Below are 72,089 nucleotides of genomic sequence, written 5' to 3'. Positions count from 1 at the left end.
GGGCTTTGAGGACCTTCTCTTCAAATATGTAAGGTGGGCTGGAAGTTTGGGTGAGGGTTTATTGTAAGTTAGGAGGGGATAAGGGAGTAAACTTTTCACATGTCTGAATATTAATTTCTGTTCTGCTATGTTCTTCCTAATAATAACTTTCAAATTTTTGTTGCACATTTTGATAGAGTCTTTAATGCAGGAAGAATTTGTTTTATTAGCGGCCTTATTTAATGTTTTCTTATGTTAAAGCTTATTAATGTTGTATTCCACCAAGATAGTGAATTTTTAAATATACCAGTATACTCTGTGCTGACTGGGACAGTTTGATTTACGTTCTTTCTTAGAATGGAGTAAAATTCATTGGCATAAGTGACAGATGATGCTACATTGGGGCTTAGAAATTTTACATTCAAATTTAGAGAGCTCATCATATACTTTTAATAGGTTTGTCTTTTTAAAGTCCTTGAATTCAGAAGTGCTCATTGTGGTGAGTTCATTTGCATTAATATATTGTTACTCTGGTCATGGGTAGAGTGCTTTCAGTTTTGAGTCCCTTTCCTCATTTAGACAGCCGTCACAGTGATCCACATCCATTGTTAGATAAACTGTCAACTCCATTTCATCCCTGGACTATTACTGGTTTTTGTTGAGCCCAGCATGGACCTTAGGGCCATCCTGAGGGGTGGTGCCATTATTCAATCACTGTTACTTTCTGAATAAACTTTCATGCTGTGGCACAGATGCTTATTAGTGCTACACGTTCTTATTTCTGTGAATGAAACTATGTGACTAGTTGCCATGATGTCTCATACAAGCTTGCTGATGTAGACCAGCACAGGTGTGGCTGAAATTCTTGAGTCTTGATGCTGTTATGTAGCAAAGACACTTGATGCTTAATACCGGTATTTGTGTTAGTGAAAATCTGTGAGACTAGCTGCCATGATATGGTATAGAGGTGTGCCACAGTTCTGCCTTGTAAGTGAAGTCCTCTGACTATTCTGCAGCAAAATGTTGAGGTGCAACACTGTAAATAAAAGGGAATCTGTGTGATATAGCAAAATAGATAATGTATTGCAGTGCCATCTGATGGCCTATACATTTATGGGGGAGGGTACTTCAATTTTATAACTGTGCAATTCAGTGCTCTAGCCCACAACATTTATCTTTTACGGGGGGTGGGGGGGGTGGCTCCCATGTGTACAATCCATTAACTTTTGGTCACACCCCTGGATGATGCCAAATATTTTCGCATCATCCCTTTTAGACATTTTGATTTTTCAGTTAGTCGCTAAGGATGAGTTAGTCAGTAATACCAGCTATTGGAGTTTTAAACTTCTTATTGTTCAGAAATATATGTTGATGCAAATCCTGTTGCTCTATAAACTTTTTAGGTGAATGACAGTAATATTTAATATTTGCACCTGATTTTGGGTCTTTGTACACCTTTATTTTTTGGCATTGTCCAAAATTCTTGAGCAATGAAGTTGTGAGATATGGGAATAACAGACTGTGTCAAGAGATTAGGTTCAGTCACCTAAGTCTTGGAAATATGGTAATCCTGAAACTTGTCATACTATTGCTGTCTTATACTTCAAACAGGAATTTTTTCTTAGCTGTTTTGCTGTGTTACCTGCTGTCTGCTGGGGAATGTTTCATTAATGGGGTGTTGCATGTGGCAGGAATCATAAATGTGTACACTGATGCTCCAGCTGGTTATAACTCATACCTTTCTTACAGCTTTTTGAGTTATAGACTTCATATTTTCAGAAGCAGATTGATTAATCCTGCAGCAGCAGACTGATCTATATTACAAAAAGTAGTTATCTATTTGAGGGAGGCAGCTGGTGCAAGAAATCACAGGGCAGTTAGGATTATCATGATGAAGTGATCATTGCTGTGGCATGGCTGGGGGTAAGGGTGAACAGAACATTGTACTTGAAAGCTTCAAGTTGAAATACATTTGCAGTTAAATCTTTTCACTTTTCTCTGGCAGAAATCCAAATAGTTGCATGGACAGAGGTAAAAGCATACACTGACAACAGCATGATGCACTTGTATTTTAAGTATATATATATATATATATATTTTTTTTTTTTTTTTGCTAATTTTACGGAAGCTGATGGGAGGGTGATGTGCTCTATAACTGAACTAATGATTACTGTGGCTGTTATTTCTGCTGTATATTTGCAAGTAAAGACTGCCTTAGATCATATTTAACCACTTTTGGCAATCACACATGAGAGATGACTGACACAAGTGCTGCATGTATGTTGGAGGGCACTCTATGCATGAAGGCAAAGGGCAGTTACACAGGTTATGCAAAACAGTTATTGCCAAGACTAATTTATTAGACATGGAGTGTGGGCAGTGATTACTTGAAGTGAGCAGGGGTATGATTTGTAGACTCATCTGATCTGGCTCCCCTTCCCTATAAATGTTATGACCCCAAAGGATGATTATATTAGTTAGGTGGGTGCAGAGTGTACAGCCTTTCAAAACACCCATTGCAGACTTGACAACATTTTATGAGATAGGGGAGCATGTCATTAAGACAATGTACATAAAGCAGTTATTACAAATTGCTAGAAATAAACAATGCTGGGATTATGTACACGTGTTAAAGAAGAAGTTGAAATAAGTGATTGTCCTCATTTTTTTACTAACTTCACAATCAGACATCAGAGGTGTACATAGAAGGTTGTTTCCCTTATCGGGAAAGGGGTGATAAGGCATGATACATGTAAAAAACACATGATCTTTAGGAGAAAAAATATCAAATAAAAATATGGCTTGTTGGGGTCAGTCTATGTATCTAATAGCAGCTACAAGTTGAATTATGGTGCTGTGGCTATTTATTTTTTTGTTGTTGCTATTGTTATCTTCTCAGCCAGAAATTCAAAGTATACAGAATGTAGGTACCATTTTTTTATGGTCCAGTGATGTATGGAAGCAAATCGTAATTAAAGGATCACTTATGATCAACTGCTGATATTATTTTTGGGAGGGTAGTATCTGTTAAAGAAGAATATGGTCATCACATTTCTGTGATTCCTTCAACGTTAGAGGTGCTATACCTTCTCAATGGGGCCACATTCCACAAGGACAATATACGTGTGTTTTGTTCCAAAGCACTTTATTAGAAGACCATGATTTGATTTTTTTTTTTTTTATTACTGTGAATTATATTAAGGGAACTGCAATACAGCCTCTTAAAAACAACTAGTAAATCCAGAATTTCAGAGGATTTTTGACACAGTTTGGCAATATGCTTGATCTCCACCTGGGTGCTCTACAGAAAAATGTTAGGATCATACTATTTATGAAAGCAAGCAGTAGTTAGAGCATCCCATCTGTTTGATTATTAATATAGTTTATTGCGGAGGTAACAGGATTTGTCAAAGTGCCACATGGCAATTATATTTATGTGATTCCTTCACTGTCAGTGATGAATGGAAATTCTTTTGGGACAGTGTGTGTGTTTTGTGACAAACACCTTTTTAGAAGTCCTTGACTTTTTTATTATAAACCGTGTTTGCAGAACTGCCATGTAGCCTCTTATATACAGCTGGTAAATTCATGTTTTAAGTGGTCTTTTTAAGTCATAGTCTACCACTGTGCTCTATGTCCACCTAAGTGCTATATGACTTTTGGAGAAAATGGATGGGGGTATTCACCACAGTAACAGCTACAAGCAAGTAAAATCTGAGGGTAACACTACTCAATGCTTGAAGTCTAAACCTCAAAATGCATTCACTCCAGGCAATCCTTAAAATGGAGAACATCAACATCTGTGCATTGACAGAGACCTGGTTCAAGCCTCCAGAGAGCACCCCTGCATTACCAGGTTATAATTCATACCACACCTTTCGGCCACCTAACCTGGACCGAAACACTAAAGGTGGAGGCGTGCCCATATTCATTAAGAATATCCACACCTCAAGGCTAGTTGCTCAGCATAATGCATCCGAGATTATCCGAGTGCAACTAACTCTGGGCAAGACCACAATCCAAATTGTAACTTGCTACAGATCCCCCACCATGCCCCAGGATTCCCACTCCTCATTTCTCGATAAACTGGAAAATATTAGGGTACAACCCAACATTCTCATAATGGGTGATTTCAACTACCCCACCATTAACTGGGGAAACTACTCATGTACCAACTCTTTTGCTCAATGTTTTCTGGAATTCATAAATTCCAACGCCTTGGATCAACTTATCCACATCCCCACCAGGGGCAGCAATATCCTAGACCTGGTCATTACCATCATGGGCGACCAGTGTTCCACACCAGAGGTCAATTCCTTGTTGGTCAGATCCGACCCCAAGCTAATCACCCTAGACATCCACATCCGAACCCCCCCCCCCCCATTAGGGAAACCACCATAAAAAATTTCTCCAAAGCCAACTTCACGCTTCTTAAGACAGAAGTGGCAAACTTCACAACACCCATGCAGACGGACAATAGAGGTACGACTGCTGAATCCTACACAAGTGCACTTTATAAGTACTTACATGAGTGCATGGATCATGTTATCCTTAACAGAACCAAGATGCTATCCTCCTAAAAAAGGAAGCTAATCTGGTGGTCCCCTGCCATAAACAAACTCTACAACAGAAGAAAGAAGCTGTTGCAAAAAAGAGTAAAATCCCATGATTGGAGGAACTTCCCGGTCAGCCTCAGTAAGAAGCTGAGATCCCTCATAAAATCCTCCAAAGCTAGTTACAAAAAGAAAATCACCACTGACTCTAAAGACAACCACAAAGCATTCTATAGCTGTCAAGAATCTCAATGGCAGCACTCAGATCTGCTCTGAGTTACAGCACAATGGCACTAAATATACAAAACCAACTGATATTGCCAACATCCTGGCAGATAGGTTCAGTGCTAACTTTACCCCTCTCTCACCCCATAAAGGGCCCATCTCTATACCGGAAGAATGCAAAGTACCTGTAATCATGGCTGCACAGGTAAAAAACACACTCTTCAAAGCCAAGAACACCGCATCCATGGGACCTGACAACATCCCAGGCTGCATTCTACATGAACTACAGAATGAACTGGCACCGCACCTAAGAACCATGTTCAATCACAGCCTCACCTCATGCTTTGTGCCCACTGAATGGTGCACAGTGATGGTTATCCCACTCCACAAAAGGGGAGCCACCACAGACCCCGGGAACTACTGCCCTATTAGCCTAATGAGCCTGGTCTGCAAGGCCATGGAACATATCATCATGAAACTTATAAACAAAGACAATGGTAATCTCCAAACTCTGGACCCCACCCAGTTCGGGTTTGTAAAAGGCAGATCATGTCTCCTAAACCTGATAGACTTCTTTGAGGCAGTCACCAAAGCTGTAGACGAGGGTAAGGTGGTTCACACAGCCTATCTAGATCTCACCAAGGCTTTTGACACCATCCTGCACTCTGGAATTATAGATAAACTCACTAAACTATGTATAAATCCATATGTCACAAGATGGGTTGCCAACTGGCTAACTGACAGAACCCACACTGTGAAAGTAGCAGACTCCAAATCCGACTTCAGACCAGTGACAAGTGGAGTAGCACAGGGTTTAGTCCTGGGTCCTCTTCTGTTTGGTATCTACTTTTCTGAAGTACAGGCTAACACAGAAGGTCTTTGGCTAACAAAGTTCACAGATGACTGCAAACTAGGAGCCATAATCAAAACTCCTAACGATGTGGGCATCCTACAAAAGGGCCTCACTGAGACAGTTGCCTGGTGTCAAAGCCATGGCCTCATGCTCAGTGCCAAAAAGTGCATTGTCATCCCCTTTGGTAAAAACTCTGTACCCATGAGCTACCACATAGGTGGTAGTCTACTTACACCGAAAGTGTGATAAGAGACCTTGGGACACAGGTGGACAGTAGTCTCTCCTTTGATTATCACATTGCCACAGTAGTCAGGAAATCCTTCTATGTGGCACACCTCATCACAAATGGTTTCTCATCCAGGAAAAAAGAAGTCATTGTTCCCCTCTACTCATCACTCATTAGACCCATTATAGAGTACAATGCCCCTTTTGGTATGTACCTCACAAGACATCTACAACAACTGGAAAGGCCACAGAAATACCTCACAAAGAGGATTACCAGATCGCATATCACCTACCAGAGGCGGTCTCTGGCTAACATGCAAAGCTATGTCAAACCCAGAGCTGTTGGACATGCTCAACTTAAAGAAATCCCTCCGAGCTACCTGTTCTAGGGACCTAAACCTTGTCACCAGAATAGATAGAACATGTTGGAGGGATAAATTCCTGTCGCAGAGACTTTCCATACTCTGGTACAAACTACCTATCTATATCAAACAAAGCTCCTCATTAGCACTCTTCAAGAAAAATCTTGATGATTGGATGGGAAATAGGAAATTCATCCCAGGGATCACCTCTGGGGCTCTGTTCGATAGGAGCACAGGAAAATAATTTTCTTGGGTGGCGAAAGCCTGAGTATCTTTTTGGCTAGGCTTATATAGGCCCTAGGGCCAATAGCCTAGTACCTATCTATGAACCTATGAACCTAATGTATGAAATCAAATGCCTATTAAAGGATCACTTTTGATTGATAATGACCATGATTTGTTGTTGGCAGCAGTATCTATCAAAGAGCAATATGACCATTGTTACAATGTGATTGCTTCACAGTCAAAAGTAAAGTACCCATTTAGAAAGTGCAATATCCTCTGGGGTAGTATGTTTGTATTTTATACCAAAGTTCCTCTTTTCAAGTTTTTTTTTTTTTTTTTTTAAGATGTGAATGGTCATATGGTTTCTAGCTAGAAAAGTCTTTGCATCCCATGAACAAGGTACAAAGGTTAAGTTTTGACCTTTGGTCAATGCCTGCATGAAGTTTGCATGTTCTGGGGTTCCTTCCATTTCCAAAAAAACATGCTAAGTATTTTTAACTCAAACTTACCCAAGAATGAAGTTGTGGGCAGCAGCACAGCAGCACAGAGAATCTAGATGGTGCACTATGGGGGAAGAGTTTTATAGACCAACCACTTTGTACTGAACTGTGGTGTGCAGCGTTGTATAGATAGGAGAACACAGATCACATACTGCATGCTATGTCAGTGCCAGCCACTTGACATTGTAAAAATTGTCTCTAGGTGATTTAGTCATGTTGACTATTGTCACTAAAAATGGATATGGATATTTGCTGGTGATAAGTGTGTTGAAGACCTGGCCTACTCTGACATATGCTGGGGACCCATGCTAATGGAGAGATCGGTATATGTGTTCCTGATGGCCAGTGTGTACCTGCTGCCATAAAGCCCAGCAGCCCTGGGTCAATAAGTTACTGATCATCTGGTGTTCAGTCACCAAACTTGGGTTACCAGGGATAGCTCTTTTGAGTGAAAACTGGATGTAAAATCAATCAACCTGCCAAACATGAACTATGGATAGCTACACCCTAAGTTCACTGACAGGACACAGCTTAGAAGTGGATGACATGATGTTAAGGAGGAGGCTGGACATCCTATATCCAGGATCCAAGATAAAACGGCAGTGTAGCAAAGCCATTTGGCTTGGGATCCAGACTCTACTGCTCAGGAGGAGGAAGAGGACAGGCTACAAATGGTGTGGGAATTGTGGTGAGAGAGAGGATACAGGACACAGTGAGGGAGGTCATCAGAGTTAGTGACAGACTCATGTCAGTCCATGTAAGGATAAGGCACTATTCATATTCTCAGCCTATGCTCCACAGCAGAGTTGTGAGAGTGAGGAAAATAGTACATTCAAAGCAGTTGTTGGACCTACTAGATAAAGCAAGACAACATGAGTTGGTGTTGGTAATGGGTGATCTGGATGCACATATGAGGACAAACAGAACAAAATATGAGGACTGTCTGGGTCCACATGGGTGAAGCAACAGGGGTAAAGAAGGAGAGGACATACTAGACTTCTGTCTGGCAAATGGCTTGATAGTGGCCAATACATGGTTCAACAAGTATTGGGATATAGGATGTCCAGCTTCCTCTGAAGTACAGGCCAACACTAAGGGACTCTGGCTAATAAAGTTTGCAGATGACTGCAAACTGGGAGCCATTATTGAATCCCCAAATGATGTGGATATTCTACAAAAGGGCCTTACAAAAACAGATGCTTGGTGCCAGAGCCATGGGCTCAAGCTTAATGCCAAGAAATGTATAGTTATCCCCTTTGCGAAAAACCATGTACCCATGAATTACCACATAGGTGGCAGTACACTAAACACCGAAAGTGTGATGAGAGACTTAGGGGCACAGGTGGACGGTGGTCTCACCTTCAATAACCACATCACCACAACAATCAGGAAATCCTTCTATGTGGCATACCTCATCACTAAGAGCTTTTCATTTAGAACAAAGGAGGTCATTGTTCCACTCATCCCTCATTAGACCCATTATAGAGTACAATGCACCATTTGGTGTGCACCTCACAAGACATCTGCAACAGCTGGAAAGGCCACAGAAATACCTCACTAAAAGAATCACAAGCCTAAAGCAAATGCCCTATGCTGACCGTCTAAAAAAACTCAAGCTATACTCTGTGGCATATCATCTACTCAGAGGTGATGTCTGCTTAACATACAAGGCCATGTCAAACTCTGAGCTGTTGGAAATGCTCCACTTAAAGAAATCCCAATCCCGCAGAGTCACACGCTCCAGGGATCTAAACCTTGTCATCACAATGAACAAAACATGCTGGAGGGAAAGGTTCCTGACTCAGAGACTCCCAATACTCTGGAATAGACTGTACATACATGTCAAGCAGAGTGCCTCCTTGGCCCTCTTCAAAAGGAACCTTGTCAATTGGATGGGAGATAGGAAATTCACCTTGGGGATCACGTCAGTCACCCTGCTGGACAAGGGTCCAGGGAATTAAATATTGTGGGAAGAAAAATCCAGGGAATTGTTATGGCTAGGCTTGTATAGGCCCTAGGGCCGATAGCCTAGTACCAACCTATGAACCCAAGTGAGACAGTCATAAGATCACATACCAGAGTGGCCAACATGTAACTCACGTGGACTTCCTCCTAACAAGGAAAGGGCAGTGGGGTAGAATAAATGACGGTAAAGGCATCCCCAGTGAAACAGTCAGCCCATAGCATAAACCACTGATTGCCACAATCAGCTAAACACAGTGATCAAGGAAGGCTCTAAGATAAAAAAAGGCCGAAAACCTGGAAACCGACTGGAGAGAAAGCACAAGAGTTTAAAGAAATAATCAGGGCTATAGCACCTTAGAAAGAAGAGGAAATAGGTGGAGTTAAAGAAAAATGTCCGAGCCACAAAACAGCACATGTGAGAACCATAGAACATCTATGCAGCCAAGATATACATATGGAAATAAGGTACATAAGAAAAGCTGGTGCTGGAATGCAGGAGCTTAGGAAATCATCAGAAGAAAGTAGGAGTGCAAGACAAAGTAGGAGATAGAAAAGATGGACCAGGCTATGAAGGAATACTGGTTGGCTAACAAAGAGGCTAAGAAAGGAGCTGCAATAGCAAGAACAAGGCATCAGAAGCACTCTACCAGCTTTTGGAAAATGACTTAGTAGATGTTACAGAAAACTCTATCAGACTGCATGGCAAACACAGAAAGATAAAGAAGATAGACACTCTTCTTAAGGGATGCCAGCAGCAAACTACTCACAGGTCCACACAAAATCAAAGGCAGATAGAAGGAGTATTTCCAGCAGCTTCTGAATGAAGAAAACCCAACAACAGCTGTACTGTCCCAGACATTGCCAGCAATGAATAGAAGAAGAGGAACCCACCATAGAAGAAGTAAGAACAACACTAAGGAAAATGAAGTCAGGGAAAGCAGTAGGCTCAGATGAGATCAGAACAATTATCAAGACTTTGGGTGAGATAGGGGAAAACTGGGTCTTGTGAGTACTCATAGCAGTATGGAAAGAGAGATGGGCATATCCCTGATGAGTGGAGAATAAGCATAGTAGTCCTGGTGTAAAAGAACAAAGCAGAAATCCACAGGTGTGGGCAGTACAGAGATATCAAACTCCTGTCACACTGCACAAAAGTTCTGGAGAGGGTGATTGATGAATATGCAGAGTAGTAGATGAGAGATGAGCAGCTCGGATTCAGATTAGGATGCAGCACAACTGACTAGATGTTTGCAATGAGACAGATTATTGGGAAGAAGTTTGACATAAGAAAAGTGTCCAACCTTAAGTGCTAGACTTGTAGAAAGAATATGACAAGGTATCAAGAAAGATGATCGGGGCAGTCCAGAGGTTGTTTAGTGTCCCTGAAACATTGGTAGAATTACTGCAGGCTATGTGCAACGATGCAATGACACAAGTACAAACAACACTCAGACTAACAGATGGGTTCCCAGTGGAAGAAGATGTGCTTCAGGGTTCATCTCTAAGCCCACTGATGTTCATATTGGTGAAGAACTATATTAGCAAATGGACGGAAAAGATCAACAAAGTTACTGTATGCAGATGACATGGCATTATAAGCCAACTCTGAGCAAGAGCTTCAGTAAAGGATAGGAGAATGGAATGCAAAACTGAAGACACATAGGATGAAACTGAGTACAGCTAAGACGGTTGTAATGACAGCAAAGGATGAAAATCAGAAGTTGAGAATTGAGATTGAAGGGAAATTAGTAAAAGAGGTAACAGCTTCAAGTATTTGAGATGACTGACTGAGAACAGAAGTCTGAATGATGAGGTCAAAGGTAGAATTTGAGAGACTGCAGCCAAGTAGTAATGAGAAATACAAACTATTTTGGTACCGATTGTCAGGAGTGGTGCATTACAGAAGAATGAAAAAGAAGCCGAAAAGCAAGGTATACAAAATAGTGGTGTGACCAATAATACTATGTGTTACAAAAACCTGGGCAGTAAAGACAGAGTAGCTTAGGAAACTAGAGGTGATTGAAATGAACTGCCAAGAAGGAGTTAAGATGCACTATTTTTGAACCTGTCAGACAGAATGAATCACAGTCATATCACTACTGTGTTCTTATGAAATAAGAACTAAAGATAATATTATTTTATTTGGAAAAGTAATATTTTCTGCCATTGTATTTTAAAGCAAAATGCACATATTCTGCATGCTTTGATAGGCATGTACAAGTTTCAGATTTTGTTGTCTGCTTTCCCTTTTGATAGAAGATACCAATAAATAAATAACCAAATAAATATTGGGTCTATGTTTACACATCAAATAACAATTTCAGTGATTGGCTTATCAGTGAATGATAAACAGTGAACATTGAAATCACCAAGTATGCTTATCTTTGACAAATAACATGTCGAATGACCATAGTTGGCCAACATCCAGGAAGTACCGTGATGCATAAGGTAAGCTAAAAAAAAACATTTATAAATTTGCCCTATACCCCACTGTAGTGCAATCACAGATTTGGTCCCAACTTTAGCTGATAAGGTGTTTTTATTACCGTTCATGATATTGGCCAACTATGGACATTCAATTAATTATTTTTTGAAAGTAAACATGTTCGGTGATTTTAACATCTGCTGTTTAAAGTTTGCTAATAAGCCATTCATTGAAATTGCTGTTCGATGCATAAACAAAGACCCATAAATATTTGCCCTGATTTACATCATTAAGTGCACCTATTGCCTTCCACCTCCTGTGCTCTTGGCAGTTTTCAGCACCTCTGTCTGATAACACTCCATATCTTTTGGTTATGGAAGCATTTCCACTCTCAATCCTGAAAAATACCTGTCTATGAGAGCATGCCTTCTTTGTTGGGCTATAGACCTTGCTTTTAATGGCAGTTCAGCAGGTAATTCAGATAAAACTCTGCTACCACATGCTTTGCTATGATGATTTGTTGTCTATTTGGGCTATCAGTAAGTTCACTTCTATACTATGTGGTGTATACACTGCATTTTATGTAGGTACAAATATATAACACACACACACACACACACACACACACACACACACACACACACACACACACACACACACACACACACATACATATAAATATACATACAGTGGATACAAAAAGTGTACACACCCCTGTTAAAATGCCATGCTTTTGTGATATAAAAAAAAATTAGACCACAATAAATAATTTCAAAACTTTTCTCACCTTTAATGCAACCTATAACCTGTACAATTCAATTGAAAAACAAACAAATCTGTTAGGGGAAGAAATATAAAAAATAAAAAAATGTACAATAAGCTGGTTGCATAAGTATGCACACCCATACACTAATACTTTGTTGAAGCACCTTTTGATTTAATTACAGCATTCAGTCTTCTTGGGTACAGACCTGCCATCAATTAAAAAGACTCTGATTAACACCAAATAAAGTTCAGCTGTCCTAGTAGGATTTTCCTGACATTTACTCAGTTGCCTGCTGCAGCAAAAGCCATAGTTTGCAGAGAGTTTACAAAACATCAAAGGAATCTCATTGTTGAAAGGTATCAGTCAGGAGAAGGGTACAAAAAATTTCCACAGCATTGGATATACCTTGGAACACAGTGAAGACAGTCATCAAAAAGTGGAGAAAATATGGGACAACAGTGATGTTGCAAAGAATTGGATGTCCCTCTAAAATTGATGACAAGACAAGATGAAAACTGGTCAGGGAGGTTGCCAAGAGACCTACAGTAACACTGAAGGAGCTGTAGGATTTTCAGGCAAGTACTGGTTGTGTACTACATGTGACAACAATCTCTCATATTCTCCATATGTCTGGACTATGGGGTAGGGTTGCAAGATGGAAGCCTTTTCTTACACAGAAAAACATCCAGGCCTGGCTAAAATTTGCAAAACAATACATCGAGTCTCTCAAAAGCATGTGGGAAAATGTGTTATGGTCTGATGATACCAAGGTTGAGCTTTTTGGCCACAATTCCAAAACGTATGTTTGGCGCAAAAACAACACTTCGCATCACCAAAAGAACACCATCCCAATGGTGAAGCATAGTGGTGGCAGTATCATGCTTTGGGGCTGCTTTCCTTCAGCTGGAACTAGGGTTTTAGTCAAGGTGGAAGGAACTATGAACAGTTCCAAATACCAGTCACTTTTCATAGGTTCATAGGTTCATATGTAGGTACTAGGCTATTGGCCCTAGGGCCTATATAAGCATAGCCAAACAGTACCCTGGCTTTCGCCACCCAAGAAAATTATTTTCCTGTGCCCCTGTTGAGCAGAGCCACAGAAGTGATCCCCGGGGTGAATTTCCTATCTCTCATCAAATCATCAAGATTTTTCTTGAAGAGTGCTAATAAGGAGCTCTGTTTGATATAGAAAGGTAGTTTGTTCCAGAGTATGGGAAGTCTCTGGGACAGGAATCTATCCCTTCAGCATGTTCTGTTTATTGTGGTCACAAGGTTTAGGTCCCTAGAGCGTGTAGCTCAGAGGTATTGAGATTTCTTTAAGTGGAGCATGTCCAACAGCTCTGGGTTTGACATAGCTCTGTATGTTAGGCAGAGATCGCCTCTGAGTAGGCGATATGCGACGGAGTAAAGCTGGAGTTTTTTGAGATGGTCTATGTAGGGCATCTGTTAGAGGCCAGTAATCCTCTTTGTGAGGTATTTCTGTGGCCTTTCTAGTTGTTGTAAATGTCTTGTGAGGTACATACCAAAAGGGGCATTGTACTATATAATGGGTCTAATGAGTGATGAGTAGAGGGGAACAATTACCTCTTTTTTTCCTGGATGAGAAACCTTTTGTGATAAAGTGTGCCATGTAGAAGGATTTCCTGACTACTGTGGCGATGTAATTATCAAAGGAGAGACTACTGTCCACCTGTGTCCCAAGGTCTCTTATCACACTTTTGGTGTTAAGTAGATACCGCCTATGTGGTAGTTCATGGGTACAGAGTTTTTACCAAAAGGGATGACAATGCACTTTTTGGAATTGAGCTTGAGGCCAAGGCTTTGACACCAGGCATTTGTCTCAGTGAGGCCCTTTTGTAGGATGTCCACATTGTTAGGGGTTTTGATTATGGCTCCTAGTTTGCAGTCATCTGTGAACTTTGTTAGACAAAGACCTTCTGTGTTAGCCTTACTTCAGAGAAGTAGATACCAAACAGGAGAGGACCCAGGGCTGAACCCTGTGGTACTCCACTTGTTACTAGTCTGAAGTTGGATTTAGAGTCTGCTACTTTCACAGTATGGGTTCTGTCAGTGAGCGAGTTGGCAACTCATCTTGTGACATAGGAATTTATACCTAGTTTAGTGAGTTTATCTATAATTCCAGAGTGGGGGATGGTGTTGAAAGCGTCGATGGGATCTAGATAGGCTGTGTGAACCACCTTACCCTTATCTTCGGCTTTGGTGACCACTTCAAAGAAGTCTATCAGGTTTCGGAGATGTGCTCTGCCTTTTACAAACCTGAACTGGGTAGAGTCCAGAGATTGGAGATTACCCATGTCATTGTTTATAAGTTCCATAATGATACGTTCCATAGCCTTGCAGACCAGGCTCGTCAGGCTAATGGGGCAGTAGTTCCCAGTGTCCATGGTGGCTCCCCCTTTTTGGAGTAGGATAACTGTTGCTGTGCACCATTCAGTGGGCACAAAGCCTGAGGGGAGGCTATGACTGAACATAGTACTTACGTGGGGTGCCAGTTCGTTCTGTAGTTCATGTAGAATGCAGACTGGGATGTTGTCAGGTCCCATGGATGATGTGTTCTTGGCTTTGGAGAGTGTGTTTTTTACAGCTGTGATTACAGTAACTTTGCATTCTTCCGATATAGAGATGGCCCCTTAAGGGGGGTGAGAGAGAGGTAAAGATAGCACGGAACCTATCTGCCAGGATGTTGGCAATATCAGTTGGTTCTGTATATTTGTTACCATTGTGCTGTAGCTCAGAGCAGGTCTCAGTGTTGCTATTGAGATTCCTGACATGCTATAGAATGCTTTGGGCTTGTCTTTAGAGTCAGTGGTGATTTTGTTTTTGTAACTAGCTTTGGAGGATTTTATGAGGGATCTCAGCTTCTTACTGAGGATGACCAGGGAGTTCCTCCAATCATGGGATTTTACTCTTTTTTACAACATTTTCTTTCTTCTGTTGTAGTTTGTTTATGGCAGGGGACCACCAGATTGTCTTCCTTTTTTTGGAGGCTAGCATCTTGGTTCTGTTAGGGATTGCATGATCCATGAACTCATGTAAGTGCTTATAAAGTGCATTTGTATAGTATTCAGCAGTCGTACCTCTATTGTCCGTCAGCATGGGTGTCGTGAAGTTTGCCACTTCTGTCTTAAGAAGCGTGAAGTTGGCTTTGGAGAAATTTTTTACGGTGGTTTCTCTAATGGGGGATGGAGGTGGGATGTGGATGTCTAGGGTGATTAACTTGTGGTAGGATCTGACCAACGAGGTATTGACCTCTTGTGTGGAACAATGGTTGCCTATGTTGGTAATGACCAGGTCTAGGATATTGCTGCCCCAGGTGGGGGTGTGGATAAGTTGATCCAAGGCATTGGAATTTATGAATTCCAGAAACAGTTGAGCACAAGAGTTGGTACATGAGTAGTTTTCCCAGTTAATGGTGGGGTAGTGGAAGCCGTCCATTATTACGGTGTTAGGTTGTATCCTAATATTTTTCAGTTTATCAGGAAATGAGGAGTGGGAATTCTGGGGCATGGTGGGGGATCTGTAGCGAGCTAGAATTTGGATTGTGGTCTTGCCCAGAGTTAGTTGGATAATCTCTGATGCAGTGTGCTGAGCAACTAGTCTGGAGGTGTGGATATCCTTAATGAATATGGACACACCTCCACCTTTAGTGTTTCGGTCCATGTTAGGTGGCCGAAAGGTGTGGTATGAATTATTGCCTGGTAATGCAGGGGTGCTCTCTGAAACCTTGAACCAGGTCTCTGTCAATGCACAGATGTCGATATTCTCCATTTTAAGGAGTGCCTCGAGTGAGTGCATTTTGAGGTTTAGACTTCTAGCATCGAGTAGCATTACCTTCAGATTTTGCTTGCTTGTACCTGTTATGGTGGTGAATTTGTCATTTGAACCTTGCCTAAAAAAGGCACTATAGAGGTGGCAAGAGCCTTAGCCAGTATCCGGAATCACAAGGGTGACAGGTGCAGGCCATCTCTAGCAAAGCATTGTGGTTTGTCAATCATGTAATCCCAGGCAGACAGATACTGGATCCCCTTAGAATGACACCAGAAGCTTAGCCAATTGGTGGTCAATTATTTTGCCCTTGTACTGTGGTATCATTCTGGGTGATGGCAGGATGCTACTCAGGGCTAGGGTCATACCTGCCTGGGCTACTTTTGACCCACAACCTTCAGGCATCAGCTAGAAAGCTGAAGATGAAGAGGAATTTCACCTTTCAACACAACAGTGACCCCAAGCATACATCCAAATCAACAAAAGAATGGCTTCACCAGAAGAAAATTAAAGTTTTGGAATGGCCCAGCCAGAACCCTGACCTAAATCCAATAGAAAATCTGTGGGGTGGTCTGAAGGGAGCTGTGCACAAGAGATGCCCTTGCAATCTGACAGATTTGGAGTGCTTTTGCAAGGAAGAGTGGGAAAATATTGCCAAGTCAAGATGTGCCATGCTGATAGACTCCTACCCAAGAAGACTGAATGCTGTAATTAAATCAAAAGGTGCTTCAAAAAAGTATTAGTTTAAGGGTGTGCACACTTATGCAACCAGCTTATTGTACATTTTTTATTTTTTATATTTTTCCCTAACAGATGTGTTTGTTTTTCAATTGCATTGTACAGGTTATAGGTCACATTAAAGGTGGAAAAGTTTTGAAATTATTTATTGTGGTCTCATTGCTTTATATCACAAAAGCCTGACATTTTAATATATATATATTATGTGAAAGTATTTGTGTGTATACCTCTATATTTCAATTCCATGTAGCTTGTTTCTCACATAACCAGGGTAACAACTACATATCCCAGCCTTTACAGAAAGCTGCTTTTATTGAATCCACCTTTTTTAAAAATCCACAAACTATTCTACTGCCATCCTACTCCTCTCAGTCTTGTTGCAGGCTTAGCAAGTTAATTAAAAAAAAACCTTCTCATAATGTGGAACCTTCTCATAATGTGGAAGGGCACTGGCTGGAAGCCTGGGAATATATAAATAACAGACATCTTTACCATTGTCAGCACTGCAGTGCTGACTCCAGCATCTGATTTAGGATGTAGCAATTTGCAGGGACTATACATGTAACACACAGCTGTAAAACTGTTTCAGCACTCTCAGTTATGGGAGTATCTGTAAACATTCTTTATTTGTTTTCCTGTTATTTGCATTGGTTAACAGAAAAGTCAGACTTAGCAGACCCCCATTTTCAGAGGAGACATGGAGAACAAATTTATAGAATGTAGTATGTGGAAAATAGTTTTTACCTGTTGAGAATACAACATAATCTAGAAACATCTACATGGTTGGTATTTGTTAAGCCATAACTGAATAGTTGAGAGCACAATGATAGCCAGCCAAGGTACAATACAAAATTAAAGATTTTACATTAGTTTCATATATATATATATATATATATATATATATATATATATATATATATATATATATATATATATGTATAATGTATATATATATATATATATATATATGTATGTGTATATATATATATATATATATATATATATATATATATATATATATATATATATATATATATATATATATATATATATATATATATGGGTTTACCTTATTTTGTCGAAGTGCCATAATATCAAATTCCGTTTTGTTGAGACTGAAAATATTGAAGCCCATTTCATCAAAAGACCGCAACTATGAAGATCTTCTCATGGTAAGTAAACACTTATCCAAAAAGAAAAAACCCCAAACTGCACCATCCCTAACCCACCCAGGTAGGAGGCTATGCCCACCCCCCAATTAAGTATACCAACTCTGAGATTGCACTGCTGTTGGGAAAAGGGCAAAGTTCACGGTCACGCGCAACAGGTTACTTACCCTGGGAAGATCTTTGTAGCTCCGGTGGTTTGATGAAGTGGGATTCAATATTTTCAGTGTCGACAAAACATGATTTGATATTATGGCACTTTGACAAAATAGGGTAGACCCATATATATGTGTATATATATATATATATATATATATATATATATATATATATATATATATATATACATATATATATATGTGTGTGTGTGTGTGTATATATATATATATATATATATATATAGATATATATATATATATATAATATATATATATGTGTATGTGTGCATAGATATATATATATATATATATATATATATATATATATATATATATATATATATATATATATATATATATATATATATATATATATATATATATATATATATATATATATATATATATATATATATATATATATATATACATAGACAATGTTATTCATGTTAGGATGTTAGGATATTTACATTCCACCTGAAGCACTCATTCTTATAAATGTTTGTTTCAATTACATAAGTGATCATATGTAGGCATTATGAGACATAAGGACATAAGGAAAAGTAATAAATATTTAAATTCAAGCTGTGTAGTGAGGATAGGATTCTTGTACAAAAGTTTTTTTTACAAGTTTTTTTGTATTTTTGGAATGGGTAATTCAATCTTTTGTGGTTAATATTTAGGCAGTCAAACATTTGTGTGTTTGATACACTGATAAAAAGACATTACATTTAGGATAAGTAGGGGATGTAGCGATAGGGAATTGAAACGATTGACAAACAATTGTATGGGGAGGTAAAAGGAGATTAGTAGACGATGAAATAGCTTGTGAGCTCAGCATGGTTGGAAAAGTTATGAATGTATTTTAAGATCTTATTGATCAGGTTAGGTTATGCCTGCAGTAATTGTGCACTTCTGTTTAGATTTAACATGGGTAGATAAGTAGAGTTTCATTTATTTGGTTATTTTCATTTGTTTAGGGAATTACATGTATAATGGCTTGGGTTAAGGATAACTAAAGTATTTCCTAAGCAAATCTATGCCTTAAATGATAGATGTTTTTCTTTGCTATCCTTGACTCCTGACAGTTAGTATTTAAGCTTTATCATTGCAGTGCAGTTAGTATCCATGAGGGTGGGGTCAAATGTGAGGAACCAGGTGGCAGAGCAGTCTGAGTGACAGAAATCTGGAGTTTAATGGTAAATAATGCAACAGATTTAAAAAGTTTTATAAGTACTTTCTTATTGCCCCTTTTAAAACCCCTAGCTTCCGCCCTTTTTATCAGCTATTTTTCCTTCTCCATATCCATTTCCAGTCCCTAACACCCTTCATCCCCTTGTCCACATTCTTGTCTCCCTTCCTTTTCCCCTCTATCTCTATCCATGAGCTCTCTCCTGGCAGTCCCAATATAATACTAACAGTAAGTATATTGTGCTGCATGAAGGATCTGTCTGGATGCTAACATATTGTTGTAAATAGTATTGATATTAAGCACTGTAATAGTCTTCTCTCTTGATAGTGAAGTATAAATAACATGCCTCTTTCTGCCACTTGATTGCTCTTATGGAATGGACTCAACATTTTTGAATGTTGTAATGATAATGACGTGCTCAGCATTTTCCAGAATGTTATTTATCTTCTTTTTGGATATCTGTATCCCTGGGCAGAATCTAAAAATGGTCCATGAGGATCACTGTTTTAAACTTGGCAAAAAATACAAGCAAACAATCCAACAAGCCAACACATAAGCAAACAAACCAAACTGGCTGAGTTATCCAAGGTATCTATCAATAGTATCCAAGACAAAAGTAGGTGCCCCTATTTTTTTCTGACTTAATATAGTTTTTTCAGTGTCTTAATGAATAAAATTGCACATTATTTCAAATTCAGTATTTATTTGTGTAAGTGTAAGATGATTATCCTGCCTCTTCTTCAAGTATCAGAGTGAGAACCACCTTATCTCTTCCTTTGTGTTAGACTGACACCATTCTACAGATGCGGATTCCTCCTAAGGAATGCATATCATTCATCAAATAGTTGGTATTTAACTGTCATTTTAACAGAATGGTGCTATCTGTCTTCCATCAAATGGTTGGTCTTTAACCTGCATTTTAGCAGCATGAAACTGTCATTAAAACTAGATCAACAGTATCACTTTCAGTTTTATACCTGAATAAAAACAAAGCAGTCCCATAGCCACAGTTTCATCTTAAAAGGGCCGCAGAAGAAAAAGTAAAAAAAAGAAATGTTGAGAATTTTGTGTGATTAGTGGTAACTGCTAAAGTATTGCGAATAGATTACCACTTCAAAGTCTAAAACAGCAGCTGCTGTCACTGAATTTCCTCTTACAGTCACACTGAGAAGGCCACTTCGCACTGGTTTTGTGCCAGTTGCTAGAACAATGCTTTCCTCATTCCTTTTCAGCCATGTGTAGCACAGTATCGTGTAGGACTGGAAGCTTAAAAGTATTCCAAAGACATGCATCTGGAGTGTTTCTTCCCAGGCCTCCTCTGAAAATCGTCTCTGTCCTAGTCAGACTTTCTCGGTCAACAAATGAGAAAATAAAAATAAATAAATAACTAAAAATAGTTTTACTGAATGAGTTACGGATACATCAATATTGTTGCACTGATAATATAAGGATGTATTAAAGGGCAAATGGAGAGGTCCAAGAAAAATTTACACTGAATATACAAGACAAAAGGGTCATATTGTAATTAATAATCTTGTAATGGCAAGAAATTAGCACTTATATTCTGTCTTGGTCCTGCTGAATCTCTTTTCTGAATTTGGCAAAGCAGCTCATGCCATCCTGTCATATCACCTGTGAACCAACAGTAGTTTATCTCCAATAGTACTGAGGTGGTTATTATTCTACCTATAGGAAGACAGACAAGTTCTGGTTCCTGGTGTCATTTCATTACCAACCCATCTTTTGGTTTGTTTCATCAGCCCATCTTCTCCTTTGAAGAGTTCTACAATGACTGATTCAGAAGCTGCTGTTATCAGCTGTGCACATTTCCTCTGACAGGTGTTATTTAGCAACCGAGCATGTAGCACCACTGGTAGGTAGATGTTACTCACATCTGTCTCTTCTTTCATTGCAACTGTGCGGAATTTCTTAATTCTACCAGTAGCTGTTTGGATTTAATTCAATTCTAGAAACAAGTAATAGTTTGATACTGTATACATTGATAATTACCTATGGTTGTCTATCTATTTATATGTGTGTGTGTATATATATATATATATATATATATATATATATATATATATATATATATATATATAGATATATATAGATATATATATATATATATATATATATATATATATATATATATATATATATATATATTTATATATGGATTCACTTCAGAAGACTTAAACTTCAGAATCTCAAAATTCATAAGCCTGAAGCTTGAAATCCTGAAATTCTAAATCCCGAAAACTCAAAATCCTGAATCCCAAAAGACTGAAAACACACAGGGTACATATACTGACTTTAAACAACACAAATCATATTATTTAACACCAAATATAACTGGGGGGGCAAGCCCCCCTGCACCCCCACACCCCCTGCTACTTAAATATATCAACTCCAAGATTGCACTTCACTACACTATCATGAGTTATGTTGTAGTATAGCAAGTTAAAAGGGAACATTACTAAGGTTACAATGGGCAGTCATGAAACATGTGATGCTATGTTTGCCATTTTTTTTCCTGTGGAGTGCGATCTCAGAGTTGATATATTTAATTAACAAGGGGTGTGGGGGGTGTAGCCTCCCATATGGGGGGTGCAGGGGACCTTGCCCCAATGCTCATAATTGGTGAAAACTGCTATGCTTTGTCTTGTATGTGTTTCTGTGTGTCCTTATACTGGAATATTTTCATTATTTGTATCCTGTCTGTTTTCAGTCTTTTGGGCTTCAGGCTTATGAATTTCGAGATTGTGAAGTTTCAGTCTTCTGAAGTGAATTCATATATATATATAGGCACAGCATGTTTCTTCATTTGTTGACATATTTGTTTTTTTTTTTTTAAATCAAATTGCTTTTGAGTGTTATTTTATTGCATTTACTGTGTTTCTGTCCAGGATCATGGAAAAGTGCTGAAAGGAAGTTTATCCATTTTATCACTGCAGACTAATTTATTAGTTGGTAAGTTTACTGAGCAGGGAGCTTTCCCCTTGCAAAAAATTATTTATGTTTAGCTTTTTGTTTTTTTGATCATTTTTATGGTTAACTTCCTTTTTTTTGGGTTGCTCAGCATAGACCCACAAAGATACAAACACACACATGCACACACACACACACACACACACACACACACACACACACACACACACACACACACACACACACGCACGCATGCACATACACACACACACATGCACACACATGAAAGCTATCGCCTTTCATGCCATCTTTAGGCCCTTTTCAGCTCCTATTGTCCTTTAACCATATTTAATTTATAATGGCCATCATGTAAAGTTTGCCTCAAGACCTTAGGATTTCACTGAGATGACAGGCTGATTCTGTGGGGACTCCCTATCATGACCACAAGTCCCATAATTATGAAGAAAATAAAATGCTACTCTGAAGAAAACAGTGAATCTCAAAACTTGCTGTACCATACCAATGTGGGAGTCTACACTATCTACTCCCCTGCACTTACTGGTGCCGTAGTCTCACTCAGACTTTAGACTTTTATCTATCTATGTACATCTGTCTATCTATTTATTCATCTATCTATGTATATATCTACCTATGGGCCTGTCTGTGTATGTATCTATCTATCTATAATAACAAACACAGTCACATGGATAGCTAGGTAGGTAGGTAGCTAGATAAAAATAAATCTTTAAAGTTAACACATCTTGGTCAAAGAAACAGATGTTAGACAGTTGTATGAAGTCACACAATCCCATATGTTGGAGAATATGTCCTTGCCCTGGTACAATCTCGTAGTTCAAAAGTCTGATTAGTAAGGAATTTGGGGGGTGCAGACTTAGTGTTTAAGTTGTATGCTCCAATGTTATACCTCAGAGGGGAGTGTGATTTAATGTTGACAGTACAGTACAGATTGCTGAATGGTAAATATGTCAAAGTTATGAAATGTCAATACAGGAAAGTGGTATGTGGGGGTGAGATCACAAGCATGCGTGTATATGTAAGATAGGGTTAGGGTCTGGAATGAGTGAAGGATGGGTCTTTTATGTTTGTGTGAGAGTTTGTATATTTTACGGTAAGGGTTAGGTTAGGGGATAGATGTACTGCTGTTTGGTTGTGTTTGTGAGTATTTGTGTGTCTCAATCTGTCTTGTGTAGTGGCAGTGTTATGGAAAGTTTTTGATGATGTTGAGGTATAGGGTTAAGGTTGGGAGAAGGGGCAGCATTAGGGTTAGGGTTACCTCCCCCCCGCCCTGTTTAGTAATGGGAGAGGAAATAGTTTTCCTTTCTCAATCTTATTGTGTTTGGTGTTTTTTTGTTTTTGGTATTTTGAATGATCGAAATTATTTTGTCGGTGTTATGCATTCAACATTATGGCAGTTCTGTCATGCACAATACAGCCACACACACACACACACACACACACACACACACACACACACACACACACACACACACACACGCTTATATAGATGCAAAACACAAAATGGAAAAACTAATTGTATAGGAATGACTGCTATTGATATCCGCATATGAATTATTAATATAGATCATTGTCAAAACTTTTTATACAAGATCCAATGTCATAAATCACTTTGCATTCTTATTAAAATAAGAAAAGAGGATTCAGACTAGTACTGCTTGTTGAAACCACTGATCATGTTAAATCCAGTGATGAACTTTTCCAACTCTATCAGAGCTTGAATAGTATATGTATATATAGATATATATATATATATATATATATATATATATATATATATATATATATATATATATATATATATATATATATATATATATATATATATATATATATATATATATATATATATATATATATATATATATATATATATATATATATATATATATATATATATATATATATATATATATATATATATATATATATATATATATATATATATATATATATATATATATATATATATATATATATATATATATATATATTCAAAAGGCTACCCCCCCAACCAAAAAAGTGATATTTATATAATTCTAATCTGGCAAGTTTAGTAGTTCAATCATAAGACTCAAACTAAGCAAATTGCCTCATCAACTTATATTTAACTTCAGTCTCTTTTCTATACATGTTCATTTACCTGTTTCGCAAATAAGGCTGTGACCTTGCTGGCATCATTTTGCAACAAGGTACCGCATTTAGTAAAATAATTATCTACTCAATAAAACTTAATTCCAGTTTTTGGCACAAGGTGAAACTGAGCCCTGAGCAATCTTGGATATGCTATTCAGTGACAGATGTAATTTGTCCTGAATTTCTCTCACCCACCTTTCTTACAATAGGGTCACCACTGTACCATACCTCTCAACATTTTAGAGCAAGAAATCTGGACAAAGCCATACATAAAAGTGGGACAAAGGCCCAAAATAAGGACAATTTTTAAATATTGCTCTTACAAACATAGAAAGTTGATAGAATAATGGGTTTTGCATTAGCATGAAATTTCTGAAGGGTATGAAGTCAAAAACTCAAATGTCTGTCACTATTTTTTAACTTCAATCTTTAATGATTTGCCACATCTGCGCTTGTTTCCCATCTTTCCTGTAACTAACCTACCGGAAAGCACTAGAAAGCCTTAAACTGATATAAGCCTTCCAGCTTAAAAGAGAGACTTTGGAGTGATTATCAGTTTTCTCTATTTTCTTACTGTACTTAACTATTTTCTGCCTAAACACTGATTTTACAGCACTTATTGTGATTTAAAAGCTTGTTTTTTTCACATATTGTACTTATTTGACTGCCTGCACTTTTAAAAAGTTGTTTTTGTTTCAATAAATTGTTTAACTGTTGTAGGCTACATACTAAAGTGCGATAGCCTTTTCTGATCGCTTGTAGTCATTTAAAGCTGTTTTAAGTGTACTTTTTACTGTTTTTGCCTTATCTTTTCAAAATAAATAAATAAGCTAAGCTAGTATAGTCCAGTTTTCAGGCTAGTGCTGAATTCAGGGCTGTGTTACAAGTTTCTGAGTTGCCCATACCTTACTTGGATAGAGGGAAGTTTCTCTGTTCACCTGTGAGAGAGGCGAACTTTGAGCAGCCATCTGTCCCTGGAGGAGTGGTTCCAGCCCAGAAGTTAGTAGTTTAAAAAATGCGTTGCATGGTTTTGTGCGCCGGGCAGCACCGGTTGGCTAGGGTTAAATTATTCCCAGCTCCACTAAGTCTCCTCTTCAGTTTTTCACTTGAAACTAGTCTAACTCTCAACCTAAGCACTCAAAAAGCATCCTACAGTCCAGCACTTGCTCAGACCTAATAGCAAGCACTAATATACCCCAACACTTGACTGCCCAGCAGGGCAAGGCTCTTTATCCACCCCTCACCAACTAAGTGACTAAGCAGCTCACCCTACTAGTCAGGCATGACCAAAGGGCAACTTCAGGTGTACTCTCCAGTCCAGCTGGTGAATCTGGGTATCCTGAGGCAATGTCACAACTGCCTCATGTACACAGACAGCCCTCTCCTCCTACCACAAAACACTAACATATATGAGAGATGCAATTATACAGCCAAACTGGAGGCTAAGGTATCTCCACCCAAGACTGGAACAGATAGTCACGAGGAGAAGGTTAACACTTGCACCACACCTACAGCCTCACATAGAGCTACTATACCAGCACTGGCAAAAAATACACATAAATACACAAAATCATACTCGGAGGCTCTAAATAAAAACCTGCAAAAGCATCAGAGAGCTCCAAAGCAGACACCCACAAAACCTGCACCTCCAGTCACAAACCAGACAACACATAAAACACAAAATCAATGTGCCGCATAATCACAGCCCTTAAGGCGAAATAACATACCTAAGACACTAGTAATAGGCGACTCTACAGTCAGACACACTGATGTCCCACTCACTAGGCTGGACAAGGAGAAGGTTACTGTTAGCTGCCTGTTGGGAGCCAGAATCCACCACATAACACAAGCACTCAGGTCACTCCAGAACAAGTACAAATATGACTCTGTCATTGTTCATGTTGGTGTGAATGACCTGAGCCGTACCTCCCTAGACTACATGAAAAGAGACATGGAAGAGCTCTCTGATCATGTAGCCCAGGCGGGTATGACCCTGACCCTGAGTAGCATCCTGCCCTCACCAAGAATGATACCTCAGTATAAAGAAAAAATGATCAATTTCAACAATTGGCTAAGCTTCTGGTGTCATTCAAAGGGGATCCAGTGTCTGTCAGCCTGGGATGACATGCTGAACAAGCCACGTTGCTTCGCAAGAGACGGCTTGCACCTGTCACCCCTTGGCTTTCGAATACTGGCCAAGGCTCTTGCTGCCCCCTTAGTCCCTTTTTTAGGCAAGTCTCAAAATTCAAACCCACCTCCGTAAACAGCACAAGTAAAAAATTGAGGGTTATGCTACTCAATGCCAGGAGTTTAAATCTCAAAATGCATGCACTCAAAGCACTCCTAATCATGGAGAATGTCGACATCTGTGCAGTAACTGAAACCTGGTTCAAGGCTCCAGAGAGCACTCCAGCACTACTGGGCTACAACTCATACCACACATTTCGGCCATAGAACACGGACCGAAACACAAAAGGAGGGGGTGTATCCATATTCATCAAGGATACCCACACCTCTAGGTTAGTGGTGCAGCATGATACCTCTGAGATCATCCATGTGCAACTAAGATCGGGCAAATCTGCAATGTAAATTGTGGCCTGCTACAGATCACCCTCCATGACCCAGGACCACCACTCCGCCTTTCTGGAGACACTGGAAAACATGAAGATCCTACCGAACACCCTGATCTTGGGAGATTTCAATTACCTTACCATTAACTGGGAAAACTACTTGAGTACAAACTCCCAGGCTCAGCCCTTCCTGGAATATATCAACTCAAATGCCCTGGATCAGCTGGTAAACTTCCCTACCAGAGGCCACAACATATTGGACCTGGTCATCACCAACATGGGTGACAGGTGCTCCGTACCGGAGGTCAACCTGTCACTGGTTAGATCAGACCATAAACTAATCACCCTAGATGTCCACACCCCACCACCACTCCTAACCAAGGAAACCACAGTGAAAAACTTTTCTAAAGAAAACTTCACCTTACTTAAGGCAGAGGTGGTAAGTTTCACAGCCCCCACGCTAAAGGATAACACTGCCCAAGATGCAGAATCGTTTACAATTGCACTCTATGAGCACCTACAAGGATGCATGGATTGTGCCATCCCTAGCAAAACCAAGACTCACTCCCCTAAGAGAAGGAAACCAGTCTGGTGAACCCCTGCCATAAACAGGTTATACAACAAAAGGAGGAACTAGTTCAGAAAAAAAGCAAATCCCAAGAAGGAAAGAATTCCCTGATCAGTATCAGTAAGAAACTAAGGTCCCTCATAAAATCATCCAAGGCTAACATCGAAAGAAAAATAGCCAAGGATTCAAAAAATCACTACAAAGCCTTCTTTAGCTATGTCAAAAGTCACAGATATGCTCTGAGATAGTGCAAAATAGCACAAAATATACTGCACCTACTGATATTGCCAACATACTGGCAGATAGATTCAGTGCAAACTTCACCTTCCTCTCACCTTCAAAAGGGCCCACAACAATACCGGAAAAGTGTAGTGTCTCGGAAATCACAGAAGCACAGGTGAAAACAGCCCTTTCAAAAGCCAAAAACACAGCATCAATGGGGCCAGATGGTGTCCCAGGCTGCATCTTGCATGAACTACAGAACGAACTAACCCCCCACCCATCCTCAGCCTCTCCACAGGCTACGTGCCCATAGAATGGCGCACAGCAATGGTTATTCCGCTCCACAAAGGAGGGGCCACAACTGACCCTGGTAACTATCACCCCATAAGCCTGACTAGCCTGGTCTGCAAGGCTATGGAGCGCATCATCATGGAACTCATTAACAAAGACATTGGGAACCTCCAAACACTTGACCTGACCCAGTTCGGCTTTGTTAAGGGCAGATCATGTCTACTAAACCTGGTTGACTTCTTTGAGACAGTTACCAAGGCCATAGACGAGGGAAAGGTGGTTCACATAGCCTACCTTCATCTCGCCAAGGTGTTCAACACCATTCCTCACTCGGGTATTATAGAAAAACTCACCAGCCTGAACATAAACCCCTACGTCACAAGATGTGTTGCCAACTGGCTTACAGACAGAACTCACATGGTAAGAATAGATGGCTCCAGGTCTGACTCTAAACCAGTCACAAGTGGTGTCCTGCAAGGCTCAGTTCTGGACCCCTACTGTTCGGCATATATTTCTCAGAAGTACAGGCAAACACAGGAGGACTATGGCTAGCCAAGTTCGCCGATGACTGCAAACTGGGAGCCATAATTGACTATCCGGCTGACACGGACATCCTCCAAAAAAGCCTTACTGAGACAGACACCTGGTGTCAAAGTCATGGCCTCAAGCTAAATGCCAAAAAATGCATAGTCATCCCATTTGGGAAAACAAAACACCCATGAATTACCACATAGGCGGCAGCCCCCTTAATACAGAAGAGGTAATAAGAGATCTGGGGACCCAGGTAGATATTACTATCATATTGCCAAAGTAGTTAGGAAATCCTTCTATGTGGCCCATCTAATTACTAAGGGGTTCGCATCTAGAAATAAAGAGGTTATAGTGCCCCTCTACTCGTCACTCATCAGACCCATCATAGAGTACAATACCCTATTTGGGATGTACCTCACAAGACACTTCCAACAGCTTGAAAGACCACAAAAGCACCTCACCAAGAGGATTACTGGCCTCAAACATATGCCCTATGCAGCCAACTGAAAAAACTCCGGCTGTACTCAGTGGCATATCGCTTACTCAGAGGTGATCTCTGCCTGACTTACAAAGCCATGTCCAACTCAGAATTGATGGACATGCTCCACCTAAAGAAATCCAAGTCACTGCGAGCCACTCATTCTAGTGAGCTAAACCTCACCACAACAATAAATAGAACATGCTGGAGGGATAGATTCCTGTCACAGAGAATCCCCATGCTTTGGTACAAAATTCCTAACTACATTAGGCAGAGTCCCTCACTAACACTCTTCAAGAAAAGCCTTGACGAGTGGATGGGTAACAGAAAGTACACCCCGGGATCACTTCATTGGCTCTGCCTGACAGAGGCTCAGTTAATTAATCAATGGGGCAGCGAAAGCCGACACACTCAGGCTAGGCTTATAAATGCCCTTGGGCAGATAGCCTAGTACCTACCTATGAACCTATGAACTAATTTGCCAGAAAACCACAATTTTATGAAAAATGGACCAAAATATTTTCAAAAAATCTGGACATTCTGTGAAAATCTGTACAGTTGAGAGCTATGACTTTACCAAGGATTTGTATTGGTTTATCAGTTCACTGAAGCCCAATAATAAAAATCAGAGCACCATTATTATAGATGAAAGAAGTTTGAAGAAAGGAAATCCTTAGAGTCCAAAATGTTTACCTGATGGTGGTTATTGTTTCTGTAATGTCAGCAGAAGAGCAATTGGAAGAGAGATCTAAAGCACTGTGGAAAAGGTACCAAGAAGTGGGATACTCTTATAAATCAATGAGGGTGAGAAAAGTTTAAAGAAAGAGGTGGTTTACTCAGGGAATATAATGGCATTTAAACATAATGGCTAGTATGAGAACCTTTATTATATGTATCTTATTATTAGAACAGAAGGCAGATTTAGAAGAAACTGGTTAATTGAAGCTTTGTTTCCTTTATTTAAGAGTTACAAAAGGATTTTTCTCATAATTCTACTTAGAAGAGAAGCCATATTGACAAGGAACTGATTAGATGAAATAACTGAAGATTTGTTCTATTTAATTAAGACTTATGAAAATATTTTCCCTTAATTGTACTTACAACAGAAGGCATATTGGCAAGTAATTAGTTAATTGAAGTTTTGTTTTCTTTAATTAAGGCTTGTGGAAGGATTTTCCACTAACTTTATGATGGTTATCAAACCCTCCTCTTGTGCACCTTAGAATATTCATTATTAATCCCAAAAGGGGTAAGGTTACTTCCCTTTTATCCTCCACAAGCATGACAGTCATGTACTAACAGTGTTTTATCCATCCTTGATGGGGTCACTCATTTTTTTTCTTTTGTCACTACGCTCTCTTGCCACAGCTGTGACTTACACATAATTCCTTGCATCAGTATATGTGTGTGTGCTTCCATGCATGTGGCTCTACATGCTGCAAGTTGAATCATCACAGCCCCTCCCCCTTTTCCCATTTTCAGCCTCTTCTCCCTGAGGTGCAAGAGATGACATCTGCTACTCTTTTCCCATTTTCCTTAAATGAGGTTCACTACATCCACAGTGCTAGTTAAAGTTAGGCTGTCTGGATCAACATCAAAGCTTTATCAATAGAAGCCACAGAGCTGGATATCTCTTGTGAAAGGATTTTAAGAGTTGTTTCAAGAAAGATAAATTATATAGAAAACTAAATATGTTATATTTAATGCATAATGACTTGGCTTAGGCATATGCCAAAATTATTTCCCTTTTAGCTAACACGCTTAAAATCTGCTTAACAAAATCTTTGCATATCCCTTCACCCATTGGTCTGTATCACAATCTCCCATATCAATGATTTCTACATTCAGCATAAAGTAGATTCTGCTAGTAAAACATATAGCAAAATCATGTTGAAGCAGTGTAAATAAGGAATTTAATGGTGCCTCTCTGAGGATGGTATCCTTAACTGGAATAAATATGTGTTCTGCTCCTTTGCAGCTATGAAATTTTCTCAACACCAAGGAACCACAGTGAAAATATTTGCTGATCTAATATATTGTCTGCTATCTACATGTTTGTTTTACATAAAATACATGGTAGGTATGGCTTTAGCAATACATGCAGCATGAAGGTCATCTAACTTGCTGCACATTTTTCACACTCTAAAGACAAGTAGTTTTAATGCATGAGCAGTAGCTATATATATATATATATATATATATATATATATATATATATATATATATATATATATAGATATATGGATTCCATACACTAGATCGAAGGTTCACAACTTCGAAATAGTGTATGGAATGCACACTGCAGCGAAAGTGCACTTAATCAAAAGTGCACTTACGCGAAGTTCAGTACAACGAACAGGCATTGTACTGAACTTCTGTGCAGTACTCACGGACCTTAGGACACAGGTCATGGTAAGGGGATAGCTCATGCCCTAACCCTAAGGTCCGTGATGACTACAGTGCAGTGAAGGACATAGCAATGTCCTCCACTATGGTGCGATAGTCACGAACCTTAGGGTTAGGGCATGGATTAGGGTAAGGGGATAGCTTTACTAAATATCCCCTTACCCTAACTTGTGCCCTAACCCTAAGGTCTGTGAGTATCGCACCATAGTGGAGGACATAGCTTGTTTTTTGATGTCCTCCACTGTGCTGCGGTACTTTCGGTGAAGTGCACTTTCGCGGAAGTTCACTTTTGTTAAAGTGAACTTTCGCGTAATTGAGGCTTCCTATTACAAGTTTGAAGTTGTGAACTTTCGTTGTTTTAATAGGAATCCATATATATATATATATATATATATATATATCTACTATAGAACTGGTTAATTTTTTGCCAGTTATAGTATAGTTCTGTTTTAAGTTTAGTTAATCTATACTATAATGATAAACTATGTTTATGCTTACATGTAAATGATATGTTTTTGATCCCATCACTCTCCTTATCAGACCTATGTGATACTGTGCAATCAGTTAATTAGATAGCGGTCCCTAGTCACCCTGCAAATAGGCACTTGAGCCCATGGGCACTACCTGGTTAACAAAAGGAATAAGGGAATTAAACACATTTAAAAATCTGTAAAATAAAAAATTTCCCTAAAATAGATATATCTTCGTTTTCATCTTCTTTTCTTCCAGTCCTCCTATGTCTCTCTCTGTATCATAGAATTAGCTAATTAGCCATAAACCTTAGTTAATAACCTGGCATTGTACTTCATTATATATTTTCCTTTCAGCCTAACATACTGCCATATACACAAAGGTGAAAAATTATGTTTGAATTAGAGATTACCTTATTTTTGGATATTCTTAGCATTTGTAAAGGAATTCTACTCCAAATATTCGCTGTGGTCAGTATGAGTGCAATGGACATTAACGTGACCCCCCCCCCCACCCACTACCACCACCACAGTGATTTTGAAATGAAGTATTATGGCTATTCCTCTTTTCCCTTCCTATTACTGCTCATTACAGTTATCCTCAGATGGACTCATTTATAGAGCTACAGTCAATAACTTATATCACGTCTGTTGCATTATCTCATATCTACCAGCAGTCCTGACCTTTGCACTTTTTTGTCACTTTCCTGTAAACATCTGTTTCATTTTTTCATTGGGGAGGGAGTTGCTTCATTCTTAGCCTGTCTATCAGTGCTTCTGTTAACTGACATGCTGAAATACAAAACTTTTAGTGAGGTGATTCACTACCTTATTTAATTACCTTTACTGGCTGATGATGTGTTTCATTCCCTTTTCTTTTAATGGACATAACTACTAGAATGTTTCTTGTTATTCTTGTCTTGTATATTATTAATAGGGCCAGAAAATGTGTCTTTCATTCTCACTTTATATAAGAATAGTATTTATTCTTCAACTTTATCATACATTTACAGATCACAGATTAAGATTTGATCAGCTCATCCAACATACAGTTAAAAAAAACTAACCATAAAGAATGTGTATGGAACACTATCTCAGACTTATCTATTCTCTAGTCTCTTATATGCCTCATCACTCACTGACCTACAGTCCTCTTAGCTAACTAGACTAGAGCAGTCGGAAAGTTTGAAAATAACCAGATTAACAGAATACATTACTGTATGGCACTTCAATCACTTAACTGGTCAGAGCTATTTGATCTACTAACCTGTTCTCATATTAAGATTGCACACAACATCCCCTATACCCCAGGCAAATGCATTGCCACCAACCATTTATCAAACTGGTACACACCACTCAGAGAACTGTACTCACTAAGCCAATATCTAGCACTCTGTCAAAAATTTAAACATTGTAACGCTGATTGCCTGTAATCTGTATATGTTGCTAAACTCTGGAGCTCTATTCCAGATGTCAGAAATATGCCATTTTTTGTACAATTTAAAATCTCTTAGAACACATACTTCTCAAGAAAATGGTCCTACTCTTGTAACAACCCTCCATCTAAGACGCATTCTTATGCTAAATATACCATTTATAATTTACAATCCCAAATAAATCATACCTGTTAATAAAACAGTCATGCTCTTGTATCAATTATCTCCTCATACAGTCAAATCAAACAAATATCAGGAAATACTTGCACTTTTCTATAGCAGTCTTCTGGTTAGAGGCCTCAAGGAAATTTTAATGTTTGGATTAATTGTGTATATGTCTTATTAACTTTTTGGATGGTAAAGTTAAAGTGAATGAATTATTGCTGATTATTCTGTTGACATCTGAGAGTTTTGCATGTAGTGATCACTGTACAATAATGCTGAATGTTCTTCTAATGTGTGTGAGTTTTAACATCACAATCACCTGTTAAGTTATAGTCTTTTGAGTGTTATGTAATACATTTTGCTATTAGTTTTGCACAGTCAGAATTTCCCAGTAAACAAAGGCAAATAAATTTAATTTTAGCCAGTAAAATTTCACTTGTGTGAAATTATTTAGGAATAGATTTTACAGATGTCTACTGACACTGTTATTCTTTGTCTGACATTTGTTAAACTGGGAAGGATGTTATATCACATAAGCATCCAAGTGAGTGGCTACAATGTAAAGCACTCCACAAATCAGACAGTTGAGTGAACGCAAGAACCAGAATACTAAACCTTTCTCTTCCTAGGTTTCATTGTACAAAATGCTTTGGTATCGCTGACTTATTCAACAGAGCAAATTTCTTCTCCTGCCAGTTTAACATAGTGTGAACTACCTTGAAATAAAATGCTGGCATACCCACTAGGGTTCAACAGATGTGTGCCACTAAAGATATTTTCAATCCGTGACTTAAGCAGGTAGCTATAACCATTAATTATTATTTAGTTTTAGAGACACTATTCTGTAACTCAAAGCATCTGCAGAGTCTGTTAGTTTCCATTGCCACATAAGATAAATATCTGCTTGTCCTGACAGCCATTTTCTAGAAAAAGTGGATGCATGTTTTCAGGCATATTATAATGTGAACGTTTTAGTAAATAATTATTTTCTAACAATGCATAAAGATTACTAAATGATTTAATGATGTTTCATGCTACTGAACATAGCTTATAGTCTTTAATGTACTCTTTTCAGGCAAAAAGCTCCTCCCTTACATGTCCAGTATATTAAAGGTTCATATCAAATTTCTGAGCAAGGAAGATTACTTTTGTCAGGACATCTTAGAAGCTGGTCTCAAACTGTGAGTCTTGCAATGACAAACAAAAAAAGAAGTTATGTCTTACCATAACGTTCCATCTGTATTATTGATCCTCGTTCAGTCATTACGCATGGGTATCGGTTCCGAGCTTGGAACCGAGCCGGCCATTTTCCAAGCTTGTGTCAGCTTCACACTCACGAGCTAAACTCTTACCCACAATTCCCCTCTCCTTGTTACCTCAGATTGAGTTTGCAAGTTAAAGAAGCTAGAGGCTGCCTCTGGTCAAATAACCTAAGAGAAATGGTTGGTGAGATCCACTAGAAACCACAGGAGGGGGAAGGAGGGAGGGTCGTAATGACTGAACAAGGATCAACAATACAGATGGAACGTTATGGTAAGACATAACTTCTTTATCTGATATTGTTAATCCTCGTTCATTCCTTACGCATGGGACAGTCCCCAGCTACCTCTATTCCTGGGAGGCTGTCATGGAAGGACATTCTTGAGTACCATAGAACCGAAAGATGCTCTTCTCCTGGAGGCCAAATCCAATTTGTAATGATTGATGAAGGTATGAGGCGTAGCCAAAGTTGCAGCTGCACAAATGTCATGTAAAGAAGCTCTGGCATGAAAGGCAGCAGAAGTTGTCACCGACCTTGTTGAATGAGCTTTCATGGTAGTAGGCAACGATATATTATGTTGTGTGTAAATAAAAGTCACACAGTCCTTCAACCATCTAGCTAATGTGACCTTAGCAACAGCCGATCCTAATCTAGATCCAGAAAAGGCCAAAAGCAACTGGTCAGATTTACGAAAGGGTTTAGTCCTGTTTAAATAAAAATGGATTTGCCTGTGTATATCTAGGGTATGTAGGCAATACTCTCCGCTGTTTGAATGGTTGGGAAAGAAAACTGGCAATTCAATGGCTTGATTAATGGACATTTCATGGATCACTTTAGGCAGAAATGATGGATTAGTTCTCAAAGACACTCTATCTCTATGAAAAATCAAGTATGGAGTCTTGATACATAAAGCTTGAAGTTCAGAAATACGTCTGGCAGAAGTAATACTGACCAAAAACAAGGTTTTCCATGACAAATACTTGAGGTCACAAGAAAAGGCTGGTTCAAAAGGTGCCATTGTCAGAGCTTGTAGAACTAATGTTAAATCCCATGGTTGAATAGGTTCTCTAAAAGGTGGCTTCAGATTATTCACACCTTTAATGAAGGTCTTGCACAATTTATGGGACACAAGAGAGGAATCTTGGATACCCTCATGAAAATTAGAAATTGCAGCCAAATGAACTCTAATGGTAGAGGCCGATAGACCTGATTGAAACAGGTAGGCCATATAGTCTAGTATTATTGACACTGGTGCTGAAAAGGGGTCTACTTGTTTATCTTTCAGCCAACAGGTAAATCTTTTCCACTTGCTTAGATAAGTAATTCTAGTGGAGGACTTATGTGAAGCAATGAGAATATCACGTACTGGTAAAGAAAGATCATTCTGCCTGGCAATCAAGGGAATTCGAGTAGCCAAGCTGTTAGCTTCAGGCTGTTCAGTTTGGGATGAATCAGGTTCTGTGGGTGTGAGATCAACTCTGGGATTGGATGGAGAATCCATGGTCGATCTAGTAGGTGAGGCCAAAGGAATGGGAACCAAATCTGTCATGACCAATATGGTGCTATGAGGATTACCTTGCTCTTCAACTGCTGGGCTTTCTTCAGAAAATGGGGAATGAGAGGAAAGGGCAGAAATGTGTAGAGAAGACCCGAGGGCCAATCGTGGACTAGAGCAGCCCTGAGTGACTGTCCCAGAGGGGGAATAAGGGTGAAGTAGTTGCTGCATTTGTAGTTGGCCGGGGATGCAAAGAAGTCGCAGCAAGGACAGCCCCAGTGGTGGAAGATCTCCGCTGCTATCAAGGGATTCAGGGACCATTCGTGAAGTTGCAGAATGCACCTGCTGAGTCTGCCTGCTATCACGTTGGAACTCCCAGGAATGAGTGTTGCTAGAAGAAAATGGTTGGTAGCCATCGCCCATTGCCATATCCTCATGGCCTCTTGACAAAGGCGGTAAGATTTGGTTCCACCTTGCTTGCTGATGTACCAGACCACTACCATGTTGTCTGATTGAATCGCAGTTGTCCCAGACAGCAGTAGGGGATGGAATGCTTGCAACTCCAGAAGCACCACCCTCAGCTCTAGAACATTTATATGCAGATGGGCCTCCAGTTGGGACCAAGTGCCTTGGACTGTCTGTCCCTGACATAGCCCCCCCACCCCATCAGGGAGGTGTCCGTGGTCACTGTGGCCTTGGGTTGCTGGGGGGAAAAGGGGCGAGACCATTGTGAGAGATTGTGTGTCATCCACCAATTTAAATCCTGTTTGCACCTGTGGGTTACTCGAACCATAGCTGAAAGAGGATGCTGAAAAGGATACCATTGGGTGAGCAGTAGCCATTGTAGAAGCCTCATGTGAAACCTGGCCAGAGGAACAATGTTGATGGAGGCTGCCATGGAACCCAACAGCTGTAGAACCGAGTGAGCCATGGATTTTTCCTTTTAAAGGATTGGAATTAGTTGTTGCTTTATCCTTAAAATTCTGTGCTCTGGAATAGCAGCTCTGCAGTTTTTTGTGTCCAAGATAACCCTTATGAATTTTGCTGACTGAGGTGGGGTGAGATTGGATTTCTGCCAGTTTATGGTTATGCCTAGCCTTTGAGCAGTGAGGAGAGAGTATGCCAGGGCTTTTTCCAGTAGATGTCTGGTGGGGGTGGAAATGAGCCAGTTGTCTAGGTATGAAACACCTGGAATACTTGAAGTTGCAAGTGAGCTGTGACAATTGCCATGCACTTTGTGAACACTCTGGGGGCTGTAGAGAGTCTGAAGGGCAGTACTCTGAACTGGTAGTGACTGGCTCCCGCACAGAAGTGCAGAAATCTTCTTGATGGCCTGTCCACCTTTATGTGGTAGTATGCATCTTGAAAATCTATAGAGCACACCCAATCATCTTTTTCCAAATGCGGGAGGATAGACTGTATAATGACCATCCAGAATTTTTGTACTCTCACAATCTTGTTCAATACACTGAGATCCAAAATTGGTCTCCAGTCCCCGGTTTTCTTTGGCACCAAAAATAGTCTTGAGTAGAATCCGGATCCTATCTGGTTTGGAGGGACTATTTGGATGACTCTTTTTCTTAGCAGCTTTACTATCTCTAGTGCTGCTTCTTCCCTTTGACTGGGTGGAATGTCGGGAAGATTTTTTGAAGGGATGGGACAAAGATCGAAGGGGATATGATAACCTCTGGTTATGATACTTTGTACCCAAGAATCAGTGGTGATGGTTAGCCAGGCAGAAGGGTACAAGGAGAAACATCCCCCAACCACCTCCAGAGGAAAGGAGTTGGGCCGCTCTTCAGGAGCGCTGGTAGGATTGACAAGGGAAAGAATCCCTGGAACCCTGGTTATGCAGTCCCCCTCTGCCCCAAAAGGAGCATCTTCCCTGTGAGTTTCCCCCTCTGCCTCTGGGGGAGAACTCGGCCTGTGTGTCACAGAAAGGACCCTGAGATTTCTTGAATCATATCTTCCCACTCTTTTGGTTTCGGGAGAAAGCACATTGAGGGGAAGAATAACGGACACCTATGGCAGAAAGGGTCTTACCATCTTTTTCACATCTGGCCAGTGTGCTTTTAACTTTGGGCCCAAACAACAAGGAGGGCTCAATGGGGGCATTAAGAAAGGAAGACTTAAAAGGTTCCATGAAGTTGCACAAGCGCATCCAGGTGTGTCGTCTCAAGACCACAGCTGAACCCGCCACTCTAGCTGCTCCTTCTGAAGCATGAGATATCAATCACATAGAGGAGTTAGATATAGACTCAATGGTGGCCAGCTGAGAGGCCACTTTGTCACGGACCTCATCAGACATGGCACGAGCCAAGGTTTCAGAGAGCTCAGAAACCAGATTCCTTTGGAGCCTGGTAAAATGTGCCATATAATTCAGGGACCTGATAGCAAAGGTTGCTGAAGCAAAAGTGCGCTTCCCTATTCTGTCCAGGGCTCGGGACTCTCTGTTAGGTGGATGGACAGTCTGGCTTTCTTCTTCTGCCAGATCCTTTTTTGTTGTGGCCGCCACCACCAAAGCATCTACAGGAAGACCTTTGGACCAATGGGGATCAGAACCAGGAGGGGACAATATCTTATCTGGCCTCCTGGGAATAGCTTCAACAGTATCAGGGGCCTTCCAAGCACACTGCACGATGAACTTGACAAGTTCATTGGCAGGTGGAGTAACCCAGGAGGTAGGGGGCCGGGCGCGAAAGGCCTGCAGGAACACAGATTCCTCAGGGGTCAGATTAGAGGGCTGCCAGTCACCTCTCTGTTTCAGGATTTCAAGGATATTGCCAATGGATACCACAGAGGGTGACCAAGGGGATCCTTCCCCGTCATCAAAATCTGTGTCTTCAGTGACGGAATCCTCTGTGTAATCCATGTGCTTCCTCTTACACTAACTTTTCCAGTGGACCTCCTCAGCAGGAGAAGCTGGGGAAGACAATGGAAAAGGGGATTCCAGAGGGAATATGTCCTGAGGCCATTGCACCCAGTGTTCGCTAGGTGCGACTTGTGAAACCAGTGTACCAGAGGAGGGCAGAGGTATAGACAGACTGGTATCGCCAGCAGCAGTGAAAGCCTTCTCCATCAGTTGGAAGGCTGGTCCACCTGGAGAAGAGTGTATGTCTAGGACAGGGGGCACTCCTCCCCTAAGTGGCTCAGCCTGCCAGCTCAGAGTCCCTGGATGGCTTGGAGCAGCAAGCTATGCATGTCACAGCTGACATCCTGGGTCATAGCAAAACTTTCCTGCTGTGAAGGCAATTGCGGTTTATTAATGAGATCCATAAAGGGAACCGCAGAACAGGAAGACTGTACTATATCCATGGACTTCAAAGGCAATGAAGGAGGAGAATAAGAAGGTGTATTTGGAGATGGGTGATCACCTCCCATGGAAGGATAGTTCCTCGGGGGTGGAATACCTCTGGCCAAGAATGCCTGGTCTACAAGATGCAACACATCATGTTCAGAAAGACTTCTAGTGGACCTCACAGAGACTGAGGGAGAAACAAGCCTGTCCACAAAAGAGGCAGACTCGGTGCCCATCTCATCTGACTGCACCAAGGACAACAGTGCCGAGAAAGACTGAACTACTGTAGTTTGCAATGAAGAAGTCATCGGTGCTGATGTCATTGTCTGCACCGACACAGGGATCGGTGCCGAAGTGGTTGTTAGTGTCGAAGCTGGAACCAACAAAACTGGAGTCAACAATAAATGCCTCAGTTCCAAGGAAGATCTCGGAGCCGACGCAGTCAAGGTCTGTGCTGACTGAATGGTCGGTGCCAATACAGTGGTAATGGTCTGAACTGAGGAGCCCCTCGGTGCCGATATGTAGAAGGCTGCAGGAGAGGATGGAGCCGAAATCACTAATGGAGCCGAAGGCCTCGGTGCCAAAGGTCTGGGCACCGAAAGCACTGGGGCTGACTGAGAGAGCTCTGGAGCTGAAATTTTAGCCTTTTTAGATTTTGGTTGGTGAGCGTCCCCAGCCGGGGACGAAGGCAAGGATTTAGCCTTAGTAGAAACATCCATTTTCTTATGAGCTTTAGGAGGGGTTGAGACCTCTGACCCAGAAATAACCTCTGAAAAGGGATATTTTAGAAGTCCCTTCAGTATCAGCTTATTTTTCCTTTCTAACAAAGTTCTATTAGAAAAGTTCTCACAAATAGTACAAGGTGGGTCAACAGATAAATGTGAAGCTCCCAAACAATAAACACATAATACAAGATACACATAATACATAATACACATACAAGAATGTTGTGTGCATTTGTTGTGCAAGTGTGAATTTTGTGTGCAATTTTTTTATTTCCTATTATAATTCCATATACTGTATATTCCCTCCTTATTTTTTTTTTATGCTGCTCTTTTTTGCATCCTATGTAATTGTTTTTATGTCTATGTGGAGCTTTTCTCCCCGGGCCTCTACTGAAAATGGAAATATATCCAGTTAGACTAGCCCGGTTAACAAATGTAAAATAAAATAAAATAAATAAATAAATAAAGAGTGTGCATCAGAAGTAGGCAGTTTATATCCACCATCAGAACACCACTTAAACCCCGGACTACCCTTTTTATCTGCCATATTAACAAATAGAAAAGTACCAACAATGGTACAATAGAGTACCCGAAGGTATGAAAGAGAAAGGGAAAAGGATTACCAATGATGGTAAGGAGAAAATTACCTTGCGGTAAAAAGGGTAGAAAAAACCTAGATGCGATAGGGCAAGAGACAATAAAAGATCAACTTTTCTGACAGAAAAGTAATTTGTAAAGCAATTAAACAACAATTGACTGTACTTAGCTCAAGAGAAGTAGCTTGACATGACCAGATGGCAACACAGCAAACAAAATCTGGGATAACAGGGAGAGGGGAATTGTGGGTAAGAGTTTAGCTCGAGAGTTTGAAGCTGACACAAGCTTGGAAAATGGCCGGCTCTGTTCCGAGCTTGGAACTGATACCCATGCGTAAGGATTGAAAGAGGATTAACAATATCAGATCATGCTTATTCTATAGCCAGCTGTACTCATGAAATTTCTCGGGTTATACTCACTCAACTGCCATACTGATAGCATCATCTGTCTTTTGTCTTTTCTTTCACATTTGCATTAAAGTGTTGTTATAGCCTTTAATTAAATCTTAGCATTAAGAGCATTAAAATCAGTACCTACTTCTGTCATCAATGCAATTGCACTCAGTCTTGAATCCTTTAAAATTAATTTTGAAAGAGTAATGCAGGAACTATGGCACATGCAGTATTGAAGATACTAAAACATACCAGCAGGAAAACAAAGTCTTCCCATGAACTTAGGCTGGAGTTAAAAACTAAGGACAACCACAATTTATTCTTTACTTACATCATGAAGTTACAAAATAACACCAATCAGTGCCTTAAACATATTCATAATAGTAGTAGCTACTCTGATCTATTGAATATCAAAAATATATTAGTAGACATATTTAGTACAAATTTAGGGCAGCCACAGTGGTGCAGTGGTTAGAGTTGTGGCCACACAGCAAGAGGTTCTCCAGTTTGATTATTGGCTGAGATGCCTTCTGTGCGGAGGCTGCATGTCCTCCTTGTGGTCACATAGGTTCCCTCTGGGTGCTCTAGTTTCCTCCCACATTCCAAAGACATGCAGTAAGTGGATTGGACACTCTAAATTGCCCTTAGGTGCGAATGTGTGGGCAAGTGAGTGACTTGGATGAACTACTGTGGGTGGGCTAGCCACCTGGGTGTATAAACCTTGGCTCAAGATTATTGTCACTGTTGAAATGACACCCTGACCCATGTGCAAAATGGGAAAAGGGGTTGAGGATTGATGGATTCAATGCAAATGTACCCAAAGAAGTGTCTACAAAACTGCATATACCCAAGGATCTCAAATCCCCCTATCATTACAGAAGAACACTCGCTAAAAACATTCTCAAAAAATGGGACCTGATAACATAACAGAATGCCTGCTGACCAGCATTAAAAATGTGCTGGTGGATCTGTTCCTATACCTATTTAACCTGAGCTTATCCACTTGGCTTTATCCCTAAGGTTTGGTGCATAGCTGTAGTGATCCTGCATCCACTGGCCTGATAAGCCTCATCTTCACGACAATGGAATGTGTCATAACACACCTAATAAACTGTGATTTAAAACATCTTAAAAACTTAACATCAACATGTTAGCTTTTTTAAGGGCAGATCCTGTATAATGAATCTAAAGAATTGTTTTGAGAGAGCAATCCCAGCTGAGGACAATGGTCACAATGTTCATAAAGCATGCTTAGACTTCCCTAAGGTATTTAATACCATAATATATGCCACCATTATCAGCAAGCTAAATATACTCCAAACTGATCCTTATGTAGTTAGGTGGATAGGGTAATTGATTGAGGGACAAAATCCGTATTGTGTGTATGTGGCAGGCACATCTACAGAATGCATTAATATAACCAGTGGGGTATAAGGATCTATGATAGCAATTCTGCTATTCAGCATATGCTTCTCTGGTTTCCAAATCAAAAACAGGAAACTTTGAATAACTAAGTTTATAGGTGATTGTAAACTGGGTGTTATACTCAGATCCAAAGGATACAAAATAGAACTTAACATGTGTTGATACCTGGTGCTCTGAAAATGAATTAACACTAAATTCTAAACAAATTCAGCATTGTTACATTTGCGAAATAAACCCTCCACCCAGCTTATAGACTAGGAAACATACACCACCAAAATGAAGATGCTGTGAGAGACCTTGGAACTTGGGTGGATAACTCCCTGTCATTTGATCTACATGTATCAACAGGGGTATGAAATCTTTCTATCTGGCGCAGCTGGTTCAAAAATGGTATTCCCCCTAGATCCAAAGAAACCCTTACCCCTATTTTCTCTACACTGATCAAGCCCAACATCAAATATAGTGGCCCTTTTATTTATTTATTTATTTTTATTTTACATTTGTTAACCGGGCTAGTCTAGCTGGATACATTTCCATTTTCAGTAGAGGCCCGGGGAGAAAAGCTCCACATAAATTTTAACAAAAAAAAGTTACAATAGACAAGCAAATGGAAAAATCATCATAGATGAAAAGACAAATAAAAAATATAGTACCCAATAACAGATATATACAAAAAGAGGATCACATTTCTAAAAATAACATTGATTAGCTGAAATAACATCAAGAACAAGGCACAAAACAGAGAGCAAAATTGATTAATAATATTATATAGAACTAATCTTAGTAACAGAAGGAGAAAGAGAAGCACTAAAATAGGAGAGGAGGAAGGGAAGCAGTATACGAAAAGAGAAGGGAAAGTTGAGAGAGATTAGCACAGAGGAAAGAAGAAACAAAATACTCTAAAAGGAGGTAGACTGAAGCAGATACAGTAAAGAGAGAGGGAAAGTAAAGTAGTAGGAAAGTGCATAGTAGTAGGAAAGCACATAGGAGGTAAAGGATTAGTCAGGTTTTGAACAGGAACAGGAACATTTGGGATGTAATTTATTAAATATATCAAGCAATTGGTCAGACCCCCTAAAATTCCTAACAAAAAAGATCAAGGGCCTAAAGAACCTGCACAGCTAGGAGAGGCTGGTGGACTTGTCCATATATTCAGTGTCTTATAGACTCCTTAGGGGGTGATCTGTTTCTTGCCTTCTGTGCCATCAGGGATCCAGCTGTTCAGGATGTCTTATTTCTCCATAAATCAAACAGTCCAGAAAATGTTAGAACCAGACATCTGAACCTGCGATCACGGAGGCAGAGCTGGATCCAGCAGTAGGTGACATAGGCAGTCACCTAGGGCCCTATGAAGGCTACGGGCCAAAACATGGTAAATAATGCAACATTTTTTTTTTTTTTTAAATTTGGATTACGATCCAATGATTCCAAACTGTTATTGCAGCATTATATGTTTCTCATGGGTATGGTGGTTGGCTGGTTTGTCTTCTCCCACTCTTAGGATTGTGTGGGGGCAAATTACTACTATTGATGTTTTTTTCCTCCATCAAGCATCACTAAGCAGGTGAATAATGTTTGCCTCCCCACAGCTTGACCGACTTAATAGTTCAGTTGGTTCAGCAGCAGGTCGCAGAGGTCACAAGTGAATTAGCAGGTCCACTAAACTGCGCTTTTATTGTTTCACTCATTTCTAATTGGCTCGGCTGTCTGATACTGATGTGTCTCCTTACTGACTCATGATCCCTGTTGAAAAGAAAAAAAGAGAGTTCAGTGCCAGCATCCATCTACTGAACTGCCTACCCTAATACTTAGTTTTGTTTGCCAATTGAAACAAGGACATAAAGTAAGTAACTCATCAATCACAGTCATTTTATTTTCACCCCCACTTTCCAGTTTTGTCAGTCAAGGCTTTTTTGTCAGTCAGTTGGCTCTTCATGTACAATTTTTATCAGTACAGCAGCATATCTCTCAACTTTACAGATTTTCTCAGAATGTCCAGGTTTTTGCCTTATATTTTTGGTCAGTTTCTCATAAAATTGTAGTTTTCTGGCAAATTGTTGAGGGTTGAATTTAGAAAATAAAGACAGACATTTGAATTTAACACTCCATACCCTTCAAAAAATTCATGATAATGCAATGTCTGTTATTCTATCAACTTTCAAAGTTTGTAAGAGCAATATTTAAAAAGTGCCTCTATTTTTGGGCCTTTGTCCTACCATTATTTTAGATTTTGTCCAGATTTCTTTCACTAAGAGGCTGAGTAGTGAATTGGCCAGTTTCTTGTCATGTGTGTGTGCGAGTAAAAGGCTGCAAGAGAGTTAATACAATTGAGTTTTAGACTTCAGATCTTTCAGAAAAAAATAATGTGCTAATCCTGTTATTATATTAATTTCCTACGGTAATAAGAGCAATATTTAAAGCCTGTCTCCATTTTTTGGACCTTTGTTCCACTATTATTTTAGACATTGTCCAGATTTCTTTCACTAAGAAGTTGAGTAGTGAATTGGCCAGTTTGTTGTTTTTTGTAGTGTGTGTGTTTGTGTGTGTGTGTGTGTGTGTGTGTGTGTGTGTGTGTGTGTGTGTGTGTGTGTGTGTGTGTGTGTGTGTGTGAAGGGCTACAAGAGAGTTAATACAACTGAGTTTTAGACGTCAGATCTTTCAGAAAAAAATAACGCACTAACACTAGTCCTGTTATTCTAACAAATTTTTACTGTAATAAGAGCAATATTTAAAGTCTGTCTCCATCTTCAGGGCCTTTGCCCCACCACTATTTTAGATGTTGTCCAGATTTCTTTCATTCAGAGGCAAAGTAGTGAATTGGCCAGTTTGTTGTCGTGTGTGTGCAAGTAAAGGGCTGCAAGAGAGTTAATACATTTGAGTTTTAGACTTCAGATCTTTCAGATAAAAATAACGTGCTAACACTAATCCTGTTATTAAAGCAGTTTTCTACTGTAATAAGAGCAATATTTAAAGTCTGTCTCTATGTTTGGACCATTGTCCTGACATTATTTTAGATATTGTCCAGATTTCTTGCATTAAGAGTTTGAGAGAGGTATGAGACCATACCTCTCTTCAACTGTCCATGGTTTTAACCCATATTTTATCTGTCTTAATCCAGCCTAACACTGATGTCTCTTGGGGAAAAGGTGGTGAATTGCTCTTAATAAATAATGATAATAATTTGAGTTATAGGCTTCTTTAACTTCAGAAAAGGGTAGTTTAATTCACATTCTCTTATTCTGTCAGTGGGTCAGCTTAATAATGTTAATGTTTTTAAGGGTGCCCATGGCTGTCACTGATTGTCTCTGATTATTTTTGTATTTGTCCCTGATTCTTTTGAGATTTGTCCCTGATTGGTTTAGAGCTATAGTGTAGAGTAAAAACACATCTTTTCTACCAATATTTGTGTGGTAGCATGTCAGGTGATTACTTCCTTAACATTAACAGGCATTTTTGAGAGTTGGGGGAAATTATGACATCTTATGTTATTGTCTTGTGCAGTTGTGCTAAGAGGTTGAGACAGGTATCATATACCATTCTTACATGTTAAGGTTTGGACAGAATGTCTAGATTTTTGCCCCATATTTTAGGTCTCTGTTCCTCATATCTGGCAAATCACTGAGGATATAATACTAATAAACAATAAGGCTGTAGAGGCTTTCCTTATCCTTCAGAAAATACATGCTAACAGCAAAATGCTCTAAAGTTAAACTGTAACACTTATGTGGGGAAATATACTGGAGAGACTGAATGCAACAAGCAAGAACTGTGAATGATGGTGGGTACGATGAAGTCATGACATCATGTAATGGGGGCCCCAGTCCAGTGTCCTACCTAGGGCCCCATATGTCTTTCATCTGGCTCTGGATGGAGGACAGATAGATTTATCATCAAATGACTAGTTGACAACCCCTTCTCTGGAACAAACTTACTGTCCAGATAAAGCAATGTTACACACTATCGTCTTTTAAAAAGAAATTAGAAAACAGAATGCATTTCATAAATTCACTCCCTGCTATGATTGGCTTATGACACCTTGAAAAAAGGGGTAGAGTCTAAGGGTGGGGTACTGGCAAAGCATACAGGTCCACATGGCCTAGTTGCCTTGTACATACTGATTCTATGATTCTATATAGAGATTTTAGTGTATCCCTAACTAGATATGCAGCACTTCAGTGCTAAGAAAGTCTATGTATCCTATAGTTTATGTTTTATGCACATTATATATAATAAAACTGGAATGACTAATATTCGTTATTACACAAACATTTATTTTAAAAATATGTATATTTGCATGCAAAGTTATGAAGTCATTCTAAATGTTCTTAAATGTTTTATTACAATATGCCTTATTTCGTTTGTTTTTATTCCATATATTAATGGATTTAACGTCGGTGGAATAGTAATATACAATGCTGAGAATAAAACACGAATGTAAGCTGGTATTTTGCTTTCAAAAATAGATCCTAGTAATGTAAGTGACGTGGACAGATAATATGACAAAATAAGAAAAAAATGAGAGCTGCAAGTACTAATTGCCTTTTTCTGAGATTCCTTTGATTTCAAAGAAAGTATAGCTTTCAGAATTATAAAGTACGACAGTCCAATCAAGCCTGTATCAGGTACAATTGCCAGGAGTAAAATATAAAGAGAGGCAATACTTAAGGAACTGTGGGCACATGCAACACTTATAACAGCAGGATATTCACAAAATATATGGCTTAAAATAGTTCCTCTGCAAAATGGTAACATCTTAGCAAGTACAGTCAGAGGTACTGCAATACAAACACTCCTTGCTGCAGCCAACAAGCTACCCTTTAATACAAAAGTATTCGTAATAATGCCTGAATATCTCAGAGGATTGCACACTGCAGTATAACGATCAAAAGCCATTAATAATAATATTCCTGACTCCATACTAGCAAATAATACAATAAAAGTCATTTGAGTAAAACAAATATCCAGTTTTACAGCTTGTTGACCAAACCAAAGCAGTACTAACATTTCAGGTAAAACAGTAACACTTATAAGAAGATCAACAACTGATAAGATGGACATAAAGTAATACATGGGTTCATGGAGACTATGTTCTGTGAAAATTATTAAAAATACTGTTATGTTGCCAAACAATGCCACTAAAAGCATGATAGAGAAAGGAACAGATATTATGTACTGCAGATCTTGAAATGCTGGAAAAGCAAGCAGGAGAAAGTCCACATCTTGGTTGCTACTCTTGTTAGTTGGTGTCATCATTGATTAAGCGAATAGATACGTTTCAGTCTTCATTACTCTGAAAATGAACATTTATACAAGAGGTTAGGGAACAGCATACATTATCACATTCTGTATTTCAGAGCTATTATCCACACATTTGACTGCTTACCTTACTGTAGCAGAATAATATATAAATAAGTTCAGCCACATTTACAGACTGCTCTGTTAAAGAAAATATCTATTCCCCTAGTTGACATTTGGCTCGATTGTACCCAGCATAAGAATTAATTTATGCTTGCTCTTTGGTTGGTGTCTCTAATTTGCTTCTGGTTGTACTGAGAGCATTAGCATGCTGTGTGTCACTCTGCTAGCAAAACTGATACTATTCTGGTAGTAATAACCCAGCCCTCCCTTAACTTTGTTATGGACTTAGCCAGATAATACTTGAAGCACTGAACAATATGGAGGGCCAGCAAGTCTGTCCCCCCGCTATGACCAGCCTCCCTGCTCTTGTTATCATAAGCCAGTGAATGCCTTCTGTTCATTGAAATTGAGCTACAACTTATCACAGAAAATGTTGTCTCTGAGAAGTGCAAATACTTAGTCAATATTGAGGTATTCCACTCACCATTAGCAATATGCAGTAACCGTCATTAATTTCTCAAAAAGAACACATAAAAATATCATGAGCTGTGCCATAAAGAAATCCTTACAAAAGCCTCTTAGAACTTGTAAGAGCAAGCATAAGCAGAAGTCCCTCTGTTCACCTAATCCATGTACACCTACATCAGTAGGACACCAACACTGCCTTTCAGTTACAAGAATCACATATGTTACAAGGATCTGCAAGGGAGTTATAACTTCAACATGGTAATGGTCCATGTGGGATGGGATGATGTGTAATATACAAACCTGAGGGACATGCAAAGAGATGTTGGAATTCTTTATACATGTTGGAACTATTTATGTATGTGATGAATGCAGGTAAGACTCTGGATGTGTATGGGAATCATTTCAAAGGAGCTCCAGCATGTATCTGCCTAGGATGAGATGGTTGATAGTCCTTATTTTGCGAGGAATGGTCTCCATCTCTTGTGCAGGGGTTTTCACATCCTAGCAAACACCTTTGGTGGCCCCTTAGTGCCTTTTTAGGCAGACTCAATCTAATGAACATCCCAGCTTAGCAATTCCTCTAACCCTAGACTGAAGAATATTAAGGTGGATGTTTTCAATATCAGGAGCCTTAATAAAATATTGCCTGATCTTGAGACACTCCTTCATCTGGAACATGCCCATGTATGTGTAGTTACAGAGATCTGGTTTAAGTGTAAAGAAAGCACTCACTCCATTCCTCTATTTTGTACCTACCATGCCTTCAGGCCTAAAGGATACTGTGGTGTTGTCTCAGTATTTGTATGGGTCTACAACTCATCCACACTGACCCACAAATTGAGCTCCTATAACTTCAATTTACAATAGACAATAGCAACCACTCCATAATTTATTTATTTATGTATGTATTTATTTATTATTTTTTTGTTTACTGGAGTAGAGGTGCTGATCAGAACATGACCAAATGCTGGCTCAGCTCAGGTTGTATGTAGTAGCAATAACAGAACAGATGGCACAAAGATTCATTAAGTTAGTGAACATTACATAAAAACTAAAATATAAAATAACGTTGGTGTTACTGCTCAATATGCAATATTTATCTTTTCAAAACATTTGGATGCATTGCACAAAACAGAGAAAGAAATTGAGGAGCACCGTATAGGAGAGAAAAGATAACATATTCAGTTTTGGGATTATAGAGAGATCTTAATGATTCAATTATACTGTTACAGACAGGAGCACTTATACATATAATTTATTTAATTATTTATTTGTCATTTGTTAATTGGGTTAGTCCAGCTAAGCCAAAGGCCCATTTTCAGTGTGGACCCAAGGAGAAAAGCTCAAAGTAAATAAACAAACAAATAAATAAATAAGGAAATAAATAAACAAGACATTAACATGTATACATTCAAAAAACAACAACAATATTATCATAGTTATGACATACATTGAAAAAGCAAGATAACTACATAGTTATATCATTGAATACATTTATAGTAATGGAGGGTTACAATTAAAGTATATACAAAAATAAAATGCTGAGTGATCAGTAGATGGGTTTTTAGAGAAAAAAACAGACACAGGTACATACTAGTATGTCATAATATTAAAGAAAACAGAGCTAGGTTGGTGATAAAAACATAATAGTATTGCCGTTAACAAAGAGCTACAGCTACATTGGTAGAATAAACTGGTAACCAATGCCCTATATGGACATGTGTCTGAAAATCCAGGGCATTCATTTAGCTTTATGGTTATCTCAACTGTGACTACCAACCTCCGTGGAGGAGACATTGTCAACAAAACTGAAAAGGAAAGCAAATGGATCATGAACCTCAGAGATAATTTATTTCCAGGGCTCAACAGAGTAGTTCCTATTAAACCTATTTTGAAAGAGAGAAGCCTAATTAAGAAATTAAATGGAGGCTTAAGGAAGGCGTGCATCTGATTGCTGTATGTGATTAGTTGAGCAATTAAGGATCTTTATTTAACAGCAGTAAGTCAGGTCTACACACTAGGATCTGAAGAAGGTTTTTTAACTGAAAGCGCTTATCCTGTTTGACCTGCAACTTGAACAGCACAATTTGTGCTTTTTATTTCTTCATTTTATTAAAGCCTACATTTTAACAGAATTTCTTAGTGAACTTTTTGCTGTGGTGGAAGCCTTTTTTTCATTTTACTATTTTTGCCTATTAAGGCTTCCTCTGGAGGTGGTTTTTGGTTTGATTGTTTGTGCTTGTATTTTTACCTTAACACCTCACACAGTCGTTATTTGTTGTTGCTTTGGTGTCAACACTGTATTTTGAGATGGAAAATGGTCGGAAAACTAATACTACATTTAATGCAGGTATGCACAATCCTTTATTTGATATCAACATAAAGACTGGTGTGAATCAGGAACTGATTACAGACTGTAATGAAGAATTTGATAACATCTTTAGAGAAGTTGAGAATGCAGCCTATAAGCTCAAGAGGCTGCAATGGCAGCGATTTCACATGGAAGCTTGTCTACATCACAATGTGATACCAAGGGGATTGAGAATTAGGTGTATGCCCAGCTATGGGAACACCTACCCCGATCTCCTGGCCAAATGGCAGGAGATTAACATAGAGACAAGCTTCCGATACATGCAGCTGCTAATAGACTACTTTAAGCCAAATGAAGATGAGGTTTCTGCTCTTATTGAATGTAAGCAAAAGCAAATGGAAACTATGAGATTACTCGATAGCTGCTTGTTTAAGCTAGAAACCCTGCAAGATAAATTGGAAACCTATGAGAACAAATTGAAAACTATAAAAATTAACAAACTGAAGAGAGATTATTTTGATTTTACTAACGGTCGCCTGTTTGAGTGGCCGAGGGATAAGAGAGCACCAGATAGAAAAGAACGCTCTGACAACATGGGAAATGTACCTGTGACACGCAGGACTGTTTCTAGTGTGAATATACAAGCTGAAGTACAGATTTTGCAGTGTCTCTTTGATAATGTGCTTATGCTTTCCCTCACTTTTGCCACTCTGTTTTTAAAAGTGTTCCTGACTGGTATCCAGCATTCCTACTGGAGGCAGGAAGAGTTATATCCTATTTGGTATTCAATGTTTATGCTCATCAAATGACCAGATTTTTAGTTGCAGGTAGTCACATTAAAAAAGGTTCTTTGTTATTAGTTGATGTCTGCAGGATGAGCGCTATGAATAGGTAGTGAGTCCTATGTGACAGGATTTGTGAGGTATGGCAATTTGCTTAGCTTTGCTGTGGTGCCAAAAAACATTCATTTGTCTTGACGTTTATGGACAGTTGTATACTTAGTAGCCATGATGGCAGATTTTGAATGGTGTTTTGAAGTTTTTCCAGTATAAATCGATGAGATTAAAACTTGTTTATTTAGAGTCATGGATTTTCTCCTCAATGGTCATTGTTCTTAGAAAATTTCTGCAGTGGGGTTTCGATTTGAGTGCTGACAGTGAAAGCACTGTGTTGATATTTCACTTTTCTCATGTTTGTGAAATTGTAGAGTTTGTATATATAAATAAAGGGTTGAAGAACTTCCTAAAAATACAAACAAACAAAAAAAAAATACTTTTTTCAGATTTTTTTCCTTGGGTTGAAGTTCAATCCATTTTTATCTCGTTGAAACTTCAACTGGATAAACCTCAAGGAAATGTAGTGGAAACCTACCATTTAAATGAGAGGTAAGATGTGCTCCTAAATAATTTTCAAAAGACTGTATACCCTACTTATTGGTTCATAAAAATTTAGCTAGCCCTAAGCTAAATAGTTGGTACATATTAAAATCTGATATCATAAATCTAATTCCATAAAATATATAAAATGCATAATTAGACCTGCATATTATCTATAAGAAAGAACTGTATAATAACAGAAACATTTTTTTCCAGAAAAAATGGCTGGCTAGTTTTACTTATTTTTTCAAAATCTATTCTTTACATAGATATTTTTCAACATTGTAAATCTCCCACAGGTTTTAGTCACATAAATGACCAATATGAGCTGGGTAAACTGCCATGTCAAAAGGAAAAAGCATTGTGTTTGCTTATCCATAACTTAACTGCACAGTTTGTAATATCACTTGTAGTACTTAATGAACAAGTGAAAGTGCCTACATTCATATAAACCAGCTTATTCCTTCAACATGCTATGTCAGGAAATAATAAATGCAGTTGGTATGGTAAGGTTTATCACATTGGCCAGCATGCTAATAACTTACTTAATCATGGTTGTCTGAAAGCAGCTGTCTAAAACTATATATGGAAACATTTGGATGAAGAGTTTGTTTGTTTGTTTGTTACATGTGGGACCTTGTTTCCTGCAAAGATGTCTGTATGGGCATGTTTGACTCCAAATGATTGTGTTCAGGCTGTAATCTCTGAGGCTTATCTTTAACTAAAAGAGAATATAGTGTGTTTTCAGAGCCTGTTTAGCCTTCTTGTCCATTACTCTATGTGCATCTTCTTCTTTTTTTCATCTTTCGGCTTTTCCCGGTTAGGGGTCACCACAACGGATCACCTGTCTGCTCATGATTGGCAATGGGGTTTTACGGTGTCGAGTGTTGCCAGCCCAGTGCCCAACCTTCCACAGAAGGCACACACATGCACACACTCACACCTAGGGCCAATTTAGAGTGTCCAATCCACCTGCAGCATGTCTTTGGGATGTGGGATGCTCTTTGTTAAAGGTGGTACTGCTTTGAATTACTGACTGGTATATGTTCTATCATGAAGCCAGATTAGAGTAAAAAAATGTTCCTTTTGTGGAAACCATTAGTATGCATGAAGATTCAGAACTGTAACTCAAAACAGACCAAACTTTCATATCATGAGCAGCAGTCTTCAACTCTTCCTGTGGGATCTCTGGATGCTGACTTGAAAGTTGAGAGCTATAATCTTACTAAGGTTTCCTGAGTCTGCCATGAGGCCTTCTCTCAGTGGGCTGCATCTGGTATAGCCCTTATGGTAGGTTCCCATTAAGCATCTTTACAAGTTACCCAAAATACCTCACCATATTCAGTTTAACCTGGGGATGGAGTGATCATTGGCTGTAATCTGAGATCACCCAGATTGCCATGCTCTACAGTCTCTTATAAACATTGAGTTGAGCCACACTAAGAAGCAACCTCACTTCTGCTCCTTGTGTTCATCTTCTCATTCTGTAGATACCCAAAGTTCATGAAGATGAGTGAAGATAGGAGCACAGACTTGCTGGTAAATTGAGAGTTTCACTCTGTAACTCACTTCTCACTTCATCATCACTGTCTGGCTCCATACCTGCTGTACTGCTTCCACTCTGTTGATCCACTGTGGTGAGTCTATCAATATCATTTATCTTCACTCCAGAACAAGACCTTAAGGCACTCAACCTTCTGTTCTTGTGGTAGCTGTTCCTCGTTTATCTGCAAGGAGCAAAGCACTCTTTTCCAGGCCAGAATAGGTCAGAATTATTGCCTCCAATTTGTAGGCACTGATTTTTCCATCTGCCTTATTTTCAACAGCAAAATATTCCATTGCAACATAGAAATCACAGCCATTCGAGGCTAACAGAACAACATCATCTGCAAACAGGTAACATATGACACTTGTCTACCAAAACTACAGATTTTCCATACCGTGGCTCTGCATTGATATCCTATCCATGAAAATCACAAAATAGAGAGGCAATAAGACATAACTATGGCAGAGATTTGTGCTCACCATATCTATACTTGACTTAATACTGAAAATGTAGGTATAGCTGGTGTTCCTCAAATACAGGGAACATATGGCACACCACAATGGCCCTCATATTCTTTGCTCTTTAACACCTCCCACAAGACATTTTTGGGTACATGGTCATATAGTTTCTCAAGGTCTACAAAATGCAAGATTAACAAATGCCAAAAGGAACACAGCAGTATCAGGGAATTACAAAGATCGGATCCACTGGTCCATGGCTAAAATTCAATCTACATTGATCCTCCTAAATCAGAGGTTCAATTATTGAACAGACTTTCCTTTCTACCACCCTAACATAAGTTTTCCCAGAGAAGCTGAGGGTGGAAGCTCTCCAAATAGGAATACACCACGCAGTTACTCTGTTTGAAAAAGGGAAGCATAAGCCCATGTTGCCAATTCAAGAATACCATCTCAGTCTTTTACTCATTATTGAAAAGCATGTAATTATGACAACCCAACAATGTCAAGTGCCGTCAGCATTTCTGGGTGGATCGTGTCCACTATTATTAGTCATGATAGTGATTTCATCTTCAAAATTATCATTATTTTTTTCTATCACTGTCCATCCTATATTATTTCTCTCTAATGTCTATTTCCCTGACTGTATTCCTTGGAATATATCACCAGCTTATTACTAGGCATATTTTTATTCTTATTGTTTAATTAGGTGAGGCTTCTACCCCAACCTCTAAGTTGAAAACATTAATGTTTTGTAATATTTGTGACTAATCATCTTTACTGCATTATTTGTATTACTGTTGTTTGTTTTCATTTTTTTTTCTTTCATTGTCACTCGATCGTGTCACTATTTACTATGACATCTGTTTGTTTCTTATATGTTAACACTGTTTACTATGTAACTTGGAGCTTTTCTCCCTGGGCCTCCGCTGAAAAGGAGCCTTCTTAGCTCAGTCAGACACTCCTGGTAAACAAATGTAAAATAAAAATGGATTAAATTTTACCATTTGCTTTTGGAAGTGCCTCCTTAGAAGCAATACAAACATAACCAAAAGTAACTAATGTCTGGTACAAAGAAAATATTGTTTTTAAGACTTCACCAGAGTTTTCAGTCTATATAAGAGATCGATCTAATTCAGTCATCTGCCTTAAAAGATACAGTGGGAAATGGAAAATCATACTTATGGATGGGAAATGAATAATAAGCTTCCTGAGGTTCAAAGTGCATATAGTGCATGTAGCTTGTACTGCCCTCAAGGTCAGAACTGTTGTTTTTTTTTGGATTTTGCTGTCTACTGAAACTTTTGTGAAAGAAGAAAGTTTGTGGAAGACATTGCAGGTAGAAACGTTTGCTGTTGCTAGATGAAAATATGTTTACCTGTAAAGAGCAACAAATCACAGAAAAAAAGAAAGAACTGGTGGTGAAGTAAAGAAACACGAACCAAAACAGCTTCAAGCAAGAAAAAAGTGCTGCTCCACACCGTCAAAAATTTTATTAAAACAACAGACAAAGCTTTGAGATGAAATATCCTTCTTCAGTGTCTTTACATATAACAAACATAAAAACAACATTTTTAAATATAATGCAATTATATCACATGACACAGCACACCTATCAGTAACATCAATTAAAAAAGACAATAATTAGACTTTTTTCCTTAAAAGAACAGTCCACCATATAAAATGAAACCTATATAAAGTAAGATATAGGAGTATGTATAGATAGAATAATATAGCATTCTTTCAATTAGTTTAATTTCAGCAAGTAAATCCAGTTAAATAATCAATACAAATATAGAATTACTTTACTTTTTGTTGTTTAAATTTCAAGATGGGTTTTAGTGTAACCTGTTTGTTAAGGCCTGAATATTTATCAGCTTCTAAATGCACTATCCATTTGTATTCTTTCATGTCTATATTATTAATCAAATCTCCACGTCTAATATTTGAATGTACCACATGTATAACTCTGAAGCTAAACTGATGTGTGTCATTAGTTACACTAATATGATAGGCTAGAGAATTAGTGGGTAACTTTCTACAAATTTTGGACTTATGCTCTATTATCCTATCCTTTAACCTTCTCACTGACTTCCCAGTGTAGAAACTTGAGCATTTATTACATGTAGCAAGGTATATAACAGATGGTGTATTGCATGTAGCAGTACAACGAAGGGTAAACCTCCTACCATTAGTGGGGTGTATAAATTCAACTGATTGATTTATATTTGCCCAGCAAGAACAATTGTAACAAGGAAAAGTTCCTTTCCTAGTAAATGCAGGAAGAGATTTATTATTTAAAGAAAAATCATTATAACATAGCAACTTTTTTAAATTACTACAGTTTCTGTAGATAAAGGAAGATCTATCTGGAAGCCATTTTTCGTGGCCAGGTATGGCCTTTAAGATGTTCCAATTTTTCCTAACAATTTTGTTCAACTGTCTCACTGTCCCTACTATAGGTCATAAGGTATCTTAAAGGCTGTGCTAATGTTGGATTTATACTACCAGAGCTAATACCCCCTTGATTAGAAAAATAAGGTTTCGCACTTGAGTCCCTTAGTCGTAATGCTTCATTTTTATCTAGTTCTATTTCATCTCTATTGTATCTCCTTTCTAGGAAATTAGTATCATTTCCTGCATCTGTATCCCACAGACATCTAATTTAATGTTGAGTCTGCTCAATCGCCTATATTGACCCTTAAGAATATTCTTAAAAGTTCATGATCATTTCATCCTGGTAACCTTGGATGTAAAGTCTCTCTTTACTGTAATCCCTAATGTTTATGGGATTGATTGTATACCGGAGACTTTGCACGAATATGGGCCTTTTTCTGCTAGGTATATAGAGACCATCTGTGAACTTTTAGATCTGGTCCTAGAAAATAATATCTTCATCTTTAATAAGCAGATATATCATCAGGTTTCTGGAACCGCCATGGGCACTGCTGTAGCAAACACTTATGCTAATCTAACTTTAGGAAGGTGGGAAAAGACTAGTACGTATAGTGAAGCTAATCCATATCTGTCTAATATTTCATTCTACAGTGTTTTGTGAATGATATTTTTATGGTTTGGCATGGTAATACTATGGATTTACAGAATTTCTTTGACTATCTCAATAATACTGTTGATTTCTTAAAGTTTGAAATGACATCATCTGAAAATGTTATAGACTTCCTGGATGTAAAATTATGATTAGTAGGAACTGATTTAGAAACATTTATATATAAAAAGAATGTACAAGTTAATAAGTATCTGCATAAGAGGAGTATGCATGCTAAAATAACTTTTAAGAATATTCTTAAATATTCTTTTAGTAATAACAATAATATAATAATATTTATAATTAATATCAACTGCTGCTTTATGGTTTAAAATGATATGTATTTATGTATTTTTGTAGTCTCTTGGTGTTACGTATCATATTATTTATAGTGTTTTGAACTTGCATTATAGTTTATTACAGTTTATTAAATGTAATGTCTCAGGCAGTGTTGCATAGACTTTTAATTGAAGCTAGCCCTTTAATTTTGTTAGTAATTGATTGTATAATTAAAGAAATGGTTTAATTTTCAACCAATGGGTTACAAACACTGTGATATATAATGTATGGATTGTCAAGGGTAACTGGATTCTGAAGAAGTCTCCGTTAAGGAGATAAAAGCGCTCAATCAGTTATCTTTGCCTTTATGTATTTAACGTTTTTTATTTTACAATAAACATATTTAAAATATCCGTTTGACATCGTTCATTTTGGATTATAACAGCAGTTTGGTTCGTGGGTAAAAAGACAGTCTTTATTGTGCCGGAGCAGCATTGTGATTAGCTGTGTTTCATCAATAGAACACTAGTTTATCATAAAAATATAATTTGCTTTAAAGAATAGAAAGTGAAGCTATAGTGCAAATTTCCATAAATGCCAAATATAGTATTGTGTAAAAATGTGATTCTAAGTCCACATCTGCATAAACATTAAGTGTTACTTATAATGGCACTATAACGGATATGTTTATCTGTGTCTTAGAATACACTTTTTTACAGCATTTCACGTGTGTGTGTGTGTGTGTGTGTGTGTGTGTGTGTGTGTGTGTGTGTGTGTGTGTGTGTGTGTGTGTGTGTGTGTGTGTATGTGTGTGTATATATATATATATATATATATATATATATATATATATATATATATAAAATCCTTCAGTAACAGCTATTACATTAACCACTGAAGATTTGCAGTAACTGCAGTTAGTGTAATTTAGGTTTGCCAAGCTGTACTTAGTTGAAACAGTGTTTTGCTGCATTACATCAAAGCCTGTTTTAGTGGTGAATGCAGTCGATCAACATTTTGCCACTTGTCTGTTGTTAGCAGTATAACTGACTCAACTGGCTGTCTGTCTCATTCATTTAAACTACTAATAAGTGATGGTATGGCATGTATTTTCTCTGAGATTTCAGTCAGTAGGGTAAATGATATCATAGCTGGAATATATGAAGTAGTAGCAGAGTGAGGGAACAGACATTCCATATTGACAGTGTTTTTTTAAGTTTATTAAGTACTCGATTGAGCCAATAGGGTTATGTTCAGTGGAGTTAGTTTTACTATACTGAATATTAGATTGAGAGCAGATTGATTATTCAACATGGATCCACTGTAGTTTGCTAATAATCAAAAAGGCATGTACAATTTCAATCTGAAATTATGGAAGAAAGAGTTGAACACTGTTTAGATGTAACATCAACATTTTTGATTAAGAAAGTAAATATGAGCAAACTCATTTCATTCCCATATGGAAGTTGCTAATTGACCATGGCATAATTATTGGTTTACCTTCATATTGACGGAAATGACAATATCAATTGCGTATTTGGGTGAACCAAATGCACGAATTTCAAACTTCGACATTCTCAAAAGTTTGATAATCAGATCATCAAACAGCTGATTCGCTGATTTGTGAACTAAAATGTCAAAGACACATCATAATGCAAGCCCCCCTGCACCCCCCACTTTAATATACTAACTTCGTGATCGCACTACAGTGGGGAAAGGGATAATTTCCCAATCCCCTCTATAGTGTAATCCGCACCCACAATGTCGAATCTGCAATGATCGAATGCCAATGTGCATTCGCCTATTGCACATTCAGACATTTTTTTTTCGAGGTTTTGCCACTTTGAAAACCTCCTTTTCCACAAAGTGGATTCACACAGGTGCATAACACACCTATGAAGGTAAACCTAATTATCATCAGTCAGAATTATCCACCAGCATCTTTGGAAGTTAAGGGAAATAAAAAAAAATAGTAGTCCCCCAAAGATTCCTTAACCCTGTGATATCTCACCAAAAATAAATGGTTACCACTCTAGATCAATAGATCTCATTTACTGGAAACACAGATCTGATAGTAGAAAAAAACAATAAAACAACTAAAATATGCACCTAAGTTTGTACACCTGCTGATCTTTGAAGCAAGAAAAGCCATAAATATGAACATGCTTTTTTCTGAATGTGACTGTAGCCATTACCCCCAAACCTGAAGAAAAAAGTAATAATAATCATACATATACATACACAGTCTTAGAAATGGTGTAAATAACAGTGATTAGTATTAACAATTCCATAGCTCAGATGTCAAATTTGGCTAAATCACTGCATGTAATAGTTCAGGAGCTACAGAAATAATTTTAGTTCATACTATCATTTTGGCATCTGTTTAATAAATAGAGGTATTCAACAACAGTAGTTTGCAAAATTGCACTTGCTACATTTTTTATTTAAAAAATGTAACAAGTAATATTGTGATGGGACTGTGTACACACACACACACACACACACACACACACACACACACACACACACACACACACACACACACACACACACACACACATGCACACACAAACACACATACACTTACTACATATTATTAAATCCAATTATATCAAAAATAGTACTTATTAAAACTAATTAAATGCAGTCAATGACAATTTCAAACAATAGCACATATTGTGTAAAGATAAATGGCATCTTACACTCACATAATTGCACAAATAAGATTATCCTTCCAGTTTTACTGACTGCTGTTTCTAAATATTCAATTTTAAAGAAGTACTTTGGTAAACTGCCTTATTCCTTGTATATTGTTATGATTCCCATAATAGTAGAAAGCATACTATATTTAAATGTTGGTACTAAACTGTTTAAAACACAATGCACGTAAATACAGACACTAACATTTTAATGAAAATCTTGACATACACCAAGTTAAAAGATAATAGTTCCAATAAAAACATGGAAAGTCAATGTTCTCAGCCTATGTAATCAAATTCCTGGACAAACCTCCTCCCTGACTGTGCCATACCTGCTTAACAAGATTTTAGTGTGAGATGAATTCACACCTGCTAAGTAGATGTGTTTGCAATTCTTTAATTCCTTCTGTTGCTATAGCCTCACTGGGGGCGGCTACGGTGGTGCAGCAGTTAGTGTTGCTGCCACACAGCAAGAGGTTCTCTGGTTCAATTCTTGGCTGGGGTGCCTTCTGTGTGGAGTCTGCATGTCCTCCCTGTGGTCGCGTGGGTTTCCTCTGGGTACTCTGGTTTCCTCTCTCATCGCAAAGACATGCTGTAGGTGGATTGGACACTCCAAATTGGCCCTAGCTGTGAGTGTGTGCATGCGTGTGCCTTCTGTGGAAGGTTGGGCGTCAGGCTGGCATCTTGGCACCATAAAACTCCAATACCAATCATGAGCAAATAGGTTATCTGCTGTGGCGACCCCTAACTGGGAAAAGCCAGAAGAAGATTGCTATAGCCTCACTCTTCTACTAGACTGAGTGATAATGACAATCCGTTATTACTTGGTTTGTTCTATTCCATGCTTAATCTAGTCACCCCTTCTCTCACTTTAAGCTAGTTCTTTAACACCATAATATCTTACCTCTTTATTTTTCAAGATAACTTAAGAAGCAAGTGGTATAAGCAGGAACAAAAACTAGTAACAAAGACCACACAAGCAAACAAATTCCTGCAATGGGAAAGCAAAGAACTGATTCCCAGGATAAAATGTTACCAATGGCCAAACCAATGCCAATGTAGAACAACCACTTGCTGAATTCAGCCGCTAAAAACGTATTGGTCAAAGAATCCACAAAATAAAATGTCCCAAAACTCAAATGAAAATATCCAAAAACTTTAATAAACACATTGCAATAGTTAAGCATTTTCATCCTAGCAACATACACAACAAGAATTCATCAGAACTAGTTTTCCTCCAGTGTGAAACAACTTATTTTATAGCACACATCCAAACATCATTGGTCAAAATCAACCCAAACTGGCAAACTAAACAAATCGTTAAAGAGACATACCACCTGACTTTTGGATGTCTGTTATTAAATAAGTTGTTTTACACTGCAAGAAAATGTGGTAGGAAGCTAACTTTCCAAATAAAAATAAATACAGGCCCAGAAAAAAAACATGTAAAAGTGCACACAAACAGTAAGTGGAAAACATGATTTAACCATATTCCCTGAAGTTAGCATCATGCTTATTTCTGTACCAGTACCTTTCACAACTGGAGATCTTCCTCTTCTTTTTATGATTATTATTATTATTTAAAGAGCAGTGCAGTTGGCATCAGTGATACATCATCTGTTACAGAAAGGAGTTATTTGAGATGTTCCATTCATTAGCAGATTCAGTCACTATTAACATTTCAACCTCATGATTTTATTTCATTGTCTTTCATGTAAATTTGATAACTCATGGTTAACTGCAGAGCCATACCAAAAAAAAAGTATATCTTACAATGCAGTGGAGAAATTGTGGAAGATATTGCAGTATAGATGGGACGTAAATTTGTTAGGGGTTTGATAACTGTAGGAGTACATGTCGGTGAGGCTACCCAAACATCAATAAAACTCCTAGCAAGACTGTTTGATTATATTTAAATGAAACCCACCCCAACTGTAACAAATATATACTATTTAAAATGAAGTTGTGATTGTTTTTTTGTTCTCCAAAAATGCCTTCAGTTCTTTGTTTTGCTGCATTCACGTAAATTATGGCTACCACATTAAGAGCAGTATTAGTACTTCCTAGTATTAATATAGTGAACATAGCGGGGTGTTTATAGGCATGTACCCACACAATATAGATAACATCTTAAGTGACTTGTATCAGCACAGAAATTCAGAAACACCAATCAATACCCATTAACAAAATGGCAATATTTAATAAGGTAAGATATGTCCCTTTCAAAGATTGCCATTGCATAGTCTCACTGCACCATGACAGGGATAATGGTAGTTCAGAACTTTATTTATGTTGGGATACCCATGGTAGAGGGGTTCTCTGTCGACAAAATATGAATTCCCCAGTATTTGCCATGGTACGTTCTGTAAACATAAACTGGCACAAATAGTTTATAAATACAAAGTGAAGCTTATGAGGATAATACAAGTGTGTCAAAAACTAAAAGAGTGGGAAAGAAAGATTTTATCTATACTTTTCTACCTTAGACTAAAATCTACTCTGGTAATCTTTCATTTATATGCCCTACATACTGAGAGTAGTTGAAAATAATTATAGAACACTTTCACTTTTTATTACAATGTTTTAAAATGAACTTATATAAAGAGAAAGTATGCTTAGCAAATCTGTGAATTTGACATTATTGCATCATTTTCACATATGAATGCAACTTAAATTCCTTGTTCAGTGAATTCCTGTCTTCAGACCTAACTTAGGAACTTACTTAATCAGGAAGCCTGAACATCATAATATCCATTTTCCTTTGCACTTGTCATCTTGAATGTAATGAATGTTAACCATCTTTCATATTCCCATAGTGTACCATTTTTCACAGAAACATATTTTGCAGGATAAAAAGCACATGCATACAACTAATGCAAAGAACTGAACTTTTTTTTGCAAAACTAACAGTTCATTGTTGTAGAATTTAAGTTGTTCACATTAGTGTTATCATATCTAAGTTTCTAAGATCAGTAATTGTTTTTTATAATGATCTGAAAAACAAAAAAATTGTTTGTCCTAAAACTTCAAGAGGTTTTCTTTTTTTATTGTTTCTGCAGAATACAGCTGCCCAGATAAGCATTACATTTCTTAGCTTTCAAAAATCTAAATCTTAAATTACACAAATTTGAGAGAGCTTGATGTTCATCTTAACTCAAATTAAAATATTTGACATCAGTTGTACATATTTAACATTTTCTTAAATGATTTTCACAAATTTCTTGAAAGGTAATTCAAGAACTGCAGAGATATGGATTGTGTGTACTGTTTCTTCAAAGGCACATTAGTGGTGTCATTAAAATGTGAGATGCTATTCAGAATAATTCAGTTTTATATAGATTCATAGGAGATTGCTATGTTAATGGCTCAAGAGCCCTTGCAAGCCTAGCCAGTTTCACCAATATTTTACCCAATTTTCTATCCCTTGGGAAAAGATAATAAGGGTAAACAAGCAGGGCTTTGACAATTTCCATAGACTGTCCCTGTCCATAAGAGACATGGATGCCACCCCAAGAGTGAATTTGAGATTTCCCATCCATTGGTCAAGATTGTGCTTGAAGATGGTCTGGGAAGGGCTCTGTTTCAACTAAATACGAAACCTATTCCAGAGGATGGGCAATCTCTGGGACACATATCTGTCTCTCCTGCATGATCTATTCATGTCAAAGATCAGGGATAGGTTCCTGGAACAGGTAACCCCTGTACAGTTAGCTTTATGAATATGCAACATTTCCATCAGGGCTGGGTCAGAGACTGCCTTTTAGGTCAGGCACAGATCATCCCTCAGTAATCAGTAGAAAACTGAATACAGTGATAGGACGTGTAATCAGTCCACATATGACATGCTGGTTATACCCTGTATTTATTTGCTGAGGCACCTCTAAGGATGTTGCAACTGTTGCAGGTGCCTGACAAGGTACATGTCAAAGGATGCATTGTATTTGATTATTGGCTTGATGATGGCCAAGTACAGTGGTATTATGACAGCCTTAGATCTGAATGTCACCCTCTAGAAGGATCTCCTCACCACTGTAGACACAACGTAGTCAAAGTTCAGATTACTATCTATCTGAGTACTAAGATCTCTCACCACTGGGTCCACTCTTGGTGGGGAGTGCTATCAATGTTGTAATTTGCAGGGGTATTAGATTTCCCAAAATATATTACTATGCACTTCTTCACATTTAGTTTGAAGCCATGGCTCTGACACCAGTCATTAATCTGCATCAGACCTTTCTATAGGATATCAGCATCATTTGGGGAGTCAATAATTACCCCCAACTTGTGGTCATTAGCAAACATGGTCAGCCAAAGGCCATCTACATTTTCCTTGACATCTGAGAACTATATCACAAACAGGAGGGGCTCATTACTGAGCCCTGTGGTTTTCCAGTGGTGACAGGCCTCTTGCTGAATGTGAATTCCTCACTCATGTGACATACCCGTGAGCCATCTGGCTATCTGTCTGGTGACATAGAGGTTGATGCCCAATTTTATGAGTTTATCTGTAATATCTGAGTGGAGTATTGTGTCAAATGCCTTGACCAGGTCAATGAAGGTGGTATGCATGTCTTACCCTTATCCCTGGCCTTGGTGAACTTCTCAAAGAAGTCACCCAGATTGAGCAGGCAAGACTTGCACTTGATGAAGCCAAACTGGGTTGGGTCTAGAATCTGGATATTTCCTATGTCATTGTTAACCGGATCCATGATTATCCTTTCCATAGCCTTGCATATGTGGCTAGTCAGACTTATGAGGTAGTAGTTTCTTGGGTCCATTGATGGTCTTTTCTTGTGCAGAGAGATGACTGTTGCTGTCCTCCACTCTACTGACACAAAGCTTGTCTGAAGACTGTGATTAAATAGAGATTTGAGTGGGTCTACTGGGTTATGTTTCAAGCTATTAAATAAGAACCCTGGGATTCCATCAGGGCCCATTGATGCTGTGTTTCTAGTGTTAGAGTGCAGTGACAACATGTTCTTTTGTGATAACAGACAAATGAATTGTAGGGGGATATTTCATAGGGAGGGACTGGAGGTGGTGAAGGGGGGGATTTTGAGCTAAATTTATCAGCCAGAAGACTTTCTATTTCTTCTGGTTTTGTATAGGTAATGCAATTGACAGCCAGTTCAACACATTGCTGCGTATTTCCCTTAAGATTTCAGAGACAACTAAAAAATGCTTTATGGTTATCCTTTGCCTAGAAGACTATTTTAGTCTCGTATTTAGCTTTTGAAGATTTGAAGATTTTGCTTGTTGAAACTAATGAGGGATTTTTTTTCTCTGTTGTGCACACTCCCGCTTACTTCTAGACAGGAATTTCTTCCTTCTGATGTATATGCCAGGGGTCCACCAAGGTGACTTGTTTTTCCAGATAGACTTGGGTTTAGTTCAGTCAGGTACTGTCATTTTAAGCAGTTTAAGTGGTTGTACAGAGCTTTCATGCATTCTACTGGATAGACCATGGCATCTAGGGCCAGGGAAGTAATTTTACCATTGTCCTTGGTTCTCATCAAACCCATCACTGAGTGCAATGCCCCCCAAACCCATCATTGAGTGCAATGCCCCCCAAACACATCACTGAGTGCAATGCCCCCCAAACCCATCATTGAGTGCAATGCCCCCCAAACCAATCATTGAGTGCAATGTCCCCTTCGGTATGTTCCTGATCAAACACACGCAACAAATGGAATGTTCCCAAAGGTTCCTTACAAAAAGAATACAGGGCATAAACATAATGTCCTATGAGGATCACCTCAAAGCCTTCTCTCTGCACCCTGTCTCCAACAGACTACTGAAAGATGATCAATGCCTGACATACAAGGGATCCCTGGACCCTTATCTGATGAATGTTTTACACATCAGCAAAACAAACAGCATCAGAACTACTAGATTTAAAGACTTAAATTTTACTTGCAACATAAATAGAACATGATAGAGATACAGATTTGTATCTTAGAGAATTCCCATTCTCTGGAACAGGCTCCTCACCCATGTGAAACAAAGTCCATTCCTAACCCTATTTAAGCATAACTTGTACTACTTGAATGGGAAATCATAAATTCACCCCTGGTCTGGCAATCACACTTCTGATGGACTGAGGCAGTCCGTAAATCATGTCATAACCAACAATCACCTCTATATAAACGTTTAGCACATATAACTTGTGGGACACATTTGGGTTTCATGGCTAGGTCTATAAAGTGATTTTGTGTACAGTTTCAAATCTAAAATTTATTTAAGTGGTGATTTTTATTACCAATAAGCCATAATATGGGTATGATCAAAAGTGTTATCTGTGGTAACTGGAAAAATGATCAAGGGCAGCTAGGTGTAGTTCTAGGTATAGCTCGAAAGTTTATTGTGAAAAGAAATATGAATCTTAAGGAGTTAGCAGAAAAAAAACTGGTAGATCTGTTGTAATGGATAGAACTGTGCATTTCCCTGTAATGGATATAACAATTGTAGAATTACTGTATTTGAATTTGAATGTAAGCATAAATGTACAAAAAAATCATATTAAATAGAACGTTAAGTGTTGCCAACAAGCCTACTAAATAATTTGTATGTGATCAAGAAAAATGAAACATTTTAGTGATGCTGCATTAGCTGAACAGGTGCAGAAAGTTTCATTGTATTCTACAAGCAGTCTCACTGAAGATTTATTGTGATGGTTAGGTGTATTGTGGAGTTTTACTCATATGAAGAACTTAAAACATGGCTCATCAGAACTGAATGTTTTATAATAATGCTTTAGGAATAAGATAATGAGGTCAAATTTCTATTTTGCTTTAAAATGTAACCACAGCTTTCCTTTAGAGGGGGTGGTAGGTTGTTATATTGTATCATTTAAGTACAGCAATGGGAATTTGTTATTTGCAGGTTTATTAACAACTTGGGAACTAAACTTTTGCATCTTCTTACAATATTAGAATATTGCTGGTAAACCACTACTTAATACATTGTTTGACACATCTCATGGTTACTGAATAAAAATGGACTCACATGTAACCCCCTAACTATTCCAAAATTACTATAATGTATATAATGAGACACACTGCTTGATACTTCTAAAGTGAGAAGCGCTACCTTTCAGAAATTTTGATTAGAAAATTCCCACTTTCTACAATTTTGCATACCATGAAAAAATATTGGAAATCCACAAAAATTCAGACATTTTAATTAACAAATGTCTGTCACTATGAATGTTTTAAGAAATAGGTTAATAGCTGAACCACATAATAAAGATAATAAACAGGTTAATAGTATGTGCTGCCGATTTTCAGCATTGCTGCTGAGAGAAGGCATTCTCACTAAATGCTTTATAAACAGATTAATAATATATGATTCAGCTTTTCAGCATTGCTGTTGACTGAAAATATTTTGTATTATATTAATGCAATGCATATTCTCACCACCTGTCAGGATTAACAACTTACTTTACTAGCCATACCTACAATAGTGAAAGAACATCTGATATGTCCAAAAGGAAACATCTTTTAGGTATATTACACAATAGAATGCATGTTGTTTTGCAAGTTATTTAGATGAGATAATCTTTGAAGATATTGCTGTAAATGTGAAATCTGCTATTTATATGACAACCACATAAAGAACAAAATGTCAGAATATGATCAGCAAAGTTATTAACTATGATTACCACATCATTACAGCAGTTATACTAGATTTGTCAAGTTGTCTGTATTTCTGTTTTGCAAAAATTTGTAAATCAAACCCTGAAAGTATACATTTACGACAACAAATGAGGTTAAAGAGCTTAGATAAACAAATATGTTGTATATCAATTTTAATTATGCTACCTAAGCTATGTTACAACATTCCATTAAACCAAAGGATAATATTTGTATAATGCAAACAGGATATGCCATGTAAGATGCAGGCATTTTTATTTCGTGTACTTTGTTGTTAAATTAGTCTGGATATATATTTTCAGGTGATCAGTACTGCTTATGCTTCAGAATGTCCATATATTTGAATTAATTAAATTGAGAGAGCATTGTTTTTATTGCACTGTCTTCATACGTGAAGGACTATCAGCTGATTTTACACAATGCTTATAAATAATATGTGTGATTGGCATCTTCAGTCCAGTCAAAAATGATACTTGAAAAATACTGATATTCATTAGCACTTTGTCTTTTAATGCCTCTCTCCCCTGTCCATAGTGTTCTCAAATGAGTAACCTGTCATTACTTGCTCATAAAACAACATTCTGTGATCATTCATGAGCAAGGGCAAGCTGATTTTTTTTTACAATGATCTGCCATGGAGATGATATGGTTACAAGCAAAAATAATTACATATTTAGTTCATACTCACCAAAATTCATTCACTTAGCAAGGAAGAGTGAACACTGTGGAGTGAAATTATTATTAGGGAGCACCATCCATCTACTTCTCATGGAAATGCTAAGGAAATGACAGGGTTATTTATTAGGAAGAAAATGTTCCCTGTTGGATAAATTTGCTGACATGGAAAAACAGTACGTATGCACATGTACACAGAGGATCAAATTATGTGCCATTTCTGCTGCAAAATATAAATAAGAATGCCATGCTTGAAAATGTGTTTATTTAGCTGCATGAATGCAGTCAACAGATGTAAAATCTTAATTTATAGTTGTTTTATATTTCCATGCAAATATGTAATTTAAAAAAAACTGTATTAGGATTGTTCTTTATAATGCCATTATATTATAGAAAGGCAAATGCATTCTTATACATAAATCTTCATGTATGTTTGCAGGGAGAAGGACACAACTTTTCTTTTTTGTCTATTTACCATTTACATTGAATATATTGCAGGTGCTCCTCTCCTTAACTGCTTTCCCTTTTGATCAATGCCATCTTGACTACATCAGCAGTATTATACCCTGACACCTACCTGGATAACTGCATTCCCGACACCCCTAAATGTTTTATAAAGCAGAACTTCTTTAAGTCTAATTTAAAACGTTTCATTTCTATTTGCAACTGGTTACTTTTCCTTCCCCCCAATAATTTTTCAAAAGATCAACTCAGTTTCTTCCTCTTTCAGGTTGATGTGCTCTAACAGTATATCTCTTACATTCTCTTTTGTTTCTAGTAAAACAGTGTTCTGTTTTCTTTTTTAGTCTTTTTCAATCTTTTTACTCTGACTCCAGGAACCATTCCATAAATAACCATGAACAGACTTGCTGACCTCCTGTTTACTCTCTCCAGTTTTGTTATGCTCCCTTTCTACAGTTCCCCAAAATGCCTGCAGTATTCCCACTGGCAACCTGGTCAGTGACTAGTAAAATGGGAGAGTAATTCCTGTTTCCAGGATTCTGCTCCCTGAAAATGTATCCCAGCATTCTGACAGCTTTGGATTGTGCCATTTTTATCTGTAACTGAGCATGCTATTTTGACCACATCTAGGCATTGCTGGCTGTTACACAGTAAGCATTGATACTATTCCCAACATCCCCGCAGTGTTTAATATAAATTAAATGAAGACAATGCGGTTTAACACTGAATACAGTAACTTCCTATCTACTGATAAAATCACCTTTCTTATCAGCCACTGTGTGATCATATCCAATCACCATTTTAGGCATTTTACCTTTTTTCCTCATACACTCAGCACTTTGATCTTAGAACTGTTATGGGTGATGACAATTGCTCAGCTTAATTTCTCCAAGTATTTTGGGTTTCTAATACCATGACGGGAATGTACCCCATTCCTAAGTCAAAGTATGATTCAAGTTCATGTAATTAGTATCATTTCAATCTTTGATGTTAGCTTTGATGGACTGCTCTTCACAGCACCCATAATGTGCCCCGAATTGACTCCTGAAATTCATATGGAGTTACATGTATCGGTAGCATTTCTAAATACAACTGTAAATTCTTGTTTATGGGAACGATTGCTTCTACTACTATTAGAACTATCTGGGTATTGTTCTTTCACATTGCCCTCAATTCTGCCTGCAAATAGTGGTATTTTATAACTTTGTGTCTCTCTGTATGTAAAACACTGCAATCACTGTGTGTGGACTACTATATCTGGTTTTCTCACATCTATTATTTTGAACTGTTGGTAATGGGTGATCCCATGTGATATAAACTTCATTGTTTTCTATAGTGCTTTGTGGTTCATATTTACAGTGCTTCTCAGCTACTTTAATATTATAATATTTGCACAATCCCCAATGCAACAGTCTTGCCACATTATTATGCCTTTCATTGTACAGGCCCTCTATTAGTGTATCACACCCAACAATAAGATGTGTCACTGTTTCCATTTCTGTTTTACAAAACTTGTATTTATCTATTTCTCCAACACATTCAATGGACTTTGTAAACCAACATGTATGTAGTCCACTATCCTGGGCTGCCAATACTAACCTTTAACCTTTTGGTTTAAATTCACCTCTCCTTACCCTGATCAACATGAGGTTGTTTCAGTTTTTTGTACTTGCAACTGTTTTTATGCCTTTTCCAACATTTCTTGCCTTCTCATCTGATCCTTCACTTTATATTCTTTCTTCTGTTTTTTTTTAGCACATTCAGTTGTTGCCCGATTTTTGTCTACTTCTGGCATGATTTCCATTCCTGCTTGACACTGATATGCTTCACTAAACTAAGCAGGGAGGACATCTTAGATGTTCTCCTCATGTTTTAAAGCTTTCTCTATGTTTGGGTCTTGTGAGGTCAGCAGATATATATGTAGTCCTATGATTGCAGCTCTAAATATGTAATCAGTTTTGAGAAGGCCAATACCTCCTTCAGAATGGGGACTATATAATCTTGGTATACACACTGATTTTTATAAACCATTTGATAAGTATGAAGCATTTTCTTGTATTCCTGTCCAACTGATCCAATACCTTTCTGGGCCAGTAAATCACCCCAAAACTGTAAGTTAGAACAGGAGGAACAAATGGTCTATAGCTTGGACTTTATTCCTAGATGTCAGAGCAATATTAAAACACAGTACTAATTTTATTCTTTTAAAATATTCCTTACTAAGTTTTATTCACATTTGTTCATGTTTTATTGTTAATCCTTCATCAATTCTGAAATATTTTTACACTTCCTCTAGCTCAAGTTCCTTTATATCACATTCCTGTCCCTAATCAATATTTTCTTAGTGCTGCAGCTTTCTTGCTTTAAAGGTTGCTTTTGCACATCTATCAAGACCAAATGAACTATACAGTTTTAAATAATGCACAAAAATAAGATGAGAAATATTTACACTTTCTTGTTTTTCTGGGAGTCAAATTGTAATCATGAACTAATCTGTTAAGTAGACAGCTTAATGGGTTAAGGATAAGACAAAAGAGCAGCAGTGATAAAAAGTCACCTTGGAATATCCCTCTTTGAATTTTAATCCATAATTTGCTCTTTATTACGGTTTAGCTAGAAATGATTTACCACTGTTTCATGGTCACTGCAATGTAAGTGATCATTATATTGTGAATGTGGGATGCTGTCAAATGTTTTTGTAGTCTGTCCATGCCATACGTAGATTCTTTTTCTTTTTGTAATTCTCCATTATGACTTTATTTAACAATAAATGATCCTTTATTCCATATGACTTTCTTTTCTTACTCTATTGTTCTATTGTTGTGATTGAGTTTTTTTCTAAAAGACTATAAACTCTGTCAGCATCAATTTTGGTGTATAGTATATACATCATTGGAAGGCAAGTTATTGGTGTATAGTTTTTAGTTTATCTTGCAAGTTCATTCTTAAGGGGGAGTATCATTTTTCCTTTTGTTAATCAGGTTGATATCTGTTTGGGGTGCATATAAATAGTTTTTACTCAGGGCTAAATATTTGTGCAAAGATGCTAATACTTTAAGCCAGAAGTTAGGTAATGCATCTGGACCTGGGGTTTTCCACTTAGGAGCTTTTCTTAGATTTGTTTCATTTTCTCGGGCTATTACTTCATCCCATTGCATATCAGGTACATTTGAACTTCTCACTCTTTCTTTTACTTCTTCTATCCATTCAG

This window comes from Protopterus annectens, chromosome 5.part0 (assembly GCF_019279795.1).
Source record: "Protopterus annectens isolate FY-2018-M chromosome 5.part0, PAN1.0, whole genome shotgun sequence".
Classification (NCBI taxonomy): Eukaryota; Metazoa; Chordata; order Ceratodontiformes; family Protopteridae; genus Protopterus; species Protopterus annectens.
The sequence above is the reverse complement of the archived record's forward strand: the minus strand, read 5'-3'. Positions refer to the sequence as shown.